The sequence below is a fragment of the Phodopus roborovskii genome, unplaced genomic scaffold (genome assembly GCF_943737965.1).
Source record: "Phodopus roborovskii unplaced genomic scaffold, PHOROB, whole genome shotgun sequence".
Lineage (NCBI taxonomy): Eukaryota > Metazoa > Chordata > Mammalia > Rodentia > Cricetidae > Phodopus > Phodopus roborovskii.
In genome coordinates, this window is record NW_026126558.1 from 28,949,431 (window position 1) to 29,021,519 (window position 72,089).

Consider the following 72,089-nt stretch of genomic DNA (forward strand, 5'->3'; position numbering starts at 1 on the left):
GTGCACCCAACAAATATACATCATTTCTTTGAAAAAGTGAACAATAATCAAAGCCTCAAGGAACTCTCCATAAGCTATTATGAAATTGAACATCAGTTGACCAGCATTTATCAATACATATCATTGTTCTAAATCATCTATGCACAAAAGGCACTTAACCAAGAACCTATGAAGTTGATTACTTTTTAACACTTTAGGTTGTCATCGATATAGATGTGTATTAAATGAAATGAAAAGAATAAGGGCTCTAGAAATGTAATGTAAACCTCCAGAATTAAAAGTGCCTATGTTTCTACCTTAGCTTTTAAAAGGCATGCAGATGCTCTTTCACTTCTGGTTGTCCCTCTCCTTTTTCCTGTATGTGATGATGGCTGCAACAAATTGGGAAACAGATTCCTATAAACACTTTGCATTATTTAGTGTGAATTTACATACTGATTTCTTTTAAGTGCTTTGCAACTGTCCTATAAATGCAGAGAGTTATATGTGTGTCTAGGGAGAGGAAAAACAAGCTTGAAAAAGTAATTTTCAAACACAAATTGTCCTTCTGACAATTCTGAATTTTATAGTCTTTACATCCATTTGAATATTTTAAATGGGTTAAAATTTTGTATCATTCTGATATTGGAAATATTTAGGTTTTTTGTCTCATTGAAGTTTTTACATTGTAAGGTTTCATTTATGTTTGCAGTCATCCTCCAAGTAAGTTTTACTTTTACTATTTGGTAAATAAAACAATGCATCAAGTAATTATTTTTATAAATAAGTATACAGAAAGAAAACCATGGCAAATATTTACAAAAAAAAATCAAATTATATAGTGTTATAATGAGCTTTACGATGCTTCCAGAATACAGATGATTATTTCAAATGGGAACAAGGGGGTCTTATAAAGTTTCTAGGGAATGAGTGATGAAGGAAGGGTTTAGGTTTAGAAAGTAAAAAGCATTAGTAATGTAGAGTGGAAAAATAAAAGGACAACATTTAGGAAATTATCATAAGGATCCAAACAAGATGTAGTAAGAACTTGACTTAATTGGTGAAATTAGATGGAGAAGATAAGGGAATGATGGAGATATTGTCAGTGGAAATCTTTTTGTTTTTCCTTTGCAACAGAGTTTTTCTGTGTATTAGCCCTGGCCATCCTGGTACTCACTCTGTAGACTACATTGACCTCAAAGTCACAGAATCTGCCTGCCTCTGCCTCTTGAGTGCTGAGATTAAAAGCACAAGCCACTGTCACCTGGCAGAAAATATTTTGTTTTATACAAATTTCTCACCATAATAAGCCAATGGAATAAAATTTTAATTTACTAACTTGCAGTAGGTTATTCTAGACCAATTTATTCTCAAGATGTGGGACCCACTTATGAAGAGATGGTTGGTATGACATCAGCTTTTAAAGCAAAATTAACAGATCTAGAAAGTAAACTACTGTTGTTCATTAATGAAATTGCTGGTTGTCACTATATTCATATTACAAATGATACATACAATCACATTTTTTCCTACTGTGCTCTTTTCTAGAGGCCATGAAATTATCACAGTTCTGTTCACAGCTGAGCCCAGGGCTGATGCCTACCTGTGTGGTGGTAGAGGGACTTGACTATGGCAAAACATGATCAGATATTTAAAAACTATCTGAGTTTTTAAAAAAGTTTGAGTCATGACTTTTCTATGTACTTCAGATTGATCTTGAACTCTTGATCCTTCTGCCTCTATTTTCTGAAATGCATGAACTGAAGACATGTACACCCTGTTTAAACTATGTACTGCTTATTAAACCTTGATCTTATGTAATGAATTTGGAAGCCTAATGAGAAACTAAAATGTGTACATGTCTTCACATTCACAAAGGAGCGACTTCTCATTTCTCCTTCACACCCTGAAATGACTGGAATTGTCACTTTATAGTGACTTTCTGTTTGTTATATTGGATTTAAATTCCTTGGATAAAAAAATCCTTAAAGGGACTTCATGATTGAAAACGTAAAAATTATAATAAACAGCGACTGTAATACATTGGGCAGGGGGTCCTGGTTTTTATGTTTATGATGTGCTTATCATCATTAATCAGTAGCAGAGTTTTCTCAGCATAGAAGATCAGTGAATGAACAGAGTCTTGGTTCATGAAATGCTTGTCACAATGCCCTGGGTTCAGTGATTAATGAAAAGGAATCTTCCAATCTTCCATTAATCTTACTTTCATCTTTTTCATTTTTAAAGGTCTTGGCCCATAAGCAGATTTTAAGCACTTACTGGGACCCTTACTCTCTTGTGTGCTTATTTGAAATAAAAAAAAATCACAAAAAGCAAAGAACCTAGAACACAGTCTAAAGTGTGTAATAAGATGCTATTTTTCCCTTGTAAGTAGAATGTGGTCAGAGACACAGGTAATTAAGGACTCCCTGAGATGAGAATTACAGAGATGTTTGAGACATTAAGAACACTTGTTGCTCTTGCATAGGGTACATGCTCAGCCATCAGTACCTACATGGTGCCTTACAATGATGTATGACACCAGTTCTAGGGGATCTGATGCTCCCTTTTGACCTCGGTCAGCACCAGGCATACATGTGGTATATAGGCATACATTTATGAAAAATATTTAAGAAGAAAGAGTTTCCATAGGAATGAATAATAGGAGTCAAAACTGGAGACAGAGGTCACAACTACTGAGAAAGCAGAAACTTCAGCAATAATAGCAAAACCAGTAGTTACAGGAATTGAGTCATGATTTGAATGTAAATCTAGGAGCAAAGCCCAACAGTAGCAGAATCTCTGTTGGATTCCTAGATCGTTGAATGATATCCAAGTGAATATTGCCAGTTTACATAAAATCATTTGGAATGCCCTGAAATTACCCATCTCAAATTTCAGGAGTAGACACATTACACAATTCTAAGGGCTTGACCAGAAATAGAGGCATGTTTCGTTGCATTTAATGTGAGCCCTTTGAGATATATTGGGTTGTTTTTGTTAATGAATTGTGTGAACAAATTTCTTACATATCATTCAATTCAGTGTTTACTCCTAGAAGTGATTCAAAGAGAAAGGGGAATAGTGAGCGTTTTAGAGAAAACTCGTCCTTCACATATTAATAGCTCTCTGAGGTCATCAGTTTTACATTTTATTTAATATTGAAGCATCATCTCTTAGTTTAGATGCTGGAAAATAAAAACATATTATTTTAGCCAGACTGTATCAGGCTCCGAAGTCCATGCCCTATTTCATAATGCAGAGTTTTGCAAAGACAGAATTAATTCTTCAGTCAAATTTGCTTTCATGACACTGTAGTTATAATTCTAAAAGGAAACAACCAGGTTCCTTCCCAAATTGTAATCCCTTCATCTCCTCAACTCATCATCTCCCTGTCTGGCCCAGATTCCATACCCAGTGGTTGTTAAGTGTAGAATTATCCACTATTCCACCTGGTGAACAATGAAAAAATGATCATTGATCATTAATCTGAACTTCATTTTACCATAGAATGCTAGAATTTAACATAATAAATAATGCTGAAAACATAAATGTCTGCAAATTTATGGCTATGGCTACCTCAGCTCTTTACTATCTCATGTAGTGTATGACATACAACAGCCACCCAAATGCTGGAAGGGAAAATTTGAATAAAGCTGAATCACATGCTATAGTTGATAAACAATAGGAGTGATCTGAACTTCCAATGGCAGTCTTGCTGATGTGTATAACTCGTGTTTCTGGGTACACAAAATTTAGATAGTAATAAAAAATATTTTAATAGGCCTTAAAGAGATGCACTTTGGTTTCAAGCCCTCTGGGCTTCTAAAAGAATAAATTTGTTTGGGTAATTGTGAGTGAGAATTTTCTTGTAGACACTGGGGACTATTCAGCTTAATTGTGCTGCATATGGTGCTGACTGTGGTTTTTTGTTATTGCTATTTTTTTGATATTGTTGTCTTTTTTATTATTGGCTTCTTTTCCCAAATTATTTCTCCTTTTGTGTTGTATGCATTTGGTAGGAGCAACCAATCCATTGCTTGTTCTATGGTTGTTTTATCCTCTTGTTATCATAACCTTTAGGAACACTGATTGCACATTTGATTTCTTTAACTCTCATGAGGTCAGAATCCTAACAATTACATTAGCAGAAATATGGAATCGAGAGTTCAGAATGGTTAAGTGAGTTGCAGTGATCATATAATGACTACATGTGGACTTTATTTTAAAACTCCAGTGTGCAATTCTTCTCTATTTAAAATGTTTGTCAACTTTAATCACTTCTCTTATACTTCACTTGTTTCATTTAATGACTACATTTTCGTACTTTCCCTTTGTTATATCATACATTTTTAAACTTTGACTATTATGTTATACTATACACATAAAACAGTACTTCACATAAATCAAGATCTAGTGTCATTAAACTCATGAAATTCTGATATAATTATAATCTGGTGCAGTATAATTATTAAGGGAAAACTCATAGTGATGGTGGTTATTAAAATGTAGAATTGTATTGGAGAAGTTATCATCATTGAAATGATGTCCTAACTAGGAGTAAAATATAACTAAAATAATAATAATTTGATTTATACTTCAACATTACTTAATGCTATACCACCATTCAAAGTACCTATACCCTAAATAATTACTTCTTCTATTCATATTTTATCAATCACAACATAATACTTTCAGTTAAACACATTATGGAAGCCAAGGATTGCTTAGTTCAAACTATGACATCCCTATTGAAGAATACATACATTGTGTCACACAAAATGCCAATATATTTATTTCTCATTCTTTATATGCATGTGAATAAATTTATTCTACTAGATAAGTTCCTGACTTATATTAACCTAACAGCAAATGAAATAAGTAAAGTGATGTGTGAACATTGATGAACACTAAGAGAATTCAATCATTTCCTTTAGAAGTCAGAAGAATCAGTAAGTTTGTTCTACTCATGTTTATTGTGTGTAAGATATAATGTCTTGCTAGGTTTAGTCTCCTTTTGTTGATATAATAATTTCTTGAATTATAGTTGGGATTTATGGGGGACCACAAACCAGCTTCAAAATAAAGATATGGAAACTCGTTATTAATTGTGAATGCTGAGCCTTAGTTTTGGCTTGTCCCACTATCACTTTTAACATAATTTAAGCTGTTTCTATTCATCTATGTTTTTCCTAGTTGCTTTTTAACTTTTCTTTCATTCTGTATGACTGGATTTCCTGCTTCCTTAATTTGAATGGCTCCTATCCATCCTCCTACTTACTCTCCCTGCACAGAAGTTCCACCTATACCTCCTTGCGATTGGCGTTTCAGCTTTTTATTAAACCAATCAGGTGCCTCAGGTAGGCACGGTAAAACAGCAACACATCTGTACATGATTAAACAAACATAACAGAGCTTTACTAAACAAATATTCCAAAACATAAACAAAGCACATAGCATAAACATAGCACATCTTTGCATAGCTGAACAAATATTCTACAGCACTAGAATATTATATTATACCCTAAATATAGTTACATAAATTATCCAATATGTGTGGACATATTTCTTTAAATAATGAGCTGCAGCACATCTGTGTATTCTGTATATGTCTGCGTTTCTCTGTGGATACCTATCTATTTATCTATAGTCTATCAATTATCTATCAATAATCTCTCTCCCTCTGTGTAGGTATTTCTCTTTCTCTATTCCTATTTGTCTCTGTCACTCTCTACTTCTCTGTCTCTGACTCAGTCTGTCCCATTCCATATCTCCATCTGTTCACACTGAAGACATCTCTTACACACATAAACATACAAACAACATAGACTGGATTTTTGATAGCAGTAAAGATGTCCTCCAGTTTGCTAACACTCAATTGCTACAGTGTTATTTAATCACCTTTGCATTGATCTGCTATTCCTATCTTATGTGTTCTAATTAAATTTCATAAATAAATTTTTGGTGATGTTAATACATGAATTTAGGTTTCTCAAACTTAAGTTGGTTAAATCAAAGATATCTATTACATAATTAACTCATATAGTGCAGGAAAGATAACACCGCCTTAAATCTGTTTGGTTTAAACATTCTGATTTTTGGAGACCCTTTGTGTGTGTGCTCTCTTTAGGTCACACACCGGGATATAAATTTGTTACAAGAGTTCTCCCAGTCAGATGATACAGTCTTACACAAATTGCTTTGTTTAGAAATAGTTCAAATGTTAGTTCCTTCATTGTTGTTATATGTTATTATATTACTCTCCTAAAAACTAAAAGCCCTCATAGCATGAACAACCATTTTTACAACATCTCAAATCATGCACAATGTCTAGTGGATGAGATATTAAATATGTAGTGCATGAAAATGAATTCACTTGTAGAAACATAAATGGATCAATGTCCAGATATTTTCATTTGTGGAGGAAGGAATTTACAGAGTACTTTTAAAACTGAAGTATTTGATTTTAAGTAATGGTGCAAAGTGACATATTTGGAGACTGTTAGGTGAGACACAGGCAGATATGTTCAAGCTGCAGTTTACTTATTTATTTTTTTATTTATTTCCCTTGCAGGGTAACACCTGTGAACTCTTCACACTAATTAGTGTCACCTGGTGGTGATTGCTTAAGGAGAACCTACGAATTAAATTCTTGATTGGATGACTGTTCAGAATCTTTTTCTCTTCTTAAAATATACTCATTCCTTTGTAAATAATCTGTGGGTTTTCTTTTTTCTTTTCTTTTCTTTCTTTTTTTTTTTTGGCATTCTCTTTTTATCTTTTAAAGAACTTCACAATCTGTCTTAGGTTTTTTTCTTTGAATAGGGACAGGCAGATATGCTATCTGTCAAAATTGTTTGGCAAAGAATTATGTTGGCCATGGAACAGCAAGAAAGGTTTCAAGGTGAAGGAAGGCAACCATGGGGTTGTAAGCCTGGGTGCTCTTCACTCCTGTGCCCTCCACCCTCTCTGAAGCACCCTCACAGCACCCCTTCTCACAAGCTTGCAACATGCTTCTGGCTTATCTCACATAGCCATGTGTTTTGGACATGAGGTGAGGAGGTGGAGGAGGGGGGATGAGGATGTAATAGTAGACTGTGGAGTGCAGGGAAACTGCAAAGCAAGAAAATAGATGAAAGCAGCAGGGGTAGTGGGAAGACCTGCTGAGAGCAGAGACAGGCAACATTTATATCCCAACCTTATGTCTCCCAGGCCAGTTTTGGCTCTGTATTCTTACTTGCCATGCTGGTGTTTCCTCTATCAGGAATGTCCTTATCACTTGAATGTTCATATTGTCCCCAAGACCCAACTTAAAAATCAACTCACACTCTCCTGTGAATTAGTCCCAATTTGTGTACCATTCTGTTTTGAATGTTTGTTTATAGGCATTATTTCTATGTAGATGTGAAGGCTAAAATATGAATGTTTTTTGTTTATTTACATATGCACTCTAGGTAAGTGAGGTGTTAAGGGTGGGGTCAAATGAATATTTATTAAATGAATGAATGAATGTTATCTAAGCCCCCTTTCTTCACCCTTTCCCACACATATAGAGCCCAAATCATTTACATGTCTAGATGGGTAACTCAGGTGATATATAGTTCATATATTTGATGTTTTCCTGTTTCCCTTACATAAAACATATGCATTAAAATTTGCCTGAGTCGCCACTGAAAGTCTACCACACATACATTCAAATTTGAAGTCTCTCTCAAAGATCTTGGTAATTCCATTACCTACAACCTACCAGAAACTTTGGTGCCAGGTATCAGAAACCTCCCTTCAGGTTCTTATTTTAAGGATTCAAAGAGACACCCAACTATATAGGTTGTTGGTGATACCCTAGGTTGCTTTCTAGAACTTGAAAACAATACCCTTTCTAAACATGGCATATCCTTTAGACACAGGACTTGGAAAAACATAGCTGGAACTTAACTATCTTCCCCTTCCCCAGATAGAGCTCAGGTAGTATTTAAAGGTATTATGCAAGCAGCCAAGGGAGAAAAGGATTAAGTAGTCCTACCATGCTGGAGACACAGCAGTGAGCAGAAATGACAAAATACTCCTAAATGTAAAATAAGGCACTTTAATTTTTTGAGTAACCAAGATCTGTCTGATTAGGGTTAAGGTTAACGCAATAGCAGGGAATTCATGCCGAATACTATAAACCCAGCCTTATATAGACAACACTTAAGTAAAAGCAAAGAAGGAAAGTTGAAAAGGGCAAAGTACAAGTAAGAGAGGAAGTATAAAGTCTGGAGATGTAAGCAGTGGTAGAGGGACTGTTATAGATGTAAAAACATAAAAGATTTGTAGATTCACAAACATAAGGGACAGTCATGAGAGCGTTTTCCAGTGAAACAGAAGCTAAAATACAGAAGCAGCAAAATAAACGTAAAAACCATAGATAATATTTAAAATAAAAATACACATTAAAAAATTAGGTAAAAGTTTAAAAAATAAAAATAGACAATGCTAAGAAATAGAAATGACTGAGCTGGAGCTTTTCCTCTTCATTGGGATGCTGTGTTTTTTATTTGTTTAATTTTGTTTGATTGATTATTTTCAAAGATTGTCAGTCTTCTTAGGTGGAAGGGAGAAGAAATCATCTGGAAATCTCACAAGTGGGTATGTGCATTCACATGAGGAAGAATTTACTGAGTGCAGGCTGCCTTCTTCAGGAAGTCCTGGGCTAGCCCCTCCCCTACCCTGATCCCTTGAAATTTACAATTTTTCTCCAAGTGAACTAAATTTCTCTACATAAGATGTTTTCCTTTTTTGGCCCAGATTCTGAAAGGCTGTGGGAGTCCAGTACAACTGAGCATCTTCATGTTCTTGGTTTTAGCAGCACATTTCTAGGGTCATATATAGTTGGCCTCTGGTGATAGGAGAGAATAAAAGAGAGGAGTCTTTTTTTTTTGTCTGTCTTAGGCTCAGATTCCTAGGCCATAATTCTGCTTCTCCCTGTGTTCTCTGCTCAGATCCAACATCTATGTTTGCTTTTCAGCTATGTAATCCTCTCCCTGAAACTTCAGTGCAGATCCTAGAAATGCTTTCTTTGCAGATACGGTGATCACTGAGTTGTTTGTGACTTTGTTGGCCAGGCTAGGGTCAGAAACAGCAGTGGCATTGTCATGGTCTAGGCCCTTTCATGGGAGTTTACTAGTTCATATCTAAAGTGCATGTCAGGGAGTTAATGTGTTCAACTTGGTATAGCTGCACATCAGCTTCACAGCCTCATTCATTTGTTTGCTTGTTTATTTTAGTTTTTGAGACAGGGTTTCTTTGTGTAACAGCCCTAACTGTCCTGCCATCTGCTTTGTAGACCAGGCTAGCCTAGAACTCATGGAAATATGCCTGTCTGCCTGTTCCTGTTGCCTCCTGATTGCTGGGATGAAAGATAAGTACTACTACCACCCTGACCACTGGCCCATTCATTCTTTTTATTGTCTTCAAAAACAACTTCTAATATTAGATATTTCCATGGTTTGAAAACATGTGTCCTTGTATTTTTTTCTTGCCCACATCTCTGAATGAACATTCTAGAAATTGCAGATTTAACAGTTTCTAACTCTCACTCTTAAGTTCTGACAAGCAGTTGAGCTGGTTTGCGGTTTCTGCCATTGACTTCTATGGAATTTGACATATTTTCTACAGTGTTGTTTCCATTGAGAAATTAATTCATTGAATTTAATTTCTAGTATACACATATCAGGTGATAATAGACATTATTTTACCCCTTAAAAATAGGATTGTTGAGAGGGTGGAGCCAACAGTCCACCCTACTTCGGAGACTTCTCAGAACAACTCTGAACAAAGGAGACCTGCCTAGCCACACCAGACCACCCGTAATTTCCACCTGCCTGGTCTCTGACCCCACTCCAGTCCTCTGCTGGAGTCCCGGGTCCCTCCCAGAGATCTACCCATCTCTGTAGTTCCACACTGAGTTCCTGTCTGCAAGATTCTTGACCCCCAAAGCAGGGCCTCTGCTAAAGAAAGAGGCATCAGCTGGAGAGTGCCAGTTTCCAGTGAGTTCCAACTATAGTGCAGAAACTTCCCAAGAATCAGCTCAGCCTTTGTCCTCTCCTACCAGCCATAGGCTACAGGTGAGTCTGGGCCCAATTGGGGCGGCCTCGCCCCTACAAACTCCCCCTCAAACTCCCTGGGTTGGCCCCTGATCCAGCTGCTCCTGTATCCTATCCCCACCGAGAGCACCCTTGGAGCTCTGATACACCCCTACCCATCCCCACCGTGAGCCTGCCCCCTTACCCTGTGCCCTACACTGCCCACTGTCCCACCACTCTGGTTGAGCACTGGTACAGAGGGTGGAGCCAACAGTCGACCCTACTTCGGGGGACTTCCCAGAGAAACTCTTAACAAAGGAGACCTGCCTATCCACTTGGGAACACCCGTAATTTCCACCTGCTTGGTCTCTGATGCCACCTCCAGTCCTCTGCTGGGGCCCTGAGCCCCACACAGAGATCCACCTATCTCTGCGGGACCACTCTGAGTTTCTGTAAACATTTTCCACTGGACCCTCATCCCGGACCCCATCCTTGGGTCCCCGTCTGCAGAGAGATCTTCTATAGAGCTTGGACCACACAGAGCTACAGATATTGAACCGCTGACCCACATAAGCACACCAAGGAAGTACCACAGAGAGAGAGGGAGACCCCACCAACACCTACTGGAAGAAGCTATGGGAAGACAGCAATACAAGAAAACACCTAACAACGGAAAGACAAGCATGACACCACCAGAATCTAGGGAATCTACACCAACTAAAATGGAACACAACAACAAAGCAGAGGAAGCAGAAGGGATTGACTTAAAAATTAACATCATAAAAATGATAGAGGCCCTCAAAGAAGATGTAGGAAAATCCCTTAAAGAAATGGAGGAAAAAACAAAAAAGTGGAAGAAATGAACAAATTCCTTAAGGAAAGTAAAGAAAGTACAGAAACCGAGAAAAAACAATGAGGTGAAGGAAACGTTTCAAGACTTGAAAACTGAAATAGAGAAAGTAAAGGTAACTCAAACCGAAGGAATGCTGGAAATAGAAAAACTAGGCAAAAAAAAAAAAAAAAAAAAAAAACGCAGGAACTACAGAGGCAAGCATAACCAACAGAATTCAAGAGATGGAAGAGAGAATCTCAGGCACAGAAGATTAACTAGAAGAAATAGATTCATCAACCAAATAAAATCATATATCCAAAAAATCCTTAACACAAAACATCCAGGAAACGTGGGACACCATGAAAAGGCCAAACCTAAGAATAATAGGCATAGAGGAAGGTGGAGAAGCCCAGCTCAAAGGTGCCAAAAACATATTCAACAAAATCATGGAGGAAAACTTTCCCAATCTGAAGAAGGACATGCCCATGAAAGTACAAGAAGCATACCGAACACCAAATAGGCTGGACCAAAGAAAAAAGATGCCTCGACATATAAGAATCAAAACACCTAGCATACAGAATAGAGAAAGAATATTAAGAGCAGCAAAGGAAAAAGGACAGGTAACGTATAAAGGCAGACCTATCAAAATTACACCTGACTTCTCCATGGAAATCCTCAAGGCCAGAAGGTCCTGGATAGATGTTCTACAAGTATTAAGAGAACACGGATGCCAGCCCAGGCTACCATACCCAGCAAAACTCCCAATCACTATAGATGGAAAAACAAGATATTTAATGACAAAACCAGATTTTCCCAATATGTATGTACAAGTCCAGCCCCACATAAAGTATTGGAAGGAAAATTCCAACCCAAGGAAGGTAACTATGCCCACAAAAATGTAGGCAGCAGATAATCTGACTACACCAGAAACCAAGGGTAAAGCAGAACAAATATATTCACAATACCACCACCTACAACAAACCTAAAACAGAGAAGCATCAATAATAAACGGTCCTTACTCACCCTCAACATTAATGGTCTTAACTCACCTATACAAAGACACAGGTTAACAGAATGGATACAAAGACAGAATCCATCTTTCTGCTGCATACAAGAAAAACATCTAAGCTTCAAAGATAGACATTACCTCAGGGTAAAGGGTTGGGAAAAGATTTTCCAATCAAATGGAACCAAGAAGCAAGCAGGCCAGGTGTGGCTATCTTAATATCTAACAATTTATCCTTCCAACCAAAATTAATCAAAAGAGATGAAGACAGTCATTTCATATTCATCTCAGGAGAAATCCATCAATACAAAGTCTTAGTTCTGAACATCTATGCCCCTAATACAAAGTCACTCACATTCGTAAAAGAAACACTACTAAAACTCAAAGCTCATATAAAGCCTCACACACTTATAGTGGGAGACTTCAACACACCATTCTCACCACTAGACAGGACCACAAATCAGAAACTCAACAAAAAAACAAAAGAACTAATAGAAGTTATGTCTCAACTGGGGTTAACAGACATCTATAGAACATTCCATCCAAAGACAAAAGAATATACCTTCTTCTCTGCTCCACATGGAACCTTCTCTAAAATCAACCACATAATAGGTGGCATAACAAACCTCAACTGAAACAAGAGAATAGGGATAGTCCCCTGTACCTTATCAGACCACCATGCTTTAAAATTGGAATTCAACAACAACACAAATAGCAGAAAACCTGCAAACTCATGGAAATTGAACAATGTGAAATTGAACTACACCTGGGTCAAAGAAGAAATAAAGAAATAAATTAAGGATTAGAGACAGGAGAGAAGCCCTAGTCTCTACTTCACATGACTTGTCAGGTCTACATGACCCCAACTGGATGGCATTCCCGTACATATGGAATTGGGATGGGGAGATGTGAGGGGAGGGTGGTTAGGTTGTATGTGAGAAGGCAGAGAGGATAAAAGAGAGGGAGGAAGGGAGGGAGAGCGAATTGGGATCAACATGTAAAATAATAAATTAAATAAAAAATGCTTTGACTTCAAAATTTAAGTTCAAGTACATGTTAATGGGGAAAAGGATTTCTATATTTGTTTCCACACAAAATGAAAAGCTGTGGATTCCTTTCAGACGAATGTGTTTTGATCAAGCCAGACTGCCTGAAACAGAGTACCAGGTGATCCTACATTCAAAACAGCTTGACAAAGCAGCCTTGCAGACTACAGCCAGGATTTCTGAATCTTCTTAGAATACCCCATAACAGCGCCCCTTAGCAGCAGGAAGTAGTTTGGAAAGAATGATGCCCAAATTCCCAAATATTGTCTATAAAATTTGTTTTTATTTAAATGGACTTGGTTATAAAAAATAAAAAAAATAAGATTGTTAACATTCTCTTACTTTTTTGTATGTAGGGCCTCATAGGCTTTTTATAGTGTCATTTTGAAGGGGAGTTATTGTTAAATAGCTTAATTCTGCATCAGGATGCCATGGTGTAATATGTGCTTATTAAAAGGGGTCATAGGCATGGCTATCACACATCTATTCTTTCAGCATGCATCTCAGGTGTCTGTGTCATAGGTTAGAGTTATCTATTGATCAAACAGTAGGCCCTAAAATATATCCTTATCTCCATCCCTGTTATTGACAAACACACAAAGTATGCAGATGTGCAGGTGATCACTCCCTTTTTAAAAATCCTTTTACAACATGTGTGATGGTTGAGGAAAGACCAAGAGGGAAAGAGAAAGAGTTAGGGAGAGATACTGAATTTTGCCTGCAGGAGGTTCGGAATTGATCAACTACCAAATTGTGTTTGCCCTGCACGTTCCTCATCACATCCTAGTGTTTGGCTTCCCAAATACAAGATAGGAAGCAATAGATAAAAACAGTATGTAACAAAAGAACTATCAAAATATGTGAATACTAAAACGATGGGGCATGTGCTGGTTCAGATGTGATTATGCCAGTATACCAATCAGCAAAAGCAGCTGTTTGGGGACTGAATTTCATTGACTTCAGATTAGCAAAGATGTGAAAAGGTATTCACTGGCTGTGTCATTGCGCCTGTCTATTCCATCCCTGAAAGACTGCTCTGTGAGACACTGTTATGATTCAAATGTCATTCACACTAGAGTAGCAAGAACAAAGCAGGATTTCCAATAGAAGAAGATCTAATTAAGAGAATAATATTTGCTTATTGTCAGCACCTAATTAGTTTCCCCTGTATTCATGTTTATAGAGGTGGCTCTGTTATAATTATAGTTCAACAAGGAGTAGTAGTGTAATGTGTCCCAGTGCAGAAAATGCAGGTAAGAGGCTTGGGGTCTTTCCCTTTCCTTCTTTATATATATCAACACACTGACACAATAGAGATATCAGATAGTTACATTTCATTCCTTTTCTTCACACTGTGAAAAACACAATAATAAGCTCAGTGAAGGAAAGAAATAAAGTGCTATTATTTTACCATTCAATGAATCTGACTTCAGTATATTATAAGCTGGTAAATTGAAGGTGGAGTAGTAGAAGTTCATAGTATTTTTCTCTTAAATTTTAAAATTGGCATTCCTTGTCTTTTTCCTTCTCAGGCATCTGATCCCTGCAAAGGAATAAGGGGAGACAAAGATAACAGCCATGGATTGCAAATGTACTCAAAATCCTCAAATTGCAATTGTATTCTGTGCTAATGGGAGAGGCACATTAGGATTAAACACAGTCCAGTAATGTCCTATGCTTCTGTCTCAAAGGAGAGTATTTCTCACTTAAGAAACTGTCATCTTTGAGAAAAGTCATTGCCTTTGATCAAAAATGCAGAGAAGCCTACATGAAGGTATCTCCAAACTCTCAATTCTTCTCTATCACATGTCTTTGCTATGCTAACTGAAAGTCATACATTATAGGAACAGCACAACCTAAAACTGGGTGCTTTCATGGAATTTCAACATTTCTAAGACTTATTCAACTAAGAGTTATTAATCTATGAGGATTTTCTTACCTACCTCATTTTCTGAGAAATTAACACATGATGATACACACCCAGGCTGACCAGAATCACAAGGCTCTCTAATTTTGCTTTGAAACAAAACAGGGACAAGAGACAATGGAAATATATTTCCCAATATATTTCCCCACAAGTGACATACATCACTTAAAGATTCATTTCCATCAATTATGCTATCTCATCAAGCAAGTCTGAGAGCCATAGTTTCTGGCTGGGTAAGCTTCTCCTGTTGTCAACTACAAATAATTGAGAAAATAAACTGTAGATCAATATGCATCCTTTGCACATAATTTCAGGTAGCCTGCTGCTTCCTTTAGGCCATATCATTTGGCAAACTCACACTCAGTATTTGAGCATTAATTCTCATTATAATTATCTATGGTCTGACAAGACAATAATTGTTTCCTCCTTACAATTGAAATGCCTGTAAATCTTTCAAGAAAAAATTATAGACACAGACACACACAAACACACACACACACACACACACACAAACATGTATGTATGTATAAATGTATAAAAATGTAATTGTTTGGCTCTCTTCTCTTTCACTCCTTCTCCCTTTGCTCTGCTTTTCTCTAACTTTTGCTTCCAGGGCCCCCAGACTGATAGCTGGGAATTCAGCATTGGGCCAACTCAGAACCCCTGACATGGGTCTCAGTTAGGAGGCCTGGGCAGTCTAAAGAACCTCTGACAGTGGAACCATCAAGTATCCCTAGTGCACTAAAGAACTTTGGGAGCATATTCCCCATGGAGGAATACTCCCTTAACCTAGAGGCAGGAGGATGGGCCTAGCCCCTAATCCAATTGACTTGACAGATTTTGTTGACCCCTGGGGTAGGATGGGAGAGTGGTTGGGGGACATGGGTGGGAGGGAGAAAGGAAGGGAGGGAGGGAAGGAAAGAGAACTGGGATCAATATATAAACTAAGAAAAAATAATTAAATAAAAAATCCTATCTCACTATCTACATGTTTCAGTTTTCCTCCTAAGAGCCTGGATTTCCTTCTAACATTTTACACTAACCAAAGAGATCTTCCTTATTTATTTTATGAGAAACAAATTCCTAAGTAGAGGATTCTATCATCATGGGACATCATTACATATATGCTACTGATACAGGAAAGTCGATCATAAACGTTCAGTATATTTTAAACTATCTGTCATCCTTAGGCACACTGACAAACAGGATATGATATTGTCAGATATTAATTTCAATATAGTGGGTATATGTTCAGATCTAAACATATATGGAACTATCAAAGATAAATTGAAATTAGTTAATCAAAGTGAAATCCAACTTATGAATGAATGTGAGGAGAAGAAAGTTAAAACTAGTATGACAATATCTGGGATTAGTCAGAAAGGGACCACAAAGTCAGAGAGAAGAAAATCATGAAATCAGAAAGGTAATAGCTCAATCAAATAGATGAGCAAATCAACATGTGGTTCAGTGCTTCAAATATATCAGATTCAAAATCTTGAGCGCTTAGATACACAGGCTTTTCTAAATAATTTATGGCTTCTCTAGTCACTAGTGTGTTAAAAGAGTCTGAGCCTATAGCTAATCTATATATATCTTAAACAGAAAAGTGAAGTGGACTCATGTCCAAATATATGTGTAAACATATTATTTCATAATCACTTGTTATTGATATTCACAGGCATATTGTCCCATGTGTGTACATACACAGGAACATATAATCATCACTTACATTCTAGCTCCTTCTTTGACTTGTATGTGAGAGAGACAAAGAGAGAGAATATCCAAGTCTTATATCTTAGAAAGTAATGGGGGTTTTCCAAATCAGAATCTTTCATCTTTCCTTCCAACACATACAAGTCAACAAGTAAAGAGTAAAATAACCCTGCTTACACACTTGCCATGTAACTGTATAGAATCTAAAGTTAAAAGAATTATTACTAATATCTAAAAAAATACAGATTGCTTCAGAGTATGTACTCAAAGAGACAAGTAGGGAACCGTGGAAACTGAAAGCATCAGATGCCCTACACTGCAAAGAATGGATAAAAATCATCTTCAAAAAAGATGCCACATTAATTGGGGAATAAGGAGAACATACTTAATGTTATTCTTTAGTTACAGTTATAGGAGTAAAAGCTGGAGAAGGGGGTGGGGGAGTGGTCCTGAGAGCAGGTCCCAGGTCAGTGGGATCCTAAGGTAAGGGAGCAAGTGGGAGAGCAGAGCAGGTTGCATAGCCGGTGAGGGTGATCCAGGCAGGAGGGAAAAATGTGACAGGCAGATAGACCTTAAAGAGGAGTTTATTTAGAAAAGGGGAGGGAGGGAGAAGGGAAGAGACATAGAGGCACTGGGAATAGAAGAGGAGAGAGGGAAGAGGGGGGAGAAAAAGAAGGGGGTAGCTGGTGGCCAACCAAAAGCAGGAGAGAGGAGAGAGAGAGAGAGAGAGAGAGAGAGAGAGAGAGAGAGAGAGAGAGAGAGAGAGAGAGAGAGAGAGAGAGAGAGAACAAAAGAGCATAAGTGAGCAGAGATCTGACTTTTAAAGGGGTCCTTTACACCTTCCTGCAGACTACTCCTCTTGGAAACCTGGGCCGACCAGAGTACTGCTTGAGTACATTCTGCCAGGTAACAGGGAAAGGCCAGTATAATGCCTGAATCCTTACACTTAAGGTCTAATAGATCTTGGTACTTTATGTTGATTAAATAAGACGAGGAAGCTAGAAATTATTGATATCAGGGACAACAGACAGATCTTGAGTACTTGGAGGGGAGATGGAGGGGATATTTTTATTTTTAACAGACGTAATAGAGATGGAGACAGAGAGAGAGAGAGAGAGAGAGAGAGAGAGAGAGACTTAGAAAATGCACTTATCCTTTATGCCCAAGGGGCATAAATTTTTAAAAGATCTGAACTTGATTGCTCCCACAACATAGATAGAGATGCTCATAAAATGTAGAATCCTAATAAGCAACATAGGTTTCCACTCTGTCACTGATAACACTATCAGTTGTTATTACTTGGATAGGATAACATAGATATATAAAATTTAACTAAACACTTTCAATGATATCAAGGTCATATGAAATAATATGCCTACAGTGAGTACCATTTTTAGAATAAAATGGCAAAGCAACAGCCCTGGCCCCAAATGACCAAAGCCACCTACTGGTATTCCTGCCTGGAACTTACAGATAAGTGTCAATGTACATAATTTTTTACTTGCATTTCACCTTTTCATATGGTAAAGGTGAGATGGAGAATTTTTCTCTCCCTGGTTTTGAGTATAATTAAAACACACACACACACACACACACACACACACACACACACTTTTTTTTTCTTAATATGAACAGGTGGTCAGCCTCCTCCACCCTCCCCCCCTTACCCCAGGTTGTATTTATATAGCCTGCAACCAACCTCCTGTAACATAATCAAACTTCAGCAAAAAGGAAAATCTGACAAAAAAAAAAAAGCTATTGTAATTTATTTTTTAAATGCCCCTTTCATCATTAAAAAATACTCAGGATTTTCTTGATACTGAGCTATGCCATGGTTTCTTAATTTGTACTAGATATTTGTTAATACGCACTTAAATTAACTAACTAAGTAAATATGTGTAGAACATTGAGCAGAACAGGAAGGTCAAAAGGAGAAAGATGAAATTAAAAATTAAAAAGAAGAAAGTAAAAATTAGACAAATTTTCAAAATAAATTAATGACACAGGAAAAGAGATTGCAAGTAAATAAAACTTTATGATTTCATCCAGAGAAAATGTGAAAGAAAGAACTGAAGAGTAGAAAAACCTGGCAAATACAGTAAGACAGTCCCCAAGATGGGCAACAGCCAAGGATTATCCGTCTCTGATCTTAAAAATAATCACACTTGAAAAGTGATAACCAAGCCAAACTCAGGCATATCTAAGCATGATTAAAACACATCCAAGTATGAATATTTTAAAATATACTGTTCTAATGAGAAAACAAAGTTCTTGAATGAGGAATTCTGATAATCTTTACTATAGAAATATACTAAACCTTGGGCATTCTAAGTAGTAGAGTTAATGGTGACTTTCAAACTTTTTCCTAAATTGTAATGTATCATCAAAAAGGAAAGGAGAAGGAAATAGGCAAGGAAGTGAAGCAGAATAGAAATCCTAAGTGCAAGGAAAAGATCCCCTTCACTTCAGAGTTGGGTGTTAGCAATTGCCTGCAGAGCACCAAGAATTCCAACACAAATAGCAGCATTTCTTTAAGCCTCCTTCTCAGCTGAAAAGCCCCAGTTTCATAAAGCTCTCATCAGAAGATCCTTGACAATCAAGGCATATGGTAATTCCTTGGTGAATCTATTGATTTTTGCTTTTAACTTGTCAGACTATAAATCTAGCCAAGGCACCTTCAGCCATGCCACATTGCCACATTATATTCTTGTTTATCAAAATGTTTTGGGGGGAGGTGTTCTTCACAATCCTTTGAGACAAAAGTTGAGAGCCACCAAAACATTATATATGTTTAATGCTAAGACAGTTAAGCATCAGTTTCCTTTGAGAAACTCCCATTTTTGCTCAGGTATATGTTCACCTTTAACCATGGTCTTAAGATCTGTGTATAAAAAATAAAATAATTTGCTTCACATTGGCTCATTTTGAATTTTTTTTATTTCTTTATTTTTCTTATTTTACATATTGATCCCAGTTTTCTCTCCCTCCCTTCCTTCCTCCCTCTCTCCCTCCCCCCTCACATGTACCCCTACCACCCTCCCCTCCCATCCACCACCCACTCCACATGTAGTAGTATGCCATCCAGGAGGGGTCATGTAAATCTGTTTAGTCATTTGAAGTAATGACTAGGACTTCTCTCCTGTCTCTAGGTTAAAGGAGTATCCCACCATGGGGGATGTGTCTGCAAGATCCTTTTGTGCACCAGGAGTACATCCTGGTTCCACTGTCTGAGGTTCCTTAGACTGCTCAGGCCTTCTAGCTAAGATCCATGTTCAGGGGGTCTGAGTCAGTCCCATGCTAGATTCCTAGCTATCAGTCTGGCGGCCTGTTAGCTCCTCCTTTTTAAGGTCTGCTGTCTCTATGTGTTTCTGTAGCATGGTCTTGTCCTCCTCTGCATCTGGATTCTACTTTGGCTCAGTATTTAGTTGTGGCTGTTTGCTTCTGTTTCCAACAGGTACTAGATGAGGGCTCCATGAGTTAGTTGATCTCATTACCCCGGAAGGGCATTTATGGTAGCCTTTCCAAGGTTGCTCAAATTGTTAGTTGGTGGCAGTCTTGTAGGTCTCTATACCTTTGTTTGTTTTCTCTTCAAACCAATAATGGCTCCCTCTTTTATGTTATCTCTCTCTCCATCTCCTCCCTCTCTCTCTCTCTTTCTCTCCCTCTCTTCTGTTTTCTACTCCTCCCCTGCCTCAATCTTTCTAGTTCCATGTGCTTTCCTCTCCTCTCCCCTTCCCTTTTTCATAGTTCCCTCTCCCCTCACTGCTCCCCCACCACTTTCCATGTGATCTGGAGAACTTGTCCCTTCCCCCTTCTGTGAGGGGCCTTATATGAATCTCTTAGAATTCACCTTGTATCCTAGTTCCTCTGGTGGTATGAGCTATAGGCTGGTGATCCTTTACAACAAAATCTGATGTGGGGGAGGGGGTTGTCCTTCTGTATATATGTTTCTCTTGTTGAATACAACACTGATTGACCAGTAGCCAGGCAGTAGGTACAGGCTTTGCTAGGAGACAAAGAGATTTCCTGAGAAAGGACACAGAGAGGAACACAAGCAATAACATGCTGTAGTCTTCTCTGGTAAGATAATACCATGCAGAAATACTTAGATTAATAGAAATGGGTTAATAATTAAGAAAGAGCTAGTGAGTAAGAAGCCTGTGTTATTGGCCAAACGTTCTAATTACAGTATATGTCAATATATTTATTTGGGTCTAAAAGGCTGTGGAAAACATTAGAAAAAAACTCCATCTATAGAATTTAATGTTCTCTTTTTAACTAAGTTAAGGTTTCCAAATGATTAAGAGAACTGCCTGGGTTTGTGGGCCAAAATGTAGAATTATGTCTTTGTCCTTGCCTTGTCAAAAGAAAATAAGCAGAAACACAACTATAGACAACTCACTCTAACAAAATCAAAATGTTTTATGCTGTATGCAGAATAAACAAAAATAGGGAACATTTTATCCCATAAACAAAAAAAGTATTCAAGGAAAATGAATGGGTCCAAAGACATCACATTCTCCATTTCTAGTCTCAAGATAAATCTCTTCATTGTAAATTTCTGAAAATTGAAACACTCACAATATAAACCCATAATGTGAAAAGAAAGAATCACAAGACACAAATATATGAAAGATATTAATTTTTAAAAACACTAATGGGAAAACTTGGTATCACAATGTAAATTGAGGGTAATAAAAGAAGTTGCTAAGAGGCCTCAGCTAGAGAGTGGCAGTTCCAAGCTAGATCTGCCTATTGGTGAAAAACAACCTGAGTATAAGCCCAGCCTTATCAGCCCAGCCTTTGTCCCACATCAGCATGCCTTGGCTAGAGGTGTGTGTGGGACCAATTTGGGTGCACTCTCCCCTAAACCCTTCCCCATAACTCCCTGGGTTGGTCCATGGATCTTGCTGTTCCTGTGTCCTATCCCATCAAGAGCACTCTTGGAGCTCTGATACACCCTCACCCACCCCCACCGAGAGCCTGTCCTCCCCATACCCAGTGTCCTATCTATCCCACTGTCCCACTGCTCTGGTTGGGCACTGGGACAGAGGATGGAGCCAATAATCCATCCACCTCCAGGGAACTTCCTGGAGCTGCTCTGAGCACACTAGGCCTGCCTATCTATGCAGGACCACCGGTAATTTCAACCTGCCTTGTCTCTGACACACATTGCTGGTCCTCTACTGGACCCCTCCCAGAGATCTGCCTTCTCCAAGGGGACTCTCTGAGTTCCTGCAAGCTGGATCCTTGACCCACATCACACAGCCTATGCCAAAGAGGCCTCAGCTGGAGAGTGCCAAGCCCAGGTTAGATCTGCCTATCAGCTTAAGGAACATCCTGACTCCCAGATCTTCAAGATCTTTGAGAAGAAATGCTACTAAAACTCAAAGCTGACATAAAACACCACACACTTACAGTGGGAGACTTCAACACACCACTCTCACCACTAGACAGGACCACAAATCAGAAACTCAACAAGAAACAAAAGAACTAACAGAATTTATGTCTCAACTGGGGTTAACAGACATCTATAGAACATTCCATCCAAACACAAAAGAATATACCTTCTTCTCTGCTCCACATGGAACCTTATCTAAAATCGACCACGTACTAGGTCGAATAACAAATCTCAACAGATAAAAAAGAATTGGAATAGTCCCCTGTATCTTATCAGATCACTATGCTTTAAAATTGGAATTCAACACCAACACAAATCGTGGGAATCTACAAAATCATGGAAACTGAAAAATGTGCAATTGCACCACACCTTCCTTGATCAATGAAGAAATAAAGAAATTAAGGACATTAAGGACTTCTTAAAATTCAATGAGAATGAGGACATAACATACCCGAAATTATGGGAAACCTTGAAACACTGCTTAGAACAAAAAGAAGCAAACTTACCCCGGAGGAGTAGATGCCAGGAAATAATCAATTTGTGGGCTGAAATCAACAAAATAGAAACTAGGAAAACAATACAAAAAATAAATGCAACGAAGAGTTTTTTTTTTTTTTTTTTTTTTTTTGAGAAAATCAACAAGATAGACGAACCTTTATCCAAACTAACGAAAAAGCAGAGAGAGAACATGCAAATTAACAAAATCAGAAATGAAAAGGGGGACATAACAACAGGCATAGAGGATATCCAGACAATTTTCAGGTCAGACTTTGAAAACTTGTATTCTACAAAATTTGAAAATTCAAAAGTAAGTGGACAAATTTCTGGATAACTATCCCTTATGAAAATTAAATCAAGAACAGACAAACAACTTAAATAGACCTATAACCATCAATGAAATAGAAACAGTCATCAAAAGCCTACCAACCAAAAAAAGCCCAGAGATAGATGGCTTCAGTGCAGAATTCTACCATAAATTCAAGTAAGAGCTCATACCAATACTCCTCAAATTCTTCCACACAATAGAAACAGAAGGTTCATTACCAAACTCTTTCTACAAGACCACAGTAACCTTGGTACCTTAGCCTCAGGAAGACACAACTAAGAAAGAAAACTATACACCAGTATCCCTGATGAACATCGATGCAAAAAATATTCAATAAAATACTGGCAAACCAAATCCAAGACTACATCAGAGAAATCATCCACCATGAGCAATTGGCTTCATCTCTGGGTTGCAGGATGGTTCAACATAGGAAAATCTATCAACATGATCCAACTTATAAACAAACTGAAAAAGAAAAACCATATGATCATCTCCCTGGGTGCTGAAAAATCCTTCAACAAAATTCAACACCCTTTCATGATAAAAGTGTTGGAGAGATCAGAGATATCAGGAACATACCTAAACATAATAAGAACAATATGCAGTACACCAACAGCCATCATCAAACTGAATGGAGAGAAGCTTAAGGCAAATCCTCTAAAATCAGGAACAAGACAAGACAGCCCTCTCTCTCCATATCTCTTCAATATTTTACATGGAGTTTTAGCTAAAGCTATAAACAACAAAAGGAGATCAAGAAGATCCAAATTGGAAAGGAATAAGTCAAACTGTCTCTATTTGCAGATGATATGATAGTTTACAGAAGAGACCCAATAAACTCTACCAGGGAACTCCTACAGCTGAAAAACACCTTCAGCAAACTAACAGGATACAAGATAAATTCAGAAAAAATCAGTAGCCCTCCTTTATTCAGACAACAAAGAGGCTGAGAAAGAAATCAGAAAAACATCACCCTTTATAGTAGCCACAAACAACATAAAGAATATTGGGGTAACACTTACCAAACAAGTGAAAGACTTACATAAGAAGAACTTTATTGGCTTTAAAGAAAGAAATTAAAAAAGATACCAGAAAATGGAAAGATCTCCCATGCTCTTGGATAGGTAGGATAAACATAGTAAAAATGGCAATCTTGCCAAAAGCAATCTACAGATTCAATGCAATCCCCATTAAAATCCCAGCACAAATCTTCACTGACCTTGAAAGGACAATAAACAAATTTATATGGAAAAACAAAAGACCCAGAATAGCCAAAACAACCCTGTACAATAATAGAACTTCAGGAGGAATCACCATCCCTGACTTTAAGCTTTACTTCAGAGCTATAGTTCTGAAAACAGGCTGGTAATGGCACAAAAATAGATAGGAAGACCAATGGAATTGAATTGAAAATCCCGGTATTAACCCACACACCTATGAACACCTGATTTTCTACAAAACACCTAAAGGAATACAATGGGGAGAGGAAAGCATCTTCAACAAATGGTGCTAGCACAATTTGATGATGTTGTTTAGAAGACTACAGATAGACCCATGTCTATTGCCATGTACAAAACTCAAGTCCAAGTGGATCGAAGACCTCAACATAAATCCAGCCACACTGAACTCCTTAAGATATAGTTAGAGGTACCCTTGAACAAATTGGTATAGGAGACTGCTTCCCGAACATAACTCCAATGCTACAGGCACTGAGATCAACAATTAAAGAATGGGACCTCCTCAAACTTAAGCTTCTGTAAGGCAAAGGATGGAGTGAACAAGATGAAATGGGAGCCCACAGCCTGGGAAAAGACTTTCATCAATCTGACAAAGGTCTGATTTCCAAAATATACAAAGAACTCAAGAAAGTAGTCAACAAAACACCAAATAACTCTATTAGAAAATGTTGTAAAGAGCTTGAGAAAGAATTCTCCATAGAGGAAATCAAAAAGCTGAAAGTTACATAAGAAACTGCTCAATATCCTGGGCTATCAGGGAATGCAAATCAAAACAATTTTGAGATACCATCTTACTATGGCCAGAATGGCTAAAATGACAACTTATGCTGCAGAGGATGTGGAGAAAGGGGAATACTCCTCCACTGCTAGTAGGAGTGCAAACTCGTACAGCCATTTTGGAGATCAGTATGGTGGTTCCTCAGGAAAATGGGAATTAGTTTACCACAGTACCTGGCAATCCCCCTTTTAGGCACATACCCAAATGATCCACATCCATGCAAGAAAGACATGTGCTCAATTATGTTCATAGCAGCATTATTTGTAATAGCAAGAGCCTGGAAGCAACCTAGATGCCCCCAACTGAAGAATGGATAAAGAAAATGTGGTACATCTTCACAATGGAATACTACTCTGCAGAAAAAAAAAATAGAATCTTGAAATTTCCAGGCAACTGGATGGAACCTGAAGAAACCATCCTGAATCAATCAGGTAACTCAGTCACCAAATGAGGAACATGCTGTGTACTCACTCATATATGGATTTTAGACCTAGAGCAAATGATCACCAGACTATAATTACACCACCAGAGGAACTAGGGTATAAGATGTATTCTAAGAGATTCATATAAGGTCCCTCACAAAAAGGGAGAAGGGACAAGTTCCTCAGAGCACATGGGAAGTGTGTGGGGGCAGTGAATGGGTAGAGAACTCGAAGAAAGAGAAGGGGAGGAGAGGACATCCCATGCGACTACTAAGATTGAGTAGAAGACAGAAGAGAGAGAGAGAGAGAGAGAGAGAGAGAGAGAGAGAGGAAAGGCTACCATAAATGCCCTTCCCTGATAATGAGATCAACAACTAACTTCTCCACCATCATGAAGTCCTCATCTAGTACCTGTTGGAAACAGAAGGAAAACACATAACTAAACACTGAGTCGAACTAGAATCCAGATACAGAGAGGGAGGACAAGACCAGGTTGCAGAAACACATAGAGACAGCTGACATGAACAAGGAGAAGCTAATTACCTCCCCCCCACAGACATATAGCTGGGAATCCAGCATGGGACTGACTGAGACCCCCTGAATATGGGTTTCAGCTAGAAGGCCTGAGCAGTCTATGGGACCTCAGACAGTGCAACCAGGATATATTCCTGGTGCACAAAAGGATCTTGCAGACACATCCCCCATGGTGGGATACTCCTTTAACCTAGAGACAGGAGAGAAGTACTAGTTCCTACTTCACATGACTTGACAGATTTACATGACCCCTTATTCAATAACATAGCCCTACATGTGCAATGGGTGTTGGGAGATGTGAGGGGAGGTTGGTCAGGGTGCATGTGAGGGGGGAAAGAGGTTAAGAGGAAGGGAAGGAAGAAAGCAGGGAGAGGGAACTGGGATCGACATGTAAAAATAAAAAAACTAATTAAAAAAAAAGTTTACTATCTTTTAAGCCCTGCTGTAAATAACAAATTTTACCTGTACTGAAAGCTCAATAAAGTTTAGAAACAAAAATAAAGTCTCTATAGATAGAGATCTGGAAAATAAATGTGGGCTGCTCTTAGCTCCATCCAGAGTTTGCCTAGGTCAGATATGTTTCATGACTTAGTCAAGGCTGCTAGTAGATGAGTTACTGCTGATGTTCAATTGATCTCTCAGAGAGTATATTTCATATGATTAAAAATCTTGTGAAATGTTTTCCTAATTAGTCTGAGTAATATAAACTTGTATTCAAGAAAAATTAAAAGGAAATCATTGTTCAATAAATAATTGCATCTAGGAGATTACCTAAACTACTGTCTATCCTAGGGGGAACTTGGTTCTATGTTGTAAGAGAACAGGGGTGTAGATTTTATATACCGTTTGACAAGATTGAATAGACTTCAAGTAGATGTCTATATTGGATCACTGTGGGGATGAATTGCCCTCTCACATACTTTCACTTTTTAAATGAATTCAAAATCATTTTTCAGGACTCTAATTCAATGTAATATTGGTTTATGATGTCTGTATAATTATAACAGCTTTTATTCTAGCTATGAATCAACTTTTTTATATATAAACTATGAACAATTTATAGTATAAAGTTCCCTTTTTATATTTATCAAAATTTATCTAGCAATATGTTGCAGAAGGGAAATGTCCAAGCCTTTTTATTGGAGCTGTACTGAATGCTATAAATCTTAACAATAAGAAATAGAGGTTGAACTTCTAAGAGTAGTAGCCAATAGGGAATCTGCGGATGTGAAACCCATGTTTGATATAGCACCTAACAGAAAAACATCATTAAATCTAATCTTTTAAATAGATAAACAATTAGAAAATTGTCAAAGATTTGGTAAATTATTTCTTTATTTTTATTTATTCCTTGAAAATTTCACACATATATACATTGTACCTTAATTATATCTATCTCTCAGAGCCCTTCCCAAATCCCCACAGGACTGCTTGTCACATCTTTCAGTTTTACCTTTTCCTTCACATATTTTATTTGTATATTTTAACCTAATGATTCAATTATTGCTGCCATAAATACATAGGCATGGCATCACCCACTTAGGCATGTGGTAGGTACTTGTGGCCACACTTCTAAAAATAAGTGATTCTCCTTCCTTGGTTTAGTTTGCTTTCATTGTTATAATGAAATTCCATGAGCACAGCAATTTTGTGATGGAAAACCTTATCTTGTAAGTGGCTTATAGTTAAGAAGCATAGTTCAGCAGTCATAAAAGAAAGCATGTCCACATGCAGGTAACTTGGTACTAGAGTGGTAGCTGAGAGCCCTACTTCTAGATCAACAGGCAGCAGGAAGTACAAGTGAACCATTTGGCCTAGTTTGAGCTTCTGAAACCTCATAGCCCACCCTTAGTGATGTATTTCATTCCAAGGTACACACTTACTCCAAAAAAATCCACCCATCCTAATATTTCAGCTGCCAGTGAACCCGTGGAGCCCATGATTATTCAAACCACCACATTCTCAGTACCCACCAACTCCCAATATAGTAATTTATTATTAAAAATGTAAAAAGACAACTGAATATTTTTTATTCTGTAAAATCATCACTCATCTTTTTGTTTGTTTTGTTTTGTTGATACATCAAATGTTGTGCACACAGCAGACATGTTAACTTGTGACTGGGTACTAGCTTTGAGCTTTTGATATTGAATTATACCATTACAAATTCATTATAATGTAATTGGCCTTGAGATGTTCTTGTTAAATGAATGAAATGCCTTGAGATATTTAAGTACTGTCTTTTGCTATATAAAATTCTAGGGCACATACTGCTACAGATTGCCCTAACTCCACTTGTTTCCTCATCCTCAGCACAGAGGACAGATAGCTACTTTCTCTTGTTAATCACTCTCATTCAAATTGGTTGAGAAGTCACATTTGTAACTACATCTCTAAATGTCTGGGTCACAGTGAACAGCAGTTGATATAGATAAATTACCAAGATAACCTTTTGCTAAGGTTATTAACATGATTGATAGGAGTCATTAAGTATGTTAGAGATTATTATATTTTATTGGTAAAATGGGATTTTCCCAAGCAGTCCCTAACTAAGATGGAGAGACATCTTAAGGATACTGGTTAGTCTTGTATCTAATTCTAAAGTCAAAGAGTCATGGGTTGAGGTCACAAATTGTTTCTGTAGAAGAGTCCTTTTGGGTTGTGAGTGGACATTCCAATATCACCTGGAGGCTTTTTAAAACAGGAAGCTGGGCTCTCCTGACTCTGGAGGTGTACCAGAAAGTGTGCATTCCTAGCAAATTCATGGACCTACTGTCCATGCTATTGGGCTGGGTCTGTACTCTGAGGAATCTTCTTTTTTTGACATTTTGTTTACACTGCAGGCTCTAAAGCAACATGGCCTCCTCAAGTCCAGCCCTTCTGCCAAGGGATTCAAATGTGTTTAGTACGTAAATGAAACTCCTTTGTCTGGTGAATATGAATAAAAATAGTACAAATGATGACATTCATAATGCCAGCTCCATGTAAATAATTTCATGTTCAATGGCCAGTGCTCCGACCTCTTCTGGGAACCCTTGATTTCTCTTTCCCACACTTAGGAAGGCAATACAATAATACACCACAATCTCCATGTCCCTGACCAGAAACACACTTGCAAAAAGTTCCCTTCAACAAACTCCTACAGCATAAAGGTTTGCACACTTTGTTTTCCACCTGAATAGAACCACAGACCTTTTGCTTTTCAACTCAATTTCTGTAAACTCAGAAAAGAGAGGCCAACATGTATCATGTCAGGACCAGGGACAAACATGCCATTAAATCTTCTAACACAAGGAGCCTCTACCTTCTCAGATATTCCTACCACACCAAGATCAATTGCTTTCTTGGGCTGTTTAGTAAGATGTGTAAGAATATCCCTAAGTTCCAGAAATAGTTCCTTTTGTGCCTCAACCTTTTCTTCCCACAAGTGTATTTAAATGAGCACTCTATAAACTCTCTGTATATGGATCACCACACAGATTAGCCTATGTAATTTCTGTTTAACAAATACAGAATTTTTTTTTCTAAGAGCAAAGTAAAAGTTAAAATACCACAACTGCAGTGAATTAATATAAAGTGTAAAACCATCACACATTTTCAAAGTTGGATTTTTAAATTGATATATTCAAATGTTAATGCTTGCTCTTCACTTTCTTGTTTTGTTTTCTGTGACAGCTCAGTGAGTAAGGGAGCTTGCTCCAAGACTCAAGAACAGAGTTCATTTCCCAGAACCAATAGGACAAAAAAAGAAATGATTCCTACAAATTGTTCCCTGATCTTTACAGGTACAAATAAATGGATAGAGACACAATAGATGAATAAATAAATAAGTAAATAACTGTAAAAATAATATTTTTAAAAAGACCTGACAGGAAAAGTCATAGAGTACTTTTCAAAATAAAAGTTGAAAGATTTGATGATGTTTTCAAAGACAGGATAGATGGCATATTTTTAAGGAGTTTTTCCTGTTGAAAGAGTGAAGGGAACATAAAAAGAGTATAGTGAAATGAGAAGACCAAAATGATAAGGAGATAAGAGTTTTGATATATTGAATAACCAGACCTCATTTCTAAATTAAATGAGCTGAAATGGTTTTAAAGTAAAGGAAAAAATTAAAAAACAAGTATATAATTTTGTCTTTTAATACTAATGAATTTCTGATTAGAGTCTTTGTCACACCCTAAGTAAGTGAATCAGAAAACTTTTCAGTACCAGCATTTTTGGCATCCCTTAAAAATTTAATGTCACATTATGGCAAAGTTATTGTTAAAGTATATTATTTGCAATTAATTTCACTTTTGAAGAAAAATATTACATTTCCCCTGCTTTGTACATTTTATTCATTGTTAGTGAAACATTTTTTCTCAATTAATCAAACTGCACCACTATTAAAATTTTCACATACAGAATGAGAAATTTCCACACATCTCAATAACTATTTTGGACACTTGCAGTTAAGCACATTAAGATGCTTATTAGTGGAGAGTTGTGGAATAAGCCTCAATTAGTGAATTAGACTGTATTCATTACACTTCACCAAATGCTCATTAACAGATTGTTTGATTATTTTTTCTCTCTCTTTCTAAACTAGGAAGGAAAAATAAAATAGCAGCACTGGGGAGCTAGTCTGTGTTAGCAGCAATATGGAAATGAAGTCACATGGAAACCTTTTTGCTTACAGCTGCCTGGATTAGAGAGAGTTTGGAGTTTTTATTAGTAATCCATTGTTTGAAACTTGACACTCAATGAATAGGCTAATTCTTTCATGTTGCTAGAAGGGCTTTTTTATTGTTGTTTTTATGAAACAACAATTTTTCTTCTATTAAAAATGGATCTAAAAGAAATTATCCTTATTTCTGTGCAATAGTGAAATAATTTGATTACTTATTTTAGTTCAAGGACACATAACAGTCTTCAGAAAACCTGTTTATATAATAAACTGCCATCCAAGGTGCTTCTATTCTGTCTTCCTATATTTCCTTCTTTTTTTCTTTCTAACATAATTCATTACTGATTTTGTTACAATAATAATAATAAAAAAAACTATCCAGCTAAAAGATAATGCTCCTCCCCCCAAAAAAAAATTTAAATACCCATCCAAAACTCTTAAATTTACAAAATTGTTCTTCAAAACTTTCTCAGGAAAACAGAACTAATGGAGTTTTTCAACAGTATATGTCACTAACAGTATCAAAAAGAATTTCTTTAAAGAGAAAAATGCATGGGACAGAAATTAGTGGAGTGAAAGAAAATGAAATAAAATTCTTTTACATTTCTGACTCTAAATTGAACAGACAGGTGCCAGGGTTGTTTGTTTCTTGACTTTTTCAGGGTTTTTTTTTTTTATTATATTTCATGACTCCAATTTATTTATTTATTTTCATTTTACACATCAATCACAGTTTCCTCTCCCTCCATCTCTCAATCTGTCCTTCTGTCCCATGTCCCCCAACCACCCTCCCATCCCATTCCTCCCAAAATTCCACAGGGAGTGTGGTGCCTTCCAGGAGGGGTCAACAAAATCTTTCAAGTCATTTCGAATAGGGAATAGGTGCTCACTCCTGCTTCTAGGTTAAGGGAGTATCCCTTCATGGGGAATGTGCTCCCAAAGTCCTTTTGTGCACCAGGGATACTTCCTGGTTGTAGTATCAGAGGTCCCTTAGACTGCCCATGCCTTCTAACTGAGACCATTGTTCAGGGGCTATGAGTAGAATTAATGCTTGATTTCCAGCTATCTCTCTGGGGGTCCATTTTGCTCCTCCTTGTTCAGGTCAAATGTTTCTGTGTGTTTTTGAAGCCTTGTCCTCTCTCTCTGCATCTGAATTCCAGATCCACATAGTGTTTACCTGTGGGTGTCTCCTTCTGTTTCTATCAACTACTAGATGAGGGCTCTATGATGGTGGATAAGTTAGTCATCAATCTCATTATTAGGGAAGGACATTTATGGTATATAGCCTTTCCACTGTTGCTCAAATTGTTAGTTAGCATCAGTCTTGTAGGTCTCTGGACATTTCTCTATAGTCATTTTTCTCTTTTCCCAGTCGGTGGGCTATGTTTTGGTCTTGTCAACTGTGTCCTTTGTCTTACACAAGCTTCTCAGTTTGAAGAGGTCCCGTTTATTAATTATCTATCTCAGTTTCTGTGTTACTGAAGGTAGTTCAGGAAGCAGTCTCCTGTACCAATTTGTTCAAGGGTACCTCTCATTTTCTCTTCTAAGAAGTTCAGTGTGGCTAGATTTATGTGGAGGAGGTCATTGATCGATTCGGACTTGAGTTTTGTACATGGGGGTAGACATGGTTCTATTTGCAGTCTTCTATAAACCATCGAGTTGTGCCAGCACTGTTTGTTGAAGAAGTTTTACTCCTTCCATTGTATACTTTTAGCTGTTTTATCAAAAATCAGGTGTTTATAGGTGTATAGGTTAATATCAGGGTTTTTAATTCAATTCCATTGGTATACCTGTCTATTTTTGTGCCAATATCAGGCTGTTTTCAGAACTATAGCTCTGTAGTAGAGCTTTAGGTCTCAGATGGTGATGCCTCCTGAAGTTTCTTTACTGTACAGGGTTGTTTTGGCTATCCTAGCAAAAGGTTCATTACCAAACTGTTTTTCGAGGCCACAGTCACCTTGGTACACAAGCCAAACACAAAGACACAACTAAGAAAGAAAGCAACAGATCATTATCCCTCATGAACATTCATGCAAAAATACTCAATAAAATACTGGCAAATCTAATCCAAGAACACATTCAGAGAAATCATCCACCATGACCAAGTAGGCTTCATCCCTGGGTTGCAGGAACGGTTCAACATTGGAAATTCTATCAACGTGAAAACAAACAAACAAAAAAACCCACACATGATCATCTCCCTAGATGCTGAAAAAGCCTTTGACAAAATTTAACACCCTTTCATCATAAAGGTCTTGGAGAGATCAGGCATCACAGGAACATACCTAAACATAATAAAAGCAATATACAGTAAACCAACAGCCAACATCAGTCTGAATGGAAAGAAGCTTAAGGCAATTCCTTTAAAATCAGGAAAAATACAAGGCTGTCCTCTCTTTCCATATCTCTTCAGTATTGTACTTGAAGTTCCAGCTAAAACAATAAGGAAACAAAAGGAATTCAAGGAAATACAAATTGGAAAGATAGAAGTCCAACTTTTACTATTTGCAGATGATATGATAGTGTACATAAGTGACCAAAAAAAAAAAAAAAAACTCTACCAGGGAACTCCTACAGCTGATAAACACCTTCAGCATACTCACAGGATACAAGATAAACTCGAAAATAAAAAAAATCAGTAAGTAGCCCTACTATATACAGATGATAAAGGAACTGAGAAAGAAATCATAGAAACATCACCCTTTACAATAGCCACAAACAACATAAAATATCTTGGGATAATGCTTACCAAAAAAGCGAAAGACCTATATAGAAAGAAGATTGTGTCTTTAATGAAAGAAATTAAAGAAGATACCAGAAAATTGAAAGATCTCCCATGCCCTTGGATAGGTAGGATAAACATAGTAAAAATGGCAATCTTGCCAAAAGCAATCTACAGATTCATTGCAATCCCAATCAAAATCCCAGCATAATTATTCACTGACCTTGAAAGGAATATGATCAACTTTATATGGAAAATCAAAAGATCCAGATTCCTTTTTATCTTAGGGACAGAGTCCTCTAAGCTCTCTGGTCTTCTTACCTTACTTCTATCTTCAGTGATGGTGACTAGAGGATAAGAAAATAGGTGCAAAATTTGGACCAGTCAAATTGATTGTTTGTACTTTGATTGAGTCATAGAGAAAATCTCCATCGTATCATGTTACCAAACTCTAGTGAGCACTTCTATGTATACCTCTTTATTTTGAAGAAAAATCAGCTTTAGGTCTAACTTCGGTGTTTTCATTTAATAATCTTTATTTTTAGAGATTGTACTCAGTCAACATTAAATAAACTTTCCTCCTCTTTCTCACTCTACCCAATAATGAGCATGTGTTTCAAATGTCACACATAAACATTACAAAAATAAACTGGATGCAATGAAAACCTTATCCTGACAGAAGAAATATTAGTACTACAGGCCTATAATGCTCATGTCCTAAATGCCCAAATGTGTGATATGAAAATAGAACACATATTCATATATACACATATATAAATATATATGAACCACTATTTCATCTTCAAAACCCTATATATTGCTCCTGTTTCATTAATCAAATTAATAGAACTAAGGGAATTTAAATTTCCAATCAACCCCAGAACTCATGCAGAATGGACCAACCCATCATTATCTTTATTTTCTACCCTCCCCCCCAAAAAACAGAAAAAAGTCATCAAAGCCTATCTCAACCCATTCAAAAAGCCATGCTTATTGTGGCACCATTAACAAGACTCTGATCACAGAATCAGCAAATATAATGATGACTGAATAAAAGGAAAAATGATATATGCACAAATCAGTCATTTGGAACAGGGAAGGAACTACACCTATTACTATCAAACAAGTGAAAGGAAGTAGTCTCAAAATAACAAGTGTCACACTTTTTTTTCTTATATATGTGATGTACAGGGGGCCCATTGCCAAAATAGGAGGTCACCATGAGGGATGAGGATGAAGCAGTGGGTACAAAAGGGTATAGGAAGTGGGAGAGAATGCAATCCAAGTGTTATTAGATGCATCTCTGAGGCCTTGGGGCTGCAAAGATGTCAGAATGAAGCCTATTGCTTTGAACATTTAATACTCGCTAATACAATTTGACCAAAATCATTTCAAGTGACAATTCAAGTCAAGCTACACTCTGTTTCCTTGTCATGTGCCACTTGTATAGACCCCATTATAGTAGCATTTACTTTTTTTCAGTCCTTACCTCCCTACAGAACACCATTATCCAGACCATACTTCATAACAACCTGTACCTAAAAAGTCCTTAAAATTAAACTGAAACATTCATCTGAATTCTGAATAGGAATGGTACCTTTCACTGCTTAATTCCTGATCCTGAATGCTAATTATCCACTTTCAATGAACTAGTGGATTATAATAAATTTACCAAATGGCTTTCTTCCTTTGTCTTAACTTAGCCCCTATTATATCAAAGATGTTCTATTAGTAATTCAACATTCATAAACATTCTGCAATAAAGTTGTGCTGATTGGAATTGATTTCCAGAGATTTGCAATCTTAAAAAAAAGTCTTCAAGAACTCTCTCCTCTTCTCATCACTCCACCTGTGCATTAACTAGGTATTTGATGAGATTTCATTAAGCAAAGTCACAGGAGTCTGGAAATCCCATATCCTACTATCACTAATTAAATTGTCTTAACGCTACTGAAGCTGTCAGTTGTGCAATTTCCTATGAATGAAATCCATGAGCCTGCTATTTAAATATCATGCTTCTTTATTATTGTTTATTTATATCTAATTTATTAACTGGGTGTATTGCTATAGCCTCAGAATATGGGTATCTTTAAGTATAATTAAGAAACCCATTCTGAGTATTATCACTGCCAAATAAATAGAGAAGTTTGGAACCAAAGAAAATATATAAGAGCACAGACATGGGTACACTTATGTAATACAGTCACCAGCCAGTTCATAAACTTTAAGAAAGACACATGACAAGAGCTCTTTAAGTAAAATATTGAGACTGTGTCTACATGGTTTTCTCCTTGCTGTTCTGAAATTTCCATAGTGACAGAACCATAATCCTATTGGTTTTTATTTTATTATACAGTCATCAACTCTGGTATAAGCAAACACCCTGTTCAAACACTGAAAAGAGCTAAATAGAGAACAAACTCTTATGCATGTATGTATGTATGAAACAAAATTAAATTAATAATGTTTAGGGATCATTGCACAGGTCATGGAGATTTTATTATAAAAGTTATCTTTCTAACAGGTTCAAAATTATGTTTCATTGAAAATTATGATAATAATCACATCTACAATGCTGACTCCATTTTCATTTATGGACTACATTGATTTTTGCCACATGTAGAGTTCAAAAGGACTTTAATTTCTACTGTCTCAACAGGTAGTCACAGAAAGATTGAATATTGTCAATGTATTTCCTTGAGCCTGAGATGATGCAGGAAAGCAGGAATGTAGTTTGAGTTTACCAGCTAAGGTAATTATATAGGTTGAGAGGAGAGACTATCTTTTAGAGTTATCTTTGGTAGCTATTTAAAATCCTTATATTTTTACTTTGAGACACTGGAAATGGGACTCATTTGCTGCTTTTGAGACTCTTTTCCTACTATTGGGTTGCCTTGTCCAGCCTCATTATTAGTGCTGTTGTCTTATTGTATCTTGTTTTGTCATGGTTGCTTGTTGTCTCTTAGAGTCTTCCTCTTTCTTTCTGAAGAGGAAGCAGAGGTGGAGGGGTGGAACTGGGGCTGAGGGAAGGTAAGATGGGCACCTAGGAGGAGTTCAAGTACAGAAACTGTTGTTAGGATGTATTGTATGAGGGAAGAACCTAATATCATTTTTTTTAAATGAAAAGGATTTCCTCAAGTATCTTTAATAGGTTTATCAAAGATGAACATAAAATCTAATATGATAGCTGACAATCATTTTAATATAATTTCAACTGCTATTTGATGGTTCATAAGGTTGGAGAGGAAACATATCTGTGTGAAAGGGTATATTCATTTTGACCCAGAAGAGGACATTAATTTTCCTGCTTTATTCCCTTGGTAGAAGATAGCTCAATTTGGAACTAGATTTGTAGCAGCCAAATCCTAGATACCCTTCAGTCTCCATCCCCACAACACTGAGGTAATAGAAGTATATGATCACACCCAGCTTTTTATGTGAGTTCTGACATCTAAATTTGGTCCCTATTGTTTGCAATACTTTCAGTGTTACCCACTTAGTCACATCTCTAAACCTTCACATTTTTATTTTTTAATTATATTTATATTTATTGACTCAATCTGATACAATTTGAGTCTCCAAACTTACCTCATTTTGGAAAATTGCCAGTTCGGTGGCTGTATTTTAAAACAAGCAGTTTTATGTTCTTCTATTTATTGTCAATCTACTTCCCTTTTCTTTAGATCAGAAGCAGCGAAAACAAAGTGTCAATAGACTCAGAGGAATAAAAAGAACATCTGTTTCATGTGTTTTCCATCATGGGGCCATTTCAAGTGTGAGGTTTGTTTTCTGAACGATCAACACTTTACAATTCCATCTGATGACAAACTGTGCCTACATCCAGATCATGTGGTAGGAAAATACTATTACATAGCTCATCACACCCAGAATGAAAAGTCAGTGGTGGAACATTATGATTTATGTGTATATTCAGCATTTGTCTGGGGAGTCAAACTGACTCCTCTCTTAATTCATTGTGACTAAAATGCTCTCTTACTTAATTCTCTGTAGCCATCAACTCTTCATACAGTCTAATAATGCTTTTTTTTATACAAAACATTCCCATGCCTTACATTTCTGCAAGTCCTCCTCAGTGCCCTTAATTGCTCACTGACATTGCTATGTTGTACTTGTGGACTTTCACACAGTGCCTTGTACAGCATGGCTCATAGAACCTAATGAGAATAAGTTCATCAAATTAATCCCAATAATTAACAAACATGCTGCCGGCTTCTCAGATGTCTAATTTGTGACACCAAGTTGGCAGACATTTGCAACTGTGGAAGAAGAGTTGATGTCAAAAAGCACTTCTGAATAATGAAAAGTTATATTTACTAAAGTTCTTCATCAAATATATAAAATGTGTTGATATATCTTTAAACGTAACTAATTATCAATGAAAACGTGTATAAAATAAAATAAAATAAAATAAAATGTTGTGAAAGGGTTTTGGTCCATTTTACCTTGTTGGAAGTTCTTAAGAGAGAAAAATAATCTTGTTTTTATCATAGGTAGTCCATTTTGATGACAGATGACTTAATCCAGTCTATGCTCAGTGAACATTCATGCTGTATTGCTGTGCAAATATTTTCCAAAAGGTTTTATGTATCTATCTCAGGCATTTGTGATACTATCAAGAGACATGATATTGGGCCTTTAGTGGTGTAGGCTGCCTTCAATACTAGAGGGTAATACTTATAACTTCCATGTAGTGATATATTGTTTATGATTTATTAAAGCTTGACTAAGGATTCAGAAAAGCAAAGTCAGCCATCAGCTAGAGAGATCAGGTATTGGTGACACACACTTTTATTCCAGAAGCCAGGAGCTAAGACTCAGGATTAAGAAATATATTGCTCTCTCTAAGTTCAATCTAAAAGAAAATTATAACTCACACCTTTAATCCCTATGGTAAGAAAATATATAAGACAGAAGCAAGCTCATAGAGATGCATTCATTCTCCAGCCACACTGATAAAAGGTTACAGTCTGGGGCTTGGTGAAAACTCATAGAAACAAGAACAACCCATTCATCCTCAGGTACAGGTAAGAAGCTAGTGGCCAGCTGCTTTGGTTTTCTGATATTCTGCTTGAAGCTTGAATTCCAATATCATTCTCTGAGTCTTTTATTTATTCAGGTTACACTTCCATGATTCTGAAATTTTGTGAATATCCTTGTAATCCAGAGCAGGTCATAGGGATACACAAAATTCAGTCAAGCTCATTGGATGAATCAGGAGGTATATCTGAAATGTTTGTGAAGATTAATTTTCATTTTGAGGAAAAGTCACAGCTACACCAGGCTACCTTCCACCTACTATGTAGTCATGGAATAGACTGAACTTATGATCTTTATGCTTTCACTTCCTAAAATGGAATATTAATTGTGAGATAAGAATTAAAGGAATATACACCCAACACCCAGTGTATACAGTTCTGGGAATCAAACTACACATACACATTGAATATGCTAGGAAAGCACTTAATAAACTAAACTACATCCACATCATATATTTACTTTTCAAATGTATAATTTTATTCTTAAAAATTTGCTTCCGCTCCACCCCCATCTCTTTCACACACATCTTATATGCTCTATTTTCCTCTAACCCATTAGTTTTCTGGTTCAGAATAGTGACCAGGCTTAATGAGAATTTTCTCCACAGCATCTTTGTATCTGTCTTGTTTTATTGTTGTGGTTGCTATTTTTCTTAATTTAGGATGGATGCATATATCAGATATGCTTACAGTAAGGAATTCTTGATAGGTTAAGACTCTTTGAAGAGACCTATGAAAAAAATAAATGAAAATACCAATAGAGCAGCATGAAGATTTTTTATAGTTATGTTATATTTTATAAACCCTTGTAAAGATAAAACTATTAATTCTGTTTACAAATTTTGAAATCTAGCTTTGAATGACTGTTTTAGACTTGAGATCATTATCTGACATTTGTCAAATGAATTCCTATACAAACTAATATGGGGTGGTATGTAATAATAGAGATTTTGTAATTAAAGATAGTCTGGATTCTGGATACTATATGCAGGCTGTGTGACTTACACTCAACTCTCAGCACTTCAGATCTTTCATCAAAACATGAAAACACAAAGAGTATCCAGGATTAATTTGAAAGTTACTATCACAATACTTACATGAAAGTGATCAAGTTATTTTAACAATTTTTTTAAAGAGGAACTGTTTGAGAGTGAATCACGGCTGATTTTTAAGAGAATGAAGATGTCAATGAGCTATGGAGACAGCTAATTCTGTGATTGATCCATATTTGAAGAAGTGATAAAAAGATGCATGGAACACAATTTTGGATGCATAGGTTTTAATTTCATATTTACCAAGAAATCTCTGAAGACATTCTTTAGATGGTGATGAATAATCTGTAAAAACATGTTGACCTGTGAGGTTTAAGTAAAGTGACTGTAAGAAAGCACAGGTTCAGGCGTGAGTGTCACACAGAAAGGTGTAGTTCACTGTATCAAGCATGAACTTTGAAATTCCTACATCTGGGAATAATAGTTTAAATCTCAAGCAGAAAGTTTAACAACCATGGGCAACTTTTCTACTGTCTGTCATCCTAAGATAGCATTCTTTGGACATTAGAAAGAAGGGCATCTATTCTGGTGAATTATTTAATAGTAGCAAAACTATCTTGAAACATAATGCACATTCTTATTTGGTAAACTTAATTATACCTAATTGCTGGTTGAAATAATAAATCACAGATAACTCAAAGTTCCAAATAACAATAATTGTGGGCAGCACTTTTTCAAATATTTTACCTTACATATTTTACTTTTAAAACATTTTTAAACCAGCATAGTTGTTTTCAATGGAAATAGTACCTCTAAGGACATTTGACAATATCTGAGATATAGACACTAGGATGTCACATCATAGATGCATGGAGACCAGTGAACACAAGTTGAATGTGCTGTGAAACAGTGCTTAATGAACAGGAGAGGTCAAAACAATGAAGAATTACTTAGCAAATGAAGTTATATGAACACCTCTCTTCTAAGACTGCCCTACTTGCTTACAATCAAGTTATAAACAATATTTTGTCATACACATGTGCCATTGAATAACAGATCACTTTCCTCTTTAGGTCATTTGTCTGAACTTATTTCATAATAGCTAGGGAGTTATTTTATTGATAGACTACAAGATCTGGTAGTAATGTGTTTGTTTTGGGTTGATTGGGTTACAGCTTCCAAGGTTAACCAGTGTTTCTGGCTGTATCTTCTGAAGTTTTCCTGAATAGGATCAGCCTTTGAATCTGAGTATTCACTATAGTATCATTTAGGATATTCTCCTGCATCACGATGGTCATCAGGTAAGCCATTTTAAGTCATGAACAAAATGGCAGAGGAAGGAAGATTTTGCCTCCTTTGTACTTTTTAACAGGGATTTTGGTAAAGTCTTGTCTTCTGAGTCAGATTTGTACTATTGGCATCATCAGGTTTCAGACTTTCAAACATAGACTAATATGATATCTCCAGCTTTCTGCTTCAGAGTGTAGATTTTCTTAGCCTCTGGGATAGTAAGTCTGTGTGTGTCTGTGTGTCTGTGTGTGTGTGTGTGTGTGTGTGAGAGAGAGAAAGAGAGAGAGAGAGAGAGAGAGTGAGAGTGAGTGAGAGAGAGAGAGAGAGAGAGAGAGAGAGAGAGAGAGAGAGAGCATGGTGACATGCAACCTTACAGCCACTAATTTAAATAAAGACTAGGGAGGGAGCCTCTAGAAACAGAAAGTAATGTGTGCATAGCACAGGTGCACAAAACATAAGGAACCAAAATCACAAGCATATCAACAGGCTATTAGTACTACAAGAAGGCAGCAATTGTGCCAGCCAATTTAGAAAAAAAAAGGGGGGGGGTGGATACAGGAGGGAGAACAAACACTGCTTGGTCACAGAACGTTAGTGAAGAGAGAATGGTAGTAAGTGAATTCAGAGCAGGTTTTATGGCATGAGAGCATTAAATAGGAAAGGCAACTGTTTTCAAATATATAAAGAAGGTAAAGTTGAAACCATAGCAGTGGAAAGGAGAAAAATCAACATCTTGAAATATTTGAATCTAGAATTTTTAGCAAGAAAAACATATACCCTTCAATATCAAATGATTGCCTTTAAAGTAAATACTTCTATTGCTACAGTAGACCTGGAAGTTGGACTTGAACCAGATTATTGCAATTTCTTTTGTGTAATAACAATTGATATTACTGTCTAGTGTCTAATATTCACAAAGTAATTTTCTGGTTTTGCTTTCAAGCTGCTGACAGACCTGGATTGCAAAGAAAGTTGAGAGTTACCAGGCCTTCTTATCACATATAGTCACTGATATGTGTGGTAACTACAGGAAGGAGAAAATAAGCTTGCATCTCTCTATACATTTGCAAAGAGAGACAACATTGTTTAAATTCTTGCAGTTTAACAGAATATTAACAAAGACCCTCTAGCTCATTTAGAGTATGGAATGAGTTTGTAAAGGATAGGGTAGCTATAGGCAAAATTCCATGGACAAAGAGACAAAATGCAGACCTGGCTTAAAAAAAATTAACTAGTGAATGGGATGTTAACCTCCAACTGTGGAAGTAATTGTATTATAATGGTGATGGGGAAAACTATCAACCAAAGAAATGAACCTGAACTGAAATGTTTCTAAATGCCAGAGACATTGGTTACCTTTTAGGTTTTTCATGTGTCTCATTATTTATGACAGTACCCTGTGTTCCATGACCTCAGGAAGTAAGCTGAGCCTAGCCATGAGAATTTGGAAAGATCAAGCTTGCAATGAATAAAATTTTATATACAAAGATATTAGAGATATTCAACTAATGATTCTGCTACATAAGAATTCCTGCTTTCTAAGGTAATTTCAAAATTAAGCATGACATTTGTTGTTCAAGAATCAAAGGGCACAATTTCCATCTACCTGGTAGTTATACTCTTACATACTGCAAGAGTATGTTATCTGGCACACATGGGATTTTGGAAAGTATATCTTCTCTTCTATCTTTTTGAGTTAGTGGAAGACAGTTTTGTCTAATGAATGTGAGATATGAGAAGGATTTTGTTTCTAAAAATTCAAAGACAGAGGTAGGTGGCTAGAGAATAGCAGTCTTGGCAATTTTTAAGTATGGATCCCTTCTTCACAAGTAGCAACAACTCATAGCACAGGAACTATAGCTTCAAGCTTTTGAGCACAGGGAAAAAAATGGGGTTTGGGACATAACTGCTGTCCTGATTAAGAAATGACATTCTAAATTTCCAAAGTACATTTCCAGTAAGGAACAATTATATGCCATTGTCTTTACTCTCAAGTTTTAATACATTTAGTAGCCTACAGTGTCTGGGAAAGACATCACCCCTCCAACTAGTTTAGAGCAACTCCATTTAAACATTTTTGATTTGTGTGTGTTAGGGGTAATGTTGTGTGTGTGTGTGTGTGTGTGTGTGGAGAAAGCAGTATGCCGCCGGCTCCCCGGTAAGAGAAATACATAGATCAGCAGAAATGGGTTAATAATTAAGATAGAGCTAGCCGATAAGAAACAAGTAACATGGCCAACAGCATTGAATCAAATACAGAGTTTCTGTGCATTATTTGGGGCAGCGTGGCGGCGGGACAAGACCAGCGGCGGCGGGCGGAAAAACCCATACACCTTACAGTATGGTTTGATAATATAACTTGAAATCAGGAATGGTGATACCTCTAGCAGTATCAGTGTTAAGTTACCTGTTTCGTGTTCAATTTAACATCTGTAGACCTTATAGGTCATTTCCCTTGTTCTTGGTTACCTCCCATAATTTGTCTATAGGACTCCATTGTTAAAGAAAGCAGATATGTGAGTCATAAGAACATGGATTTAAAACAAGTTGATATTTACCTGGAAAGTTTCATTACTCTGGATACCTTTCACAGTATTAGAAAATGTTTTACACACCACTGGGAGAGAAATAATCAATAAGTCTTACCAAACTCGGAACTTGGTCAGCTATAATAACAACTGCCCTGGCAAGATATCAGAAGCATCTTCAACAATGATGTGGTACCATCTAGTTAGAGTAGACAACTAAAAGCATTTGCAACAGTCTATCTTGTTTGCACAGCCTTGGGGTCTCTCCCGTAGCTTTTCTTTTTTAATAGGTTCTCTATCAGATAATTTGCAGGAACATCATGGGTCTAGCTAGCCTAAGGATCCAGATGCCCCATTATCAGTATCTCTCACCATAATGGAGTACTGGCTAAAATTAATGAGAAAATATTGAAGCATGACTAGTTTTAAGTCTTAGCAGATTTACTAATGCATTTTTGGTGTTTGTTTCTGGGGTCATGATGCATTGTACATGTTTGTGAAATGATCGAAATCTAGATACAGGAAAATATATAAGAATATAAGGTAATCCCGAAAGAACTCTTTTCCACTATCCTTTCACAAACACATTCTGTCCTCCTTAAATCATGGCAGTCACTGATATACTCCTATTATATTAGTTTTGATTTTAAAATAATTAAGATCACAAAAAAAATCAAGACTAGATTATTTTATTCATTATAATTCCTCTGTGACAAAAATTTTGTTTGTTTCTATACTTATTGAATTTTATCACTGTATAGGGTTCTATTGTATGGAAACACTAAAAATATGTATATTTACCCAATAAATAACATTGAAATTACTTCCTGATGTGGCAGTTACCAATAGAGCATGTTTCTATGTAGGTAAATTCCCATTTCCCTGTGGCAAATAATCTGAAGTATTATCCCTTGAAAAGTAAGCTTCACTTTCTATCAATGCCCTTCTCTTCCTGCTATATGTCATATTATATTCATAGAACTGCTGACAAAGAGATGCTTACACAGTGAAGAAGACTTATTTTTTGATAAGATAAAAAGGTATCATCATGGAGATGAGCCTCTTGCTATTAACTTTTAAAACACAAAATAGGGAATGTTAAATGTCAGAGAAGAAATGGTGGGGGTATTCTTTGGTAATGAGTAGATGACGTCTTTAGGATTTTTTTTTTAGTTATTGTTGTTTAATGAAGAAATGTGAGAGTAGCAGATATACATATATTTGTATGTGTGTGTTTGTGACTAGAACTGGTTTATTCCTAATCCTTCCTGCACCATAGAATTATAACAACTGAAGTTGTCTAAAGAAGACAAAATGAAGGAAGGAATTTTTGATGGCTTAAACTACTGGATGTTTTAAACTTATAAAAGATAGAAGTGAAAACATTTCTTGTTTTGAAATACATGTATAAAGGTGACCAATGGCTCTCAGATATTATCTAACAACAAAGAAAATTCACAGTGGAAACCTTTATATATCAATAAACAAACCTGTGATTTCACAAAAGTCTGGAAATGGATTAGGCAATGAATTAGAAAGAAGCACTTGAAAGTACTCAATAATATAACAAAGAGGCAACTTGCTTTTGACTTTATTTTATGCAGTGAAAATCATGTTGAGAATATTTAAGTTCCATAATCAAAAAGGCATGCATTTGTTTTGTTCCTTGCTAATATATTAAAGTCTTCTAACTGTAAAGCACTGAGATGATTATTAGAAATTTTGCTCTAATACAGTTTATTAAAATTTTGCCCATTTAAATGTTCAAGACTACTTTATATTTTGATTTCCAGCAAACATATACAAATATTTATGACTCAACAGTTTTTCACCATTTTTATTTACTCTATTTCTGAAACACGTACAAAAAAAAATAAAATAAAAGATCTTAGTCACTGCCACTTACTTCACATAAGTTAATGAAGTTCTATATTTCATTCTGGGGAAGTCTTCAAAGGATTCTCCAAGCATGTGATCAAGCATGAGCCTATAGTGAAGGCAAGCTGTGTTATGTCTGTATGCATCAAACATTCAGTGTGTGGGTTATTCTATACTACGATTTCTAGCCTGTGCTATCTTTTAGGCACTGGGCAGTTTTCAGTGTCTCTCTGAACTTCTTTAACTAAAGAGAGAGCTGTCAAGCAGGGATTTCAGTCCATCTCTGACCAACACAATAACCTGTGAGTCCTCTTCTCTATTACACTTAGAAAGCCTAGTCCCTACTCCAAATAACTTGACAGATTTTGATGACCTCCCCTGGAAAGCATCACCCTTCCTGTGGAGTGGGGCTGGTGTGGGATGGGAGGAGGACTGCAGGGCATGGGAGGGAGGGAAGGAGAGAGAACTGGGAATGATATGTAAAATAAGAAAAAATAATGAATAATATACATATATGTATATATGAATGTTAAATGAATTATAAAAATAGAAAGAATGGGTATGGGAACTCCAGCAAGTTTTGTAATTCTTCCTTTTTTTCAGTGAAATGTGACACAGGCATGTGATACTTTTCACTAGTATCCTTACACTTTTGTTTCCAGGTTAAATTTTAATATTTCTATTTAAAAATGTACCTGTGCCTGGAATATGGGCATGGGCCTACATCTGAGGCCATGTTAGTGCCTGACAGTCATCCTACAAAAATCCCTGGCCTCAGTTCCCCTACCTGTGTCCATGTTGGCATCTGAGAGACATACAAACTTCAGTGGCCTCCACTTCCACCTTTGGCCATGGTGTCCTCCAGACACAAACTACTGCTGGGGACCAAGTCTCAGTTCATGGTGCATGGTAACCAGAGTCTATGTTGAGATCCATGATTCCTGTTGCCATCATGGCCACATGATTGCCCAGATTTCTACCCCTCACTGTGTCAGCATGAATTGTGAACCACCCTCCCCCCCCATAGGCAAGCTGATACTGAACCTCCCTGGTCTTGGGATAATGGACCCTAATGCCAAGGGAAGACTGACCCAGGTATCTAATAGGATAACTGGCCTCCCACACATGGGAAATATTGCCCACTCCTTACCTCGGGCCTGGGAGATCTAGCTACTCCCCTAATCCAAGAGTAGTGGCCCTAGCCTGGACTAACCAACTCAGCTGCCACCCAGGCACACATCCAGAGTTTGTAGTAGAAACACTCCAACATCTCCATGTCTATGACCTGATTGAGTGTGTGAAAAAAACTGATCTCCATGATGCAGGCAACAGAGCATATAGGGGAGGCATGTTAGTAAGGGACCGGTATCAATGGTGCAACACGGACATTGGCCTTGACCCTGACTAACAACTCATTACATAATGAACATTTGCAAGTAAAGCTGTTTGGACAAAAGGGTATGCTATGTGATACACAGCAGCTCCTAATGCCAGCCTCAAAGATGAATGAAGAAGCTATGGAGAGGTGGGAAAGACTGAGGAGTGAAGTGTTTTTCTTTTACAACTATTATGTGATAGGGAATGTCCTTCTGTATATTTGTTTCTTTTATTGATTGGTGAGTAAAACACTGTTTACCAACAACTAATAGAGGCAGGAAGATAGGTGGGACTAATAAATGAGAAGAATTTTTGGAAAGGTAGGCAGGAGCAGAGAAGAAGACAATGTAGCAGCCAAAGGAGTAACTGGTCCAGACATTCTCCATTGAGCCAAGACCATGTGAAAATACTTAGAATTATAGAAAGGGATTAATAATCAATAAAAGCTAGCCAACACAAAGCCCTAGCCATTGGCCAACAGTTTTATGATTAATATAAGTCTTTGTGTGTTTATTTGGGGCTGAAGAAGTAAGCAGGATTTTGTGGGACAAAGAAAACTTAGCAAAAAATTATTGCTTATTTTTACCTTATTCTAATTCTTTTTTATCATTCTTTTGAGAGGTATGGAGATGAGTGAAATTGGTATGAAATTCCTATAGAATCAATAAAAATGCAGCTATCATATATAAATAGAGTGATAAATATTCACAGACTGAAGACATCAGTCTAATATCCGCACTGCATGAGAGTTCTTCAAGATCCTACCCAACATTTTTCCCATCCTCAGAGCAAATATTATCTGACTCACAGTAGTTTAGTCTAGATACATGAACATTCATGCATTTTCTAATCAAAATTAGAGAGTATATGATTTCTACTTAACTTATTTCAAACAATGACAAGTATGTTTGTGTGGCTGCATAATATTAGTAATTATGATATGCCTAATAGCATAATTTTAATGTGTATATAACATACAGTTGGAGGTGGGTATGTGTATACACAAATGTAGATACATATATATAAGTATATACACATGGAACTGCATATATATATATATATATATATATATATATATATATGATATTGTATATATGCATGCCAAATTATCCAGTCTACATTTGATGGGGAATTAAATAATTTCCAACATTTAGCTGCTGTGCAGAGTTATGGTGAATATTACAATGTACTTTTTAAATGAAAATGTCTGCTCATTTGCATTGGATGTACAAAGACTAAAATTTCTCTGTCACAGAACAAGCATATGCTTAGTCTTAGCAGGCATTGTAAATGACTTCCTTTGAAATTGACTTGTGTTCCATAAAGACTAGAATTATTCTCCAGGCCTTCCTTCCTGTTTTGAGTGTAATGACTTTTTCTAACTGCCTGTCTCTCAACTGCATACAATTCATTTCAGGTTTATAGCTTTAGATTTTCAAAAGGTTTCAGTTCCACTCCTTCCCAGATCATTGAGTATTTTTCTTGTATTGATTTGATTGTATGTATACATAAAGATTTGCCTTCTCTTCAAATAATTTGATGTGAACATGAAGCATCATGTGACTGAACAAGAGCAATAAGACCAGAAAAAGCTAGTGTCCTGAATGATGTTCTCTATTTTGCCTTAAAAATAACATCTACTCATTTTTCAGAATCTCTTTTGCCTTTTTTGTTTGCTTGTCAGTAGTCACTAAATCTCAGTAAGAATGCAACTTACTATGTAAACTTCAAAATTTCATGCCAGTTTGTATCCCTACATATTAGGATAAAGACAAACAAACAAACAAAATTACCTCTAAATATCCTAACTACCATCTACTTGAGTCTTCTCACAACTGAAATTAAAAAAAAAAAATATATGTTTGGAAGTGTATAGTGAAGCTACCTTTCATCAAGTTCAAGGAAGTGATATACCTGGGAAGACACAGAAGTCCTGCAGAGTAAGTGAGGTAATTTTGAACCATTAAATTGTGAATATAAATAATTTCAACTCACTTAATTTTTAATTCTACTTTTCTCATTCCATGTCTTAGTAAGAAACAAACAAAAACAAATAAACAAAGAAAAAACAAAAACAAAAAACCTAAAGCAAGTATTTACCTTTAGTAATTACAGTATATACAATGATGTAGAACTTTACTAACAACTGGATCTTAGACACAGGGTGAAGTAGATGAGTCACTTTGAAGGAATTAAGGATGAAGGAAAAAAACTTCAGAATTCTTAGATTATGTTAGACCATGCCTCTGCAAACTTAAAGATCAGGTATTGATGTAATAAATATTTTCAGATTAGAGGTGAGATGTAGATGAATAGTAAAAAGTAAAGTAGCATTCTTCCTAATTTTAAAATCCCTAGAGAAGGAAGCACTAAAAATCCGTATAATTATTAAGCAGTCCTATGACTAGACACAGAATATTCATGTCAGAGGTCTGATGTTATATTTCTAGATTATAATTCTATTTTACCTCTTACACCTCAGTTTGCTCATCTATACTGGGAAGATCATAATCTTACTAATCCATATGGTTCCTCTACCAATGGCTTATTCACAAAGTATTAACCTGTTGGTTATATCAAAATTAACATAAATGTGCATTCAACATTTGACATTGAGTTTTTTCACCTTTGGGATAAATATGAACACCTCTCCTCTCAAAATTCAAATAAAGATGTTTATATGGACATGAATTTTCTTATGTGGATATACATTATAAACTAAGGAATGCTATGTATGATTTAAGTTAAATGACATTCTGTAATATACATGTCAATAAATAACAAATTGGTGATTGCTATGGTATGAGAAATGAAATGGTGAAAATGTATAATCTTTGGGAATGGGACCATTAAAATCTTACATTATTGTTCTAAGAGTTAAACATGAATGTGCACTTACTAAAATACTTTGAACTGAATATGGAGAAGAATTAAATTTTGCAATGTATGTAAATTTTATAACCAATGAATAACTAAATGACTATCTTACCAAATATGCACCACTACTAATGTCTAACTAGCCCATGCACTTTTCATTCAGAATAAATTTCTTTTTCAGATGTTGTCAAGCTGTATTGATATTATCGTTAAATGACCTTTTATTAGAAGTTACCACTATTTATACTATAACATCTAAGGAGAAATATTTACCTTATAAAGGATAGATTTGTCTCAATGAGAAACTGTATCTCTAAGGACATCCTGTAATCCAAATTTGTGGGTAAGTAAGGAACTGAATAAATCAACTCTTTAGACTTGTTAAATTGTTTTTTAGAACCAGATTTTCAATATTTAGAAATATTAATCATGTCTGTTCTAGTATTCCTATCTGTTCCCCAACTACCATATACTTAAGAAAGTACTGATGGCTCTAGCTCCATAAGGGTCCTTTCAAGGAATACATGATGATATATGCACCCTCTCTCCAAAAGTAACAGTGATGAGGAGTTCCACTATTGCTTAAAAAATGTAATGGTCTTTTTCATCAAATTTGGGTAATCAGGAAATCATTCCTCTCTGTAATTGATTACTATTATAATAATTCCTTAAAGATTTACTGAAAATAATAGAATGAAATTCCTCTATTTTGTTGAACAGAAATTTCAAAACCTAATTGATAAAATCAAAATATGAGATCAGAATGTAGCAACGTTTTCTATCACAAATTGTTTAGAAAATGAGGATGCAGATTATTCTGGACTCACAATGCTTATTTGGATATTTAAAACCACTTAAAAATTCAGTACTTACAAATTATCTATAAATACATTAAACTCTCAGGGAACCTGAAATATTAATTGCTGGCTGGGGATTTCATCGGGCAAACAAATTATGCAGACAGAATAATGTGTGTCCTTGTTTGCTGTATTTCCCCAGGAGGTATAACAATAAATTCCAAACCTTAAAGTCACCAGATTTATTTATCTTCTGCAATAAGTACTTTTTCTCCCCTGGTCCACAATAAGCCCATATGAACTGCACAAAATAAAGTACTTTAGATTATGTTGTTTTAAGCAAGAAAAAACTTTCCTCATTAGAATTGGAATGCTATGGTACAATGATCTAGAATGAGTCTAGAATGGAAAGAAAATGCTTGTCATCCTCTGAATTTCTACTGTGGAAAGCAGTGGGTTTCTAATCCATTGCTTGTTTGTGCTTTTTAGAGAGATGTTCTGAGCATGCATTGTAAACAGGGAGCCTTCAACAGAGACAAAGCTTCTGGGGCAAATGAGGTATAAATTTTCAACAAAGAAAGAGAGGGAACTAGGGCACATTATTTCCAAGTTCCTGGCTTTCTGATTGTTATTATAAAAACTGGGATTGGAACGCTGGGTTTACACTGACCTCACAAATCCTCAGTGTGACTGTAGAATGCATTCCTTCCTGTTATCAATGTGGCTGGAGATGACTAATTGCCTAACACTGAATGTCTAATATTGAATGCCACATAAGACCCTTTACTTCTTCCTTATTTACCTCTCTAGTGCTGCAATTAAAGGCATGACCTCTGTTTGTCTTTAAGACTAATTTACTCACCTCTTTCCCAGGGTGGTCTTGAACTCACAGAGATCCATCTGCTCTGTCTCCAGAAACCCTGAGTCCTGGGATTAATGGTGTGTAACACCTCTGCCTGACCTCTGTGGTGACCTATTGTGCCTACTGGTGTTAAAGACTACTGCCCAACTTCTATGACTAATAAGTGTGGCTGCCTTTGTATTCTGATGCCCAGGCAAGTTTGATGAGATAATAAACAATATATCATCACACATGACAGTTGTAAGATTGAAGGAGTCATGGAAAGCAGCCAAGGCTAGGGACTTTGAGGGCTCATAAGAGGCCATTGGTGAAAGTTCAGCCTCAAATCGCAGTGGAAAACTCAAGCCTGAAATCATCATAGAGAGAAGCTGCTATTATAGCATGTTGCAAGATTCAATTCCTAAAGAGTGTCCAAAGGGCCATCAGTAAATGTAAAGCTTCTTTTGCAGTGGATACCATAGCATATCAGAAATGCCAAGCCTTGGGAGGAAGAACCAAGGTCAGAAGCATGTGGGAAAACAAAAATGACCCCAAGAGATAAATTGTGCCCTGCAGTTGGCAGAGATATAATATATGGGCTACCTAAGCATCTCGAACCTCTAAGTGAAGAAATGAGTCACAAACATTGGCCACTGAGAAATTTACATAGTCAGATTTAAGTTTTGTTTAATTGTAATTATTATTATTACCTCATATTCTTCCATACTTTCCCTTTTGGGATAAGAAAGTATATAATTTATGATGTGTAATGAGTACTGTTTTTCTACCCGCCGCCCGGTCTGGTCCCGCTGCCGCGCCAGCCCCAAATAACACCCAGAGACTCTGTATTTGATATTATACTGTTGACCAGTTACTACTTTCTTATTGGCTAGCTCTGCCTTAATTATTAACCCATTTCTGCTGATCTATGTATTTTCACATGGCCTTCTAAATCTTTTCTTTAGACTAAAAGGGGAATTGTAGTGAGATAGTCCTTCTGTGGCACTGACCACGCCCATTGGGGAGTGGAGCCATGGGCGGAAGTGACTCGGACAGGAGAGGATCGGGTTGAATTTCCTGGTGTTCATCTGTCTAGGTTGTAAGTTATTTCTCCCTAAATAAACATCTATTCGGCCTATTTGTTTATCCTGATCCTTATTTACCGCAATAATGATGAATTTTACAGGACCTTACAATTAATAGAGTTTAGATGTTTTTAAAAAAGACAGTGAACTTGTAAGTTGGAAATTTACAAAGATTTGGACTTTCAAAATTATACTACATCTTATATTGTCATATTAATATGAGATCTTAGAGATACACAAGAAAGGAAAATTATGATTTAATAGTTCACACTGGTAAGTTTATATGAATTTGAATAAACTAGAGGTATCTTGGAAAATGGAAACTGAATTGAAGGATTGCTGCACTCATTTTGCCTGGTGGCATGTCTTTGAGGAATTTTCTTGGTTAATGATTAATGTGAGCAGGTGTAGGTGATCAGGTCCAGGCAGATACAGGTGGTATTTGGTTGTTTAAAAATGTAAGCTGAGCGAGCCATAGAGAGGAAGCCAGAAAGCAGATTTCTGCATTGTTCCTTTCCTAACTTCCCTCAATGATGGACTCAGATCAGAATACATAAGCCAAATAAACCATAACCTCTCCAACTACATGATGGTCTGTATTTTACTACAGATATAGACAGAAAACTAAGACATCCCTCATCTCTAAAATGAGAGTAAGATAGTAATAAAAGTTTTATAAGTGCTGTCTCTATATACTAGAAGTGATAATAAACATCTCATATTAATTTCACACACTTATATGTTAAGCAGATGTTGTCATTGTTCCTCCATTTTGTTTTAGAAGTTGAAATTGACACAGAGTAAAGGGTCTCTGTGAGGTCTCAAGATGGAAGAAGCTCTAAACAATATACATGAGATAAGAAGCCAGGCATCCTGAACTGTAGACCAAAGGGTTACCCTGCAGAACAGAGTATATAAAATGAGATAGTAGGTAATGTTCTCTAGTAATACTCCTGTGATATAGTGGACAACAACTCAGTTGTATAATAAGATTAACAATGAAGGTAGTAAGTGATCTGTAAGCATGGTATAAAAGTATAAATTTCCTTTTAAGAGCCAGTATTTTGCAAAACTGTCCCGGCTCAATGGTTCCTTTTCTTTTTTTTTTTCTTTCCCTTTTTCTTTCTTTCTTTCTTTTTTTTTCCATTTATATGATGGATACACAACAGGGGACAATTTTTGTCTTCATCCATTGGGACATTTGATAGCATGCAGAAATAATCTTTCCTGTCAAGAGTAGAGGGATATTATTAACCTCAAATGTACTAGGTCCTGTTATCACTGCTCATGGTAAAATTCTAATAATGAAATTTTAGTAACACTGGTGTTGAGAAACATTGCTCTATCAAAGGTATGTCCATGAAGAAACAGGTCGTGTTTAAAGAAAGGTTGGTTAATATTTATGTTTATAAGGAATTCTGATTTGGAAGACAGTTAATCCTAAGATTCTATATCTTCAGTTCTCACACAGCTATTCCTGATGTGTTGGTGAGGAGATGGTTCTTCATATTTTAGAAAGAAATTTCTAGCTATACCAGCTTCATCTGATACTCTGGGCTAAGAACCATACAGAAGCCAACTTAATAATAACCATCCATTGCCTTAAACACTTGCATGATTGTGTTCTGTGACTTGTTCTCAGCCAGCTAGCATATTAGACTAGCACCCTGTGCCCAGGAGCAGAGACACATTATAGTCAAGGAAGTGTGAGATATAGCCTGACAAGGAGGTGCTAATAACTCTGCTGAAACTCCAAATTATTCCCCTCTCTCTGTGCCCAAAGAGGAGGAGAGCGTGAAACAGGTGCTAAAAGAATTCAGTGTGAAGCCGAAGCTTGTAGGAAAGCCAAGACAATATGTGCTAGGCAATGAAAGGACAGCACGAGAGACAGTGGGAGAGAAGTAGAGCTAGAAATTTATGGAGCATTTAGAAGTATTAGTATATGCATTTAGGGAAAGATTGCAACCCTGTGAATGGGAGGATCTTTCAAAAGGTTTTTGAAAGTCTTTTAAGGCAGGGGAGGTTTAACTTAGAATCACTTGCTGTAAGACTGAAATAGTTACAATTCCTTGTCCTAGCTGTAACTAGTTACTCCAAACATTGAGATGAGTGCAATTATTAGTATTTTGCCATAGCCTTGTTCTAATTCAAGTAAGTAGGTGGGCTTGAGAACCACTGCTTTAAATATTATTTTGTCCTTATGGTGGAGTCATTAGACATCAAAAGACTTTATATATAAGCATTTTAATGAAAGAACTGGAACCTAATAAACATGACTAATTTGTTAGCTGCTGTTGTGGTTATTACAATTATCAGTATTATTTTCTTGGTATCAAAGTTGTGTCTGTAGTCTTATGATGTCACACATATAGAAGTTTAAATAAAAACTAATAAGGTCATTCATATTTGGGGGATTTTTCTTCTAACTATGATCACAAATATTTATTGTCTAATCCCATTACTTTGGAGGCAGAGGCAGGCAGATGTCTCAGAGTTTGAGGACTGCCTAGTCTATCTATTTCCTGGCTAGGCAATATCTATTCCAAATTCTCTTAATTTGCATGTATCTAGAAAGCCATCTTCTTAATATTTGATTTTGTGATGACTTTTTCATTTGCAAAATGCTCTATAGATGTCATCTAACAATCTAATCTTGTTACTATAATATTACTATTAGAATTGGTACCATATTATTCTGATGTCATAAATATGATTCTAGTGTTAATTCCACAGATAACATTTTAAGATCCAGTAAAAGAACAGTTGTATTAGGCTTCTCTAATACCAGGTAGTTACATGCAATTCCTCATTGAAGTTTCCCATCCTCTTGAGCAGAAACTCTTCTCTTTTGCTTACCTCTCTTGCTTTCATACTTTGTTATTGTGTGTGGCCCACTGAGTGTAGTGTTTATTACCCAAGCATGGTGGCTATTGTACTCATAAACTTAGGTCCAAGGAACTTAGAGAGAGGAACAAGAAGAGAAAATGAGGGGCTAAGGAAGACCTCTGGGGCTTTTAGACTGAGAAAACATGAAAATAGGATCAGACAATAATTCCTTCTCTGTTCTTTAGACCTTCAACAACTCTACAGCTAATCATGGTCAGCTAATTGCTTATTCCATCTTTGATGCAGGGTGGCTTTATTGGTATAGCAGAATGGCCATGGGAACAATTCTCCCAAAATAATCCCCCCTTTTGGTCTAAAAATAAAGGAAGGCCTTAACTCTAGCATAGTTAAACTATATACAATAACAACAATATTAGGTAAGACATATTCACAATGTCCAAATCATTTGGCAAATTCAAAAAAAATAAACCATTATCTATCCTATCTTGGAGAATCCAAAATTTTTTCCATGATTTAATTTCTTTTTTTTTTTCTTATTTTACATATTGATCCCAGTTCTCCCTCCCTCCCATTCCCCCCACACTCCACAGGTAGAGTGATGCCTCTGAGGAAGGATCAACAAATTTAATATCTATCAAATATAAGAAAAACTTTGACTCTAACTTTCTAATATTCACCCCTGCCAAACACCCAAAAAGGATATAATAATACCTGGTTAAACAGAAAGTACAGGGCAAACAACTTCCAAACTCAAAAACAATAGAAATATCTGGCTTTGCCACAATGTTCCTCTGCAATGTTGTAACGTGGGTAATAAGATTCTAGGAAACAATACAGGCTTATTGAGATTTATTCAGGGAGAATTATCTTACACAAGAAACAGACAGCTGCAGAGGCATCCCACTGTCTCTGACCCAGAAGGAACTAAGGGTATCCAGGTCTGGACCCAGACCTAGGCTTCGCCGGTCACGCCCACACCTGTCCCAATGTTCTCAATGGTTGTGGTCAGTACAACAGGTGTGGGCTAATGGATATCTCACTAAAATTTGGGGCAACTATTTTTGGTCTATGGGTCTAGAATATCTGACAAACTTTTCTGTAAAGCAGGAATTTTGGAGGACTGTCATATCTTGCCTTGCAAAGTTTGTCAGTAACTTTCTTTTATGATGTGATTATCCAATTTGAACATCATATTTTTAGCAGATGAGGCAAGGGGCAGTTTCTTTTTCCAGTGGATAACTTAGTCACAAATAATAGCGAACTCAATATGAATGTTCTTTGATGCTCTTTTGAAGAAATTTGGTGCTGCTAGGAGCAGACATTTCTGAAAAGCCTTATGTTATTGAAAGGTTATAAATGCCATATTTGCTAGGATACTTAAGTATGTTATGACCATTTATCTATTTAAAATATTTATGAGCTGCCATGTGGGTGCTGGGAACTCTGGAAGAGTAGCCAGGGCTTTTAACTGCTGTGCCATCTCACAGAGGAATAGATTAGGAGAGAGAGAGAGAGTAAAAGAGGAAACCATTATAGGTTTGAAGAGAAAACTGACTCTAGAGAAATGTCCAGAGAACTACAAGACTGACCCCAACTAACAGTTTGAGCAACAGTAGAAAGGCTACAATAAATGCCCTTTCCTGATAATGAGATTGATGATTAACTTATCCACCATCATACAGCCCTCATCTAGTAGCTGATGGAAACAGAAGCAGATACCCACAACTAAATACTGAGCAGAACTGCAATCCAGATGCAGAGAGGGAGGACAAGTCCAGGCTACAGAAACCCACAGAGACAGCTGACCTAAACAAGGAGGAGCCAATGGGCCCCAGACTTATTGCTGGGAATCTAGCATTAGACCAACTCAGACCCCCTTGAACATGGGTCTCAGTTAGAAGGCCTCAGTTAAGGGACCTGGGACAGTGGAACCATGATGTATCTCTGGTGAACAAAAGGACTTTAGGAGCAAATTCCCCGTGGAGGGATACTCCCTTAACCTAGAAGCACGGTAAGGCCTAGTCCCTTCTCCAAATGACTCGACAGATTTAGATGACTGTCCTGGAAGGCATCACCCTACATGTGGAGTGGGGGGGGGATGGGATGGGAGGGTGGCCTTGGGGGCATGGGAGGATGGGAGAGAGAGAAAGAGGGAGTGAGGGAGAGGGAACTGGGATCAATATGTAAAATAAAATTTAAAAAAAAAATAACATTTCTGTTTAACCTAGAAAACATATCTAACATGCCTATAACTTTGAATATTAAATATGACTAACTAATAATCTGAATTCCTTTATTATCTTAAATAGCTTTCAAGGACCAGAACTTTACATTACATTACATTTTTAAGTGACCTAATAGAGATAATAGCTTAAACAAGAAACAGAAGCATGTAAAACAAAAATAACCTTAAATTTGTGTCAATAAACAAAATTCACTGCCAATGTAAAATATTTGAGACTAATTTGAAAGCAGATTCAATAATCTACCCAGTTATCTTAGCCCCCATTTTTCTTGTCACAATGAGATCCCTGAATCTATTTTCCTTCACTAACAACTGGTAACCAACCTCCCTAAACAATGATAAAGATCTGTCAAATGACCGAAACCCCTTAGGAATACAGCTGCCAAGTTTTTAAAATTGCATCCTGTCATTCAGGGAAAATAGCTTCTTTAGGGAATTCTGAAAAAAATAAAATAAAGATCACATCCTGGAAAAGCTAGCTGTTGTACAGCCTGTGTGTGATGGGAATGTGAAAGAATAAAGTTCTTCCAGAAACAGTCTATGATGATGAAGCATCTTAGCCAATTGCTTTGAAATTGTTTTGAGAAGTTTGTAGTACAAAGATGATCTTTTGGAGGTGTTGGTCAGTTTAGTGGCATTACCACAATCCAGATGGTGTTTTCATTGTAGGGCCCCAACATCATTTGGAGACTTCAAAGGTTGCTGTTATGAATGATACTAGGAATATGCAGAAAAGTTAATCATTTTAAATGTCATATGCTTCATATCTAGGAGGGATTATAGGACCATAATCTATTTATTACACCTGAGATACACAAGTTTAATCCCTAATTACCTGCTTCGGACTCAAGTCTGAAATCACATACAAGAAGATAGATGAAATCTATTCCAAGAATTAATACTCTGTGTGACTATTAATATCACAACAGAAAGTTAAAATGTATCTGTATATTTTATAGATTTTGTGATAATATTTATACTTTGATAAAAGGTTTATAGAGTCAAAATAAAGCATTAGTTTATGAGATTAGTGGCAATAGAATAGTCCCTTCTCATATCATGTGAATCATTTGACATAAGACAGAGATTTTAGATTTTCCTCTAAAAAGCAGGAGAGAGCTTCACTCTAACTCCAAAGACAGCTTTAAATTCTAATTGAATTTGGACTATAAAAACACAATTTGCTTTATAAATCTGCAGAGAACAGTTAAAACAAAAATTTGGGAAGATTAATAACACTGGTTACTGATGGAAATGTGTTAAACCATTAAACAAATTTATTCTTTATCTTGGAACATTTTCTCTGGATGACTCAGATTTCTTATTAATCCAATAGTGTTCAGATTATTTAGATGGATGCTTTTTTTCTCATAAAAGGACAAAATCAAAATGCTTCCCAAGGAGTTTCCCTTTTTTTAGCAGGTTACTTATGATCAAATCAAAAATTTTTGTATGTGTTATATGTTAATTTAGATGACGAAATATTGCCTTTCTAATTAAGAGTTATCTCTCATTTGAATCTAATATTTACCAATCTTGATGATATCTATAGCTTTTCTTTTCCTATGTAAACAAAAGCAAAACATCTTCCCCATTATAATCCATATGTTGGTTTTCATTCTGAGGTCAATACATCTTTGAAGTATACAGGCTGATTTAATTTAACAGTTTTTTGTTTTTCAATTATCCAATGTCTCTCTGCAGGTATCATTCCAGTCTCATTAGCAATTAAAATTTAAAGTTAATAAATATTGGGCAATCATTTTACTAGAGACATATTCTGGAGCATTGTCCTTCTTATTTGTATAGTTATTTCCATGATGACCATAACTTCTAATGAAAGTGTGATTATAGAGGCAGCCTTTTCAGAACTCAAAGAAGTTCCCCATTGAAATAATGAATAAATATCTATGATATGGAGCATATACTTTAATTTTCCAAACTCTGAAAAATTAAACATATCCATTTGCCAAATTTAATTTGCTTGAGTAGCCTTTGGGTTACTTCTTACAAGTAGTTAAGCTTGGTTATACAAAGAACAAGTAGGACATTTCCGTATACTTTCCTTGGCTTGTGGAGAAAACTTTCTTCTAAATTTTGCTACTAACATCATATTTCTTATGAAATTCCGAGGCTTCTAACACACTTCCTACCAGTACCTGATCAACTTCATCATTACTTTGTGCTAGAGGGCCTGGTAAGCCTGTGTGGTCTCTCATATGTGTTATATACAGGGGATGATTTCTATTCCTGAATATTTCTTGTAATTGAATTAATAACAATTTTGGTTCTAAACCATGTATAATAATTTCAGTAGTTTCAATATGTCAGACAATTCTTTCTGCATGTTGAGTCTTTAACTATATTAATAATTTCTGGAATAGCATAATAATTCCATGAGAATGGCATATAATTCTGATTTTTGAACTGAATCATATGGGCTTTGTGCTACTTTACTTATTTTTTCTGACTTATAACCTCCCTTTCCAGATTTATTTTCATTAGGATAGAATGTAGGTTCTCCAGATATTGGTGTTCCCTGTACAGTGTGTAGAAGGATCCAAATGATTCTCTTTATAAAGTGAAATCCCTTGCTTTTTTGATATTTGTTGCTAATCCCCCCCAATCATATTGCAAGCTCTCTTCCTATGTTCATTTTCTGCCCACAATGAGGCAATTTCAGGATTACTAAAAAGTGCCACATTTTTGCTGTGTCTACTCCTGTTAATTGATCAAGTCTCAGTTTTTCTTTCAGAATCAAACAGAAATATTCTCTTTGTTGTTTTTTCTTGTTGTTTTGTTTTTCCTCTCATTATGTGTTAAACAGGCCCACTCTAAGATATTATCTTCTCTCTGCATAAGCATTGCTATAAGAGAATGTGTAGAATGTACTATGACGATGCAATCAACCTCTAGGTCTAAATGATCCAGATATATGTATATCCAGTAATGTCTCTCCTAACATGGCCAATTCTGTCTCAGCCTCAGTTGAAAATTTTGTTGGAATATTTAAGTCTTTATCACTATGTAACTTTTAAAATAAATTACTTAGATCTTGAATTGGTAATCCAATAATGGTATATAGCCAGTTAATATATCCTAGCAATTTTTGAAAATCTTTAAGAGTTTGTAATCGATCTATCCTGATTTGTACTTTCTATTGTTCAAATTTTTATAAACTTATCTTATATCCTACATATTTAATAGAATCCCCTATTTGCATATTTTCAGGAACAATTTTTAGTCCCAACCAAGGCAAATTTTTCTTTAACATTTTTTTTCTGAGGTATCTGAGTTTGATTCCACTATTAAGATATCATCCATATAATGGTGAATTATAGACTTAGGAAATTGTTTACAAATTACTTTCAATGGTTATTAACAAATATTGATGCAAGGTGGTGCTGTTTAACACCCCTTTTGGAATAATTTTCCACTATTACCTTTTAGCAGGCTGGGAATTGTTATAAGTAGGCACTGTGAATAGAAAACTTTCACTATCCTGTTCTTGTAAGGATAGAGTAAAAAAGGCAGTCTTAAATTGTTCAGTAAAATAGATTATCCTGTAGGTCATAAGGAAGTTAAAGGAATTCCAGGTTTGAAAGAGCCCATTGGCTGAATCATCTTATTTATGACTCTTAAATCTGTTAGCATTCTCCATTTTTCAGATTTCATTTTAATGGCAAATATAAGAAAATTCTGAAGACTGGTTGATTCTTCAATATGTTGAGCATCTAGCTGCTCCTGTTCCAGCTATTCTAGTGCTGCACTTCTACCCTTTTTGCTTCTGACTCTAGCTTCTTCTTTCCACAGGAAAGGTCCACAGGTCCAGCCTCTGACATTTCCTGTAGCTAAATCTTTCCAGTCTTGTGGAATAATTCTCTTCCAAGTTGCCCATGAATTTAACATCTGTTTCACACTAGGTGAATGCATATCAGATGAAGTGACTGCTTCTTTAAATTTCTTCACATGGAATCCTTCTACAGGATTCCAGCCAGCTTCTGTATAGCCGTTAGATGCCTATCATATGGCTGTCATTCTTATATGGTATCTGGATAAAGTAAAATTGGTTTTCTAATAACCTTGGGCCATTTCTTTCCAGTTTCATAGTACACTGGTGTGGTAGGTTCTGCTCTAAATTCCTCTATGTCTGTTTTTCTTATCTTCATTAGTAGGTCTTCCTAAGGCTTGTATCTTATCAGTTAAATTTGCATTATTATGTATTGCTAAGACCTGTATCTTATCAGTTAAAATTTTATTTTCTTTAATAACTCTAAAGCTTGCATCTTATCAATAGTAAATCTTTCTAAGGGTTGACTCTCAGTCAAATTGTCATTCTTTTCATCAGTAAGCCTTTCTAAGGCTTGTTTCTTATCAGTAGTGAATCTTTGTAAAGCTTCCATCTTTTCAATAGTAAGTCTTTCTAATATTTATATCTTATCAGTCAAACTTTCATCTTTACCATGCTTATTAAACTGTTTTTAAGGATAAAATAGAAATTACCAAACTGATATTAACTAAAATAATTATTATGTCAACTGGATATTTGCAAGCCATCCATAATATCAGTAAACAGGGTCCAGACTTCCTGCATTATGATATTTCTGATTGTTAACTGAGGAAAGATTTTTCCCTCTATTTTTTAAACTTAATTTTGCTTAATTTTTGCTTAATTAAACTTAATTTCAGAATGTCTAGGTATCTCACCCAATCTGATGCCTTTTCAATTTTTGTGATATATTGTGACAGCAGAGCTATGCATATGTGTGTTGGGGAGAGTAGCAGTGTTTTTGTCAGTGTGGCAGAATGCTGGGATCACAGTGCGTTACCATTTGCCACGGAGCCAGGCTAAGAGCACCTGCAGCTGCTTGTGCCTAGCTAGGGACTGATGGTATGTGGCGATGGCAATGACAGTAGAATACGAAGTGGGTCTCAGTGTGGCTGAGTTGGCATATGTTGGTAGCCTGTGGACAGAGTCCAGGGAAAGCCATATGGGCAGGAATTGAGGACATTGGCCAGTGGTGGTTGGCTTCCCCCCAGAGGCATTGAGGCTAGGGCCTGGCAGCAACTGGAGGCTGCATTAGAAAGACTACAACCAAGAAGTGATTTACTCACACAGAGGACCTGTGGGGAAGAAGACAAAAAGGTGAGCACATCTTGGTTTAATAAAGTCATGTGTTGGATGCTAGATATATTTTTTACATAAATTGTCCTATTAGTAATAAAAATTGAGGATTAAGAAATCTAGATAAAGCCAGGCACTGCTGGCACACTCCTTTAATCTCAGCATGTGAGTGGTAGAGGCAGACAGTTGTCTGTGAGTTTGAGTCTAGCCAGGCTTAAAGTTAGTTCCAGGACAGGTTCCAAGGCAATACAGAGAAACCCTGTCTAGGAAAAAAAAATAAACAAAAAAGAAAGAAAAGAAATTGAGATTGAAAAAAAAAAACCTGATAAATCCACTGAAGAGCAAAGGGGTGATCCCCTGAACCCACTTTCCACATTATTCTTATACAAAAGCACCAAATGTTCCTCGAAGACCTTGAATCTCTTGTCCCTCTCTTTCTTTGACTTCCTCAGTTTTCCAACAACTCCATGGATGACCACAGTCAGTCAATTGCTGACTTCATTCTTGATTCAAGGAAGCTTTATTGGCACCAGAGAGGGGCTATAAAAACAATTCTCCCACAACACTGAAGTCATAGAGTTATTATCAGAGCAGGGTATGTGGAATTCACAGTTGGTAGTGGGCTATTTGCATTTTGGTTCTGGATCTAGTCTTTATATAATAGTCTGACCTACAGGAAAATTCAGTAGCTTATATTCTTTATGTTGTTTGGGTTTTCTGCATATTAATGTATAATATATACTTTATTTCTCAAACAAATCTTCTGAAGTATGTATAGATATAGATAGATTATAACTTATTTCAAAGATTGAACAAAAGCATTTGATGGTGCAATTTTATAGTTATTTTAATATTTTCATCATAAAATATTCATTTTATTCACATTAGTCATTACATTGAGTTATGATAAGACTTAACAATTTTATTTTTAATTTCTCTATTTATGTAATAATCTCTGTTTAAAACACGGAGCATCACTCAACCCATCAATGAATTATGGGTGCAATGTGAAGGGGCCAGTACTGCAGATCCAAAGTTCTAGGATCTTGATGACACAGGAAAACTGAAAGATATCTAAGAGGAGTCCCAATGAAAACACATAATCAGTTACTGTGTTACTCATTGTGTCACACTACAGTTTTCATGGTAAGACTTTTTTCTTACCATTGTTATTTTCTTAAATTGTATTTTCTTTAATTGGGGAAGGTGCTGGAAGGGCAGAGAGCAGGTACAAAGGGATGGGGAGATGAATGAGATAAGGATGCTTGATGTGAAATCTAATAAGATTCAATACAATGTTGAAAACCAAATAAATAAAACATGAAGCATGTTCTGAAGGGATATCACTTATCTATCTAACACGCAAATGAATTGGGGTGTTTTACAGTTTAAAGTTGAAGGTTATGTTTTCTTCCATATAAAAAGACAGAAACATTTCATAATTGTGTAAGTAGAGGGCAATGAAGATATCCATAAATACACTATTACATTTCATGTGATCATCTATTTCTTAATAGTCAATAAAAATATGAGGAATCCACTTCAAATGAATCAGATGATGATGGTAATGAAGGAAAAAAAAAAAGATACAGGGGTATTTCCAGACTCAGCAGGGATTGAGGAAGAAACGTTAATGGCTAACTTAAATAGTTATTTTTGATTATGTCCTTATCAGTGTATGAAGCAATGCCAGCATCAACTTGACATTCATGATGGGGAAGACATCTTTTCTCACACCATTCATTTAAAAGGATCCTAGAGAAGAGTCCTGCAACTTTCAAGGGAAGGAGGGTATATCTTTTATCTTGCTGAGCACTTTGTGTCTTCTTATATTTGTGAATGAGACTTCTGCCACTGTCTTATGTTTGATTCTCAGACTTACAACTTCACATGGAATTCTACTGCTGGTTTTCTGGGTCTCCAGTCTTCAAATGTCAGAATATGGGAATTATTTATATAAAAAAGGCCAAAAAACTTAACACACACACACACACAAAAAAAAAAAAAAACAAAAACAAAACAAAAAAAAAAACAAAAAAAAAAAAACTTCAGTGACTTGAGATAAATTCTTTATGGTGAGTGTATGATGGTGTTTTTGATCTGATGAATCAACATAAATAGAAAATAGAAATGGTATGAAGCTGTACATTCATTAAATAGTGTTTGAATTTAACATAGAGGCCTCATCATATGTTGTCACTTGTTTTATGAAATGTCAGTGAGAAAAAGGCTGGTTCTAATAGGGTGTGTTATATGTTCAGTGTGAGAAGTTTATTTTCTGTCTTCTCATCATGTTAAATATGTAGGACTGATAATAATAATACTCTTCCTTAATACAGTGTCAAGTTATTATTTATGTATTTTTTAAACTAAGAAACAAATATTTCTGCACAATTGACTGAAAACTCTCTAGATAAGGGGCTGCTTCTTGCATTTTATTATGAAGGGCAAGTGTTGAGGAGAATAATTAAAACAGATGAAGATTTTAATGAAAAGTTGTTAGTTTAAAAACTTCTTTTTCCCTCTATAGAAATAACCCTTTCACAAGGAATAAACACTACTTGTTTTCTGTATAAAGTATTTTCTTGATATGGAATTTTATTGAATGGAAATGTGTATGTTTTCTTCTGAGTGATACCAAGAGTCACTTTGTACTCAAGAGAAACTGTAATTTGCACATTATTTTGATGTGTGAGATACGTACGAAATACAGAAAATATAAACAAAATACTATAACTTTATTAACAAAATCATTGTTGTTAGTAATCAAGAGGAAAACTTGCAGAAATACATTCATAGGAGCATTTTTATTTCATTTAGAAAATGTCTGTAAGTATACATTATGAAATGTGCTTGGAAAAATTTTAAGTGTTGTTAATAGTCCCATCATGTGGACTCTTCAGTAGTCAAAGGCCAACCATACATGAAATTCTTTGTATGTGATTTGATTGGAAGGCAGATAGTAAGGAAAAAAGGGATTATGAAAAGAAGGACTTGTGGATAAGCATTCTGTTATTACAGCAAAGATTACTATGACATGAAATTTACTCTTAGTCAGTTTGAGGAGGCTATGCAGCTCTACCTACTCTCGCTGTCATTGATCTGGTATGTTTGTGATGGTCCTACAGCATAGAATTCAAAAATTATAGTAGTGTACTGATTATCTCCCTATTGTGGGGGACTCCATGACAATTAGTTGAAAGCATGAAGAGCATCAAAAGCTGTTCTTCTCTAACACCAATTTCCTATTGACTGAAGATCTGAGCTGGGACAGTAGGGAGTGGTTTTGTTTTTGCATTTGGATGATGAGAGATCAGCTCTTCCTGAGTCTCTAGGCAGAAAACTCAGGATTAGAAACAGTGTCTTTGGATCACCTGATCCTCAAAATTTTGACTCTGCCAGTAGCCATGGTATCACCACTTCTTGGTCTCCAGTTTCTGACAACTTACTTCAGGACTTGTTATTGCCCAATCTCCTGGGACAAATTACAGCTTATGTATATTTTATCTCTATTCATATCTGTATATAATTTACACTGACTAATATTAACTATCTACTTATCTACCTATGCATAATCCATTATATTGGTTTTATTTCTGGGCATCATTACAGCTAGTTGTTAGAGCTATGGAGCTTATGTTTAATAGTATAAAGCATTAACATCAACATACATAAAGTGAAAATAGGTGTTGCAGGATTTATGATTCAACTTTCCCAAAGACCAGAGAAAAGACACTGTCTCAAGTTCTCTTTCTGTCCGTCCACTTCTCAATTTCCCTGGCTACTGTTCTTTCACTCTCTTTACTCTCTCCCATCTCCATTCTAGCAATAGTACAATGAAAGGATAAATACCTGTTTTTACAACGTGTTCAGTATAAAATTTGACATTGAAATCCAGTGAGCATATATGTTGTGGGGGTGGATTTTAGCCTTTAGTCTTTGATTTTTCTTGTACGTTTATCTCCTTTGAACCTCAAAATTGGGAAGATTATAAAGTTGAAATGTACCTGTGTACTCACCTCAGTTAGTTTTACTTGCTAATAACTCACATTAATCCACATGGAGGTTATGCTTTGAGATAGTTACACATATAAGTACATCCTTGGCTATACTATCACAAATAAGAATTCTCATGTTGTTTGTGGTACTTTGAATATAATTGTCCTCCATAAGCTAATAGGAACTGACACTATTGGGAGGTGGGGAATTGTTGGAGTAGGTGAGCCTTGTTGGAGGAAGTGTGTCACTATAGGGATGAGCTTTTAGGCCTACTATGCTCAAGCTACAGTGTGAATACACACATTCCTTCTGCTGTCTGCAATTCAAGATGTAGAACTCTCAACTCCTTCTCCATGTCCATGTCTTCCTGCTTGCTGCCATGTCCCATCATGATAATAATGGATTAAACCTCAGACACTGTAAGCTGCCACAATTAAATGTCTTACTCAGAGACAGCTGACTTGAAAACGGGGAGCTCATGGACCCCCAGACTGATAGCTGGGAACCAGCATTATACTGACTCAGACCCCCTGAATACGGGTCTCAGTTAGAAGGCCTGAACAGTCTAAGGAACCTCTGACAGTGAAACCAGGATGTATCCCTGGTGCACAAAAGGACTTTGGGAGCACATTGCCCATGGGGGGGATACTCCCTTAGCCTAGAGACAGAAGGGAGGTCCTAGACCCTGCTTCAAATGACTTGACATATTTTGATGATCCCTTCTGGTAGGCCTCACCCTCTTTGTGGAGTGGGTGGGGAATGGGATGGTAAGCCGTTTGGGGGGCATGGCAAGATGGGAGGGAGAGAGAAATTGGATCAATATGTAAAATAAGAAAAATAATAAATAACACAATATATTATAGAAAAAAATCTTATTTAATAAGACTTGCCATGGTAACAGTGTCTCTTAACAGCAATAGAAACCCCAAATAAGACGATACTGAAGAATACTGATGATACCAGGAATGTTCAAATGATTTCCTACGTTAGGAGAAAACACCTCTTTAGAATAGCCTGATTTGAGGCTTTCTTTCTCTTTTTTTCTTTCTTATTTTTTATTTTATTTTATTATATTTTTTTTGGTTCTTTTTGTTTTGTTTTCTTTTGTTCTATTTTTTTGAGACAGAGTTTTTTCTGTATTGCTGTGGAGCCTATCCTGCAACTAGCTCTGTAGACCAGGCTTTCCTTGAACTCACAGAGAGCTGCCTCCCTCTGCCTCCTGAGTGCTGTGATTAAAGGCATGCATTATGAAACCTTTCTTTCTTTCTTTCTTTTTTTTTTGAAGTTTTTATTTATTTTTATTTATTTTATATAACCAAGTACATTTAAATGAAAACAAACATTTATAGACAATATTTGGGAATTTGGGCATCATTCTTTCCAAACTACTTCCTGCTGGTAAGGGGCGCTGTCATGGGGAAATATTTCTTTCTACTTCTCACATACTGCCTTTTGCTCAATCTCACAATTAAGAAAATTGTAAGCACACATTGCACTTCACCTAAAGGTTGGTTTGTAAACAATGCATTTTCTTAATTTTCTGAGGCAAAAATATTATTAAGGCATATCTATATATCCTATTACTAGTTATAGCATCAGAAACATTTGTTATGTCTTTTCTGGCTCCAATCTCTGGTAACATTCAACTTCCATCATATTCCAGGTTTTGTGTTTCAGACCAGTAGAATAATTTACCTCTAGATTAGCCACATTTCAACTATTCTGTATTTAAATTTCAAGTCATAAAATACAAACATTCCACATGAGTCATTATGTTTGGCTTTCACTAAAAAAAATCACTTCATAATATATTTTGATGTAAATTTTCCTTTCCCTTTCTTAAAATATTTGGAGTTTTATAACAGTAAGCATATATTTTTCCTAGAACATCACATTGAAATTTAGTAGTTATTGAATCTACCTACCCTTAGCTGCAAAATGTCTCCAGTTCATCATAATCCAAACCACTCATTATTTTCATCATATACTAAAATAGATAAATGGCAGCTGATGGAGTTTGTGTCTCACATGCAGTAGGCTTTAGATACTGTAGGGCACACGTGTAATGCCACAACTTGGCTTGTGAAAGAAGGAAGAACATATATTATAAAGTCTCATCTATGTAGTGTGATATAGAATGTCCTGGGATGTAGCACAATTCTTCACAGACCTTGACAGGACAATACTCAACTTTAAAAAATGAAAGACTCAGGATAGCCAAAAGAACCCTGTACAACAAAGAAACTTCTGGAGGCATCACCATCCCTGACTTTAAGCTCTATTATAGAGCTATAGTCCTGAAAGCAGCTTGTTATTGGCACAAAAATAGACAGGAATCTAATGGAAAACCCTGATGTTAACCCACACAACTACAAACACTTGATTTTTGACAAAGAAGCTAAAATTATACAATGGAAAAAAGAAAGCATCTTCAACAAATGGTGCTGGCATAACTGGATGCTTATTTGCAGAGGACTGCAGATAGATCCATATCTATCACCATGCACAAAATTTAAGTTCAAATGGATCAAAAACCTCAACATAAATCCAGCCACACTAAACGTCTTAGAGGAGAAAGTGGGAGGTACCCTTGAATGAACAGATACAGGGGACTTCTGCCTGACTATAACACCAGTAGCAAAGACACTTAGATCAACAATTAACAAATAGGACCTCCTGAAATTGAAAAGCTTCTGTAAAGCAAAGAGTACAGTCAACAAGTCAAAACAGCAGTCCACAAAATGGGAAAAGATATTCAACAACCACACATCTGAGAGAGGGCCGATTGCCAAAATATACAAAGTACTCAAGAAGCTAGTAACCAAAACACCAAGTAATACAATTAAAAAGTGGGGTACAGAACTAGAGAATTCTGGATAGAAGAATCTAAAACGGCTGAAAGACACTTAAGAAAGTGATCAACTGTTGTTCTTTAGTTACATTTATAAGAATAAAAGCTGGACAAAGGGGTGGGGGTTCCAAGTGAGAGTCCCAAGTGAGTGGAGTCACAAGGTAAGGCACAACATGGGAGAGCATAGTAGGTTCCATAGCACATGAGGGTGACCAAAGCAGGAGGGAATAACACACCAGGCAGATAGAACTTAAATGAGGAGTTTATTTAGAAAGGTGAGTGAGGGAGAAGCGAAGAGACATAGAGGCATAGGGAACAGAAGAGGAGAGAGGGGTAGAGGGACTGTGGAGAGAAGGAGAGGGGGGTAGCTGGTGGCCATCTGAAAGCAGGAAAGAGAGAGAGAGAGCAAAGAGAAGAGAGCATAAGTGGGCAAGGGATTTGACTTTAAAGGAGTCCTTTACACCTGCCTGCAAGACTAGTACTCATTGAACCCCTGGCTTACCAGAGTACCACCTGAGTGCATTCTGCCAGGTAACAGTAGGAGGCCAGCTTAATGCCTGAATCCTTACATCAACATCCTAAGCCATCAGTGAAATGCAAATGAAACAACACTGAGACACCATCTTATTCCTGTCAGAATGGCTAAAATCAAAAACACCAATGACAGTTTATGCTGGAGAGAATGTGGAGAAAAGGGTACACTCCTCCACTACTTGTGGGAGTACAAACTCATATAGCCATTTTGGCAATCAGTATGGCAGTTCCTCGGGAAAATGTGAATAAGTTTACCTCAAGATGCAGCATTTCCACTCTTAAGCATATACCCAAAAAATGCATATTCATACAACAAGGAGATCTGTTCAACTATTTTCATAGCAGCACTATTTGTAACAGCTGGAATCTGGAAGCAAAAAATGCCCCTCAAATGAAGAAAGGATAGAGAAAATGTGGTACATTTATACAATAGAATACTTCTTAGAGGGAAAAATTGGAATCTTAATATTTTCAGGGAAATGAATGGAACTAGAAGAAAAAATCCTGAGTAAGATACCCAGTCACAAAGTTACAAACATGGTATGTACTCACTCATATGTGGTTTTTAGACATAGAGCATACAATCCACACAAGCAGAAAAGTTAGGATACAAAGAGGACCCTAAGAGAGACATTCATGGTCCTCTGGAGAAGAGGAAAGGGACAAGATCTCCCAAGCAAATTGGGAGCATGGGTGGAGGAGAGTGGAAGTTAGGAAGAAGAGGAGGGAGAGGTGGGGATGAGGGAACAGGAAGATTGTGTTAGGGAAAGAATAGAGGAGAGCAAATGAAGAGATACCATAATAGAGAGAGAGCCATTATAAGTTATAAGAGAAATCTAGCACTAGCAAAATGTCTAGAGATCTACAAGCATGACCACAACTAACATTCTAAGCAATAGTGGAGAGGCTACTTTAAATGCCTTTCCCAGATAATGAGTTTGATGACTACCTTTGATGCTATCATACATCGTACAGCTAACCACTGAGCCAAACTCCTGGAATCCAGTTGCAGACTGGGAGGAGTGATGAGCAAAGGAGTCAAACCAGTCTGGAGAAACCCACAGAAACTGCTGACCTAAATAAGGGAGAGCTTATACTCTCTAGTCTGATACCTGGGAAACCAGCACAGGATCGACCCATAATCCCCTAATTTGGTGTTAGTTGGCAGGACTGGGCAGTCTATGGGGCCTCTGGTAGTGGATCAGCATTTATCCCTACTATGCAAATGGACTTTGGGAGCCCATTATATGTAGAGGGATACTCCTTCCAATAGCCTAGACACATGGGGGAGGGCCTGAGTCCTGCTCCAAATGATGTGACAGACTTTGAAGACTCCTCATGTAAGGTGTCACCCTTCCTGGGAAACAGAAAGGGGATGTGATGGGGGCTGGTGGGGGGAACAGGAGAGGATAGGATGATGCAGGAACTGGGAGTGACATGTAAAATAAGCTCATTTTACTTTTAAATTTTAAAAAATTATAAAAACACAAACAATGTCCTGTACTGGAGATTTTATCTCAAAAAATAAAAGAGGAGATACCATTAAATATCATTTAATTCTTAGATTCTCAAATGAAATCTGTCCAGCACTTATGGAAAGTGCAATGACAAAAATAAACTAGAACATAGAGAAAACTCCCTCCTATTTTATTTGTGTCAATTATCTGATCTGATCATTGCAGATATTTGCACTGGGTAAGGGACAATCTTTGCTTGACCCATGCACCAGTATTTTACTGGGTTGATGAAATCTGTACCTGTTCAGGTAAAATAATTTTGCAATGATTTTCAAATTAGAAGATGCAGGTGGATAAAGTGAATCTTCATTCTCATACCCAGGCATTAGGAGAAAAAGAAATGTTTTCCAAATGTCCAATTATAAAAGTGATTTATCTTAGGAAATTTTAAACTCAACTCTAAATTCTAATGTTAACCTTAAATTACTAAGAACATACTTCAAGTGAGTCTATGATGATATTTTTCATTTCTTTGCACCATAACATTTTGTGTGGATTATTTGGTGCCCCTATGTAGTTGCCTTTATTCAGAGCACTCACATTTAATCATCTTTGCTTTGCTTCCTACAAAGCATTTGCCCATGAAATTTGAACACATTTGGGGAAAACAGAACTAGTAACCCAGTGGAAATCAGTAGGCTTTATGCCTCAGGAGCCCACACATTTGTGTTAGATAAATGTCTCCCTACCTGGTTTTTGTTCAGCTGTCCACCCATATAAAAGCTCACAGCAGCCACATCTGTATTCAGCCACAACTCTTTGTGAAAGGGACAGCTTGAAAACCTATTAAAAATACATTGTTACTATGAGTATTTTGTTCCTTTTGCTATATAATAAGGTGGAAACTACAGTACATGAGCATTCTGTGGGGAAGACTGCTGTTCCTTTTATTGACTTTATAGCCACACAAACTAATAGAAAATGCAATTTATATCATATAGGTGAGCTCAATCACACTGGACACAACAGGATGGAATATTTTCCCTGCATTTAAGTTGTAAATGGCAGATTGGTTTACAATAAATATCCGGGAAAATAAAATGTCGCTTCTTTGTAGAATTTTATTATAAGTAATATCCCTGTTGTAAA